This window comes from Mixophyes fleayi, chromosome 8, assembly GCF_038048845.1.
Source record: "Mixophyes fleayi isolate aMixFle1 chromosome 8, aMixFle1.hap1, whole genome shotgun sequence".
NCBI classification, from domain to species: Eukaryota; Metazoa; Chordata; class Amphibia; order Anura; family Limnodynastidae; genus Mixophyes; species Mixophyes fleayi.
Genome location: NC_134409.1, coordinates 47853170 through 47925258, shown reverse-complemented (window position 1 = coordinate 47925258; position 72089 = coordinate 47853170). Strand labels below are relative to the sequence as shown.

Genomic DNA, 72089 nt, shown 5'->3' with positions numbered 1-72089 from the left:
TAGAAAAGAAGTTTCCAGTAATGGGAAAAATACTTGCACTCGTGGATGAAGTCCATAAACTGTGAAGAATGGAGTAGAGGAAGAGGATTCGTGATAGTGAAAATTGTGAGCAAACTCTGCCCAAGGAAACAGAGTTGACCAATTGTCTTGGGAGGAAGATATATAGAGCCTGATAGAAGTCTCTAGATCCTGGTTGACCATTTCTGTCTAACCATTAGACTGCGGGCAGTTTGCAGAGGAGAAATTCAGTTTAACTTGGAGAGACTTACACAGGGAATGCCAGAATAGGACCAGACTCGAAGTGTCTGACAAGGCTTGACACACCCCTAACTACTTTTCTCCAAAAGTCTCTCTCGGAACCTCAGAATGACCCGATTGCATAACAAGATCATTTTATCCAGGGTGGTAGTAAAGTCTCGTGTCACTAACTCATCCTTAATGCGGTCGGAGAGAACTTGCCAAAAGGCTGCTACTAGTGTGTTATTGTTCCATGAGAGTTCTGATGAGAGGGTTCTGAAATGGACCATGTATTGACCTACAGATAATCGGCCGTGTCACAGCTGTAGGATGTAGGCAGCAGCAGAGGATGATCTCTCAGGTTCATCAAATATTTGCCAGAAGAGAATCAAGAACCCATTGATGTCTGACAGAATGTGATCAGATTTCTCCCAGAGGGGAGATTCCCAGGAAAAGGCTTGTCCTGCTAGAAGGGAGATAATATAAGCAGTCTTAGTTCGGTCTGTGGGAAAATTAGCAAGCTGCAGCTCAAAGTGAATACCGCATTGATTCAGGAACCCTCTACAGTTCTTTTGATCTCCATCTTATGTGGCTGGTGTTGGGAAAACAAACCGAGACAAAGGACCTGGTACAACAACGGCACTGGTACTCTCAGAATGGGGTTGTGTAGATTACCGTGTCAATCCAATATGTAGGTTCTCCATATGAGGGGATAGCTCTTGCAAGTATTTCATCACTTGGTGTTGGTTAATTTTCTGTCTTTCATGCGTTCATCTAGTTTTTGAACTTAGTCCGCCCTTGGGATATGTTCCCCTGCCAGGTCCATCAGGCCAATGCAAACTGTCAAGGCAATAGGGTTTCTAAGATATGTTTCGGGACTCTTGGGACTAGCTGTCATGGAGTGGAAACTAGGAAGCCGGATGAGGAACTTGCTCATGGAGAAATAATGGATCTAAGGGGGTATTCAATTGTTTCTTTTAACGCGCTAAAACAAAAAAAAACGAGCGCTCGAAAAAAACTTCATATTATACGGTAATTTTGCGCGCGTAAACAGTTAATACGGTACTAATTCGCTGCCAGCGGGCTGAATTTCAGCTCGCTGCTCCGGGAGCTGCGAGATGAAATTTAGCGAGTAATTACCGTATTAACGGTAATATTTTTAGAGCGCTCGTTTTTTTTTGTTTTAGCGCGTTAAAAGAAACAATTGAATACCCCCCTAAGAATGTTATATTTAATATGCAATTTTGTGGGAAGTTACCACTGTTTATTAAATTATTAATTAAGTTATATTATGTGTTAAAGAAAAGATAGGGCAGTTATAAAAATATGGGCTGTTTCTGAATAGTCTATTATTTACACACAGGTGCAAAGTTCCTCTCTATGGGCCTGATTTATTACTGATCTTATCTGCTGTTTTTTGCGGATCTTACGAAAATCTTCTCTGCACATGCCCAGAAAAGGGAGACAAGAAGGAAAATCCGTTACGTACGTTAAGAATTTCTTAACTTAAGATGAAAATCCTTCTTAACTGCACTTAAGAAGTTCTCCAAACACTTAAGAAAAAAGGGGTTGGGAGAAGGAGGGGAATGGGTGGAGATCCATACTGACTTAAGAAGAGTAGGCGTTATTTGTACTGACTTATTATTTATATTTGTATCAAACATTAAACATTGTGTATTTTTTTTTTTATTTAAAAACTTTTTTTTTTACTACAGCCAAAGTTGTAATACTTTGCAATGTAAAGTGGTTGATGTGTCTAACAGTTAGTTGGTGATATTTGTAAAAAATGACTAATAATAATATGAAAGCATAACAGCTTAATATTGTTCGGATAAATTGGACCAACTTAAACCAAGCGTACTCTTGCAGAAGGGACACATAGGAAATCCACACAAACATGGGGAGAATATACATACTCTAGAGAAATAAGTGCATGAGTGAGGATTCGAACTCAGGTCTCCACTGTTGAAAGGTGGATTTTGTAACCACTAAACCATTGTGCCAGTGGAAACAATATTTGAATGATATAGACTAGAAAGAAAAGCTGAGCATGAATTTCTCCCATAACAAGTTTTTTTTCTTTTATAATTGTTATTAATATCAATAATTATACATTGAAATATTATAGCCCTAAATCCTTGGTACATGCACAGTTTAAATATTTGGATATGGAAATTCACAGCACAACACATGCATTACTGCCAACGTAAACAACGCTTTGTATTCTCATTAAAATCTCATCTAAAAGATACCACTAGTTTTCTACATCTAGTGGATGGAGTGGATTGGAAGGATTCTTATAGATTTATTACTTGTGATGTGGAAGCCCTATATTCCAACATCCCACACACACAGGGACTAGAGGCGGTAAAACATTTTCTAGATAGGGATCCAGATATGGATCCTTCCCTGGTAGAATTTATTATATCATCAATTAAATATATTCTAGACCACAACTATTTTATTTTTGACTTAGAATTCTATTTACAGATCCGTGGGACGGCCATGGGGACCAGGTTCGCCCCGAGCAATGCAAATTTGTACATGGGCCTCTTTGAGGATGTGTACATATGGGATTCGTTGCTTGAGGCAGGCCTGGTCCTCTATGGTTGTTACATTGATGATCTGTTTTTTCTATGGGATGGTGATGAGGAATCGGCTAATTTATTTGTGTCTCACATTTATGACAATGATTTTGGTCTTAGATTTACAAGTATTCAGAATAAATCATATATTAATTATTTAGATGTGTCACTATATATCGACCAAGGTAAGATAGCGACTAAGACTTTTTCAAAAGAAGTAGATACCTACAATTATATACATTTTCAAAGTGGGCACGATAGAAATTGGAAGATCAACATTCCTAGGGGGCAGTTCCTTAGGGTACGCAGAAATTGTTCCTCACTAGCTGATTTTAAAGAACAAGCAGACCTATTATACCATTCATTTATTACAGGGATATCCAAAGTCACTGTTAGACAATGCTCTTAGAGAGGTTGAACAACAGGATCGTTGTCCCTTACTTGTACACAGGAACAAGTCTTTGGATGAGAAAAAAGATAAATCACTTGTTTTTGTGACTAGGTTCAACAATTTTGCATCAAGTATAAAGAGGATAATCAATCAAAATTCTGCGATCTTAGAAATGGATGATTTATTGGAACCTTTGGGGGGTATTCAATTGTTAGCGTTAACGCTCTCAAACAAGCGCTCTAAAAATATTAGCGTTAATACGGTAATCACTCGCTAAATTTCATCTCGCAGCTCCCTGAGCTGCGAGATGAAATTCAGCGAGTAAACTACCGTATTAACGGTATTTACGCGCATATTACCGTATAAACTGTAATATTTTTCGAGCGCTCGTTTTTTTGGGTTTTAGCGCGTTAAAAGCAACAATTGAATACCCCCCTTTGAATGTGGTGTTCAGGAGGGCACGTAATTTAAAAGAAAAGTTAGCGCCTAGCCATTTTTTGGGTCTCTGTGAAGAAAAAACATGTAAAATTATATCTAATCCTGTCAGCAAGAATGTAAATTCGCCTTTAGATAAATCCATAGGCTGGCTCAATAGCAGACCTGAGGGATTTTATAGGTGTAGCAGGAATCGTTGTCTTACATGCAAGTGGGTTGAACAAGAAGCTACAGACTTCACTTCATTTGTCACCAAAGAGAAGTTCAATATTACGACTATTATGGACTGTAAATCCAGTTATGTGGTCTACCTCATCCAATGTGGTGTACAATATGTAGGACGCACAACTAGACCTCTATGTATACGCTTTTTGGAACATTGAAGAAATATTGCTAAAGGTGTCAAGATACATACACTTTCAGAACATGTAAAAAAGGGCCAGAATGGTGATTTAAAAAAATGTTAAAATTAAAGCTATAGAACAGATTAAAACAACAAAAAGGGTGGTGATAGATTCAATCATCTCTGTAAACGTGAAGCATTCTGGATTTTCAAACTTAAAACTCTATTACCCTTTGGTCTTAATGACACTTTAGAGCTCAACAATATATATAACTTTTATGAGATATATATATTGGTATAATAGATACTGGGTATATATACATACCGTGTTTCCCCGATAATAAGACACTGTCTTATTTTTTGGGGGGACTAAAAAAAATGCCTAGGGCTTATTTTCGGAGTAGGGCTTATTTTAAGAATCCAATATAAAAACAAGGGAGATAATACTCCTGAAAGTTACCATATAAAAAAGAATCCTGACCACAGTAGGACCTATCATATAAACAAATACAGCAACAAGCAGTACTAGTTAGGGAACAAAATCCACAGTCACATATATGTGAATATCAGATGCCTGGGAGCATAGAATGGAAGTGGTAAATGCACATGGAGCAGTAATGTCCAGATTAAAAAGCCTATTGTAAAGTCCAGCAATAAGTGGAAATGGTGAAAACCAACAGTACTCACGATCCCCCTTCTTCCTGCTTAACTCACGGCTCTCCAGAGTAAGTTGTGTTACAGCTGTCCTCTGTTGTAAATGTCCATGATGTGCTAAAAACCAAGAAGCCTCCTAGCGATCTTTAGACCACAGCTCTCCCGTACCTCGCAACTCTCAGCACGTGACACTGTGTGCTGTGTGCTGGAAATAACTGCCCGGGCAGAAACAAAAATGTGTTACTTTGTTCCTAGTTAGTTTGGTCAGTCTGTCGGGTAATCATCCAGCTAGGGCTTATTTTCGGGGTAGGGCTTATATTGGACCGTTCAGGGAAAGTAAGGGTAGGTCTTATTATCGGGGTAGGTCTTATTATCGGGGAAGCATGGTATATATGGGCTTTTCTCCTATTATAAGAGTTTATATTTGGGGGATTTATTCATTACCTATTATTCATTATGTGTTTATTGTTATTTTACTATATCTGTCAACTAATGACAATAGATTGTCATTTTTATATTGATTTTGTTGATTTGTTCCTGAATTGTTACATCTTAGACCGTCATAGTTATGTTTGATTTTATTTGTACTTTTTATTGTTATTTAATCCATATAAAGCACTGGTTAGAATGTTGAAACTCTACTATTTATATACAGAATCACTGGCTTTTATGTTTATCATGATTATGTCCTAATAAGTGAGAAAATTATAACCCAGGGATAAATTGCTCCGTCAAAGGATATGGAGGAGTGTATCAAAACATGGATAAAAGAATTACTGGCTGCAATCATCCATAATAATATCAATATAGACAATCGGCAACCTTAGGGTTAACCATCAGATTGGATTCGGTATTTAAATATGGTAGAGTCTGGATACGATACTTACCTCTGATGAAAATGTCACAGATGATGGAGAAACACATCAGATGACTTCCGCTACTTCATTTCCGGGAATTTCCGCAAGCAGCAGAGTATACTTTGGTTGCGATCCGGACGACTGAATCTTCTACCTGATACAGACCAGGAAGCTGCGGATACCAGTATCCTATCAAGCTAAGTTACAGTTGAATCGCTTTCATATTTTGGACATAATCGTCCTTAAGAATATACAGGCTTGGGACTGATTACCGATGGAGATATTTTCCTAAACTACACTGCTACCTATACATAGGCTGTAATTAGGTTTAATGAGGATCGTTGACTCAAAACCAAAGGTTATACAACACATGAAACTGTGGAATTCATCCACTAAGGACATTGTTATACCATATGCCATATGGTTCATATGTGCAGATTCAACGGAGTATATATTTATATAATCGCACTTATGACCCATATTGAGTGATATACATATTATATGCAATCCGGATTGCTCTAGATTTGGAAGATAATGATTATCTATTATATGTGATCTACCTGTGATCATTTGTGCTTTTTGGTACATATATTTGATATGTTTTAATAAATGGCTAATTTTATCAGCGCTTCCCTTTTTATCATTTTTTGCCAACATAAAGGTTTAAGGATAAACAATAAAGGATTACACACACACACACATTCTCTCTAAATAAACGTGGATGTGGATGTAATGGCTAATAATTCGCAATCATAAATATGCACGATACTCTAGACAGAGCAGACACCAAAAATATATACTAGCATACTCTTCTTTAAGTGACACATTGGAGTAAATCCACAGAGACATGGGGATATACAAAGTCCACACAGATACAGGTTCTGGATTCGTACTCATGACCTTACTGTTGGCAGTTCATTTGCCTAACCAGTAAGGCATACTTCAGATTGAAACAAATATACAACACAACACAGGTGTCACGGGCACTAGGAGTCTTTACCCAGGTATCACCAGATGATGGACTTACCAGAGCAGTATAGGTGATAATATGATACTCTGGTAGCGGGGTGATCACGGAACAGGGGACAGCAGATGGTAAGAGAATGCTCGTGGAAAGTCTATGACTAGCAGCACTGGTAATATATAGATGACTGTACACGAGGAACTGGATGGACAAGGAAACGTGAGGGTAGTCAGTGGTCTGCGGAAGCAAGTTGTACCACTGCTATAGTGAGGAGGAATGTCCAGAAGTAACGAGCAGGTGATGAGAGTCAGCGGTCTGCGTATAGCAAGTTGTACCGCTGTCTAGGTGAGGGAATGGAATCCAGGTGAAGGTATCCGGGTAGTCAGTGGTCTGCGTTAGCAAGTTGTACCACTGCTATGTGAAAGGACACTGGAAACTGGTGACTCAGGAAAACAGGGAACAGTGGTCTGCCTCTAGCAAGTTGTACCACTGAAATATATATGTGAGGAGGAGCACGGGGAGATAAATGCAATGCAGAGTATACACGGGCACACTGAACTTGATCCTATGATGATATGCACAAAATAGTAATAACTGAGCAGCACTGCACAAATATACAAAGTCACAAGAACTATCCAGGCTAAACGGTAACACAGTCAAATGATAGCAATAGTCTCAGTGGATAGGAAACTCCGGAGGAGAACAACTCAGTCCAGCTAGATATGCAATACACCAGCACAGTCAATGAGAAGTATGCATACCGTGGTTCAGGAGAGCAGGCTGTCAGAAAGAAGTATAGGGATATCTGAACAGCTGGAGGCCGGCAGGATGCGAAGTCCCAGGAGGGTGGAAGCGGTAACCAAGTAGGTGCAGCGCACGGTAGGTAGACCAGCAAGGATGTAGACAATACTCAGGAAGCAGTAGTATATAGAACTGGACACCTGGAGAACACGGGAGAGTTGAGGCGGTCTAGCTGAGATGAAAGCAGCGGAGCGTTGATCCGATGCAGACAGGCAAGTTGACAAGCAGGAACACTGTAGAAGCACGGAGACAGCGGATCGGCTGGCAGTAGACACGATGAGTACTGGAGAGTTGCGATGAGCAGGATACTGTAGAAGCACGGAGACAGCGGATAGGAATCAGCTGGTGCAGTCACGATGAAACACGGGAGAATTGAAGTGGTCTGGAAACTGTAGAAGCACGGAGGCAGCGGATAGGAATCAGCTGGTGCAGTCACGATGAAACACAGGAGAGTTGAAGTGGTCTGGAAACTGTAGAAGCACGGAGGCAGCGGATAGGAATCAGCTGGTGCAGTCACGATGAAACACAGGAGAGTTGAAGTGGTCTGGAAACTGTAGAAGCACGGAGGCAGCGGATAGGAATCAGCTGGTGCAGTCACGATGAAACACAGGAGAGCTGTAGTGGTCTGGAAACCACAAACGAACAACAGGAATCAGCAGGAGCTGAATACTCGAGGAAACACAGGAGAGTTGAAGTGGTCTGGAAACCACAAACGAACAACAGGAATCAGCAGGAGCTGAATACACGAGGAAACACAGGAACACCTTCAGAGGCTCATGGGGAATGAGACTCCAAGATCAGGCAACAAGGTATTGACCACAGGTGCTTTAAATAGGGAGTGTTGCCTGATCAGCCAATTAACTAAAAGGAACATGTACTGAAGGTTTGAAAGGGCTGCACATGCGCAGACCCTCAGGATGGTGGATGGCCACGGTTCATAAACACACGAGAAGAAGCACTCACAGTCCGGTGAGTGACAACAGGCACTAGTGGCTTCCTAAAGTGTTACTGAGCATAACTAAATTAACAATTGCACACACCTTCTTAGTAACAGACATAAAGGATCATGTTTTGTTTTATAAAAATTCAAATAAGAAAGTCTATGCTAATGCATATCAGAATAATTTGCAATCAGAAATAAATGCAAACATGTTTTAATCAGTATAAAAGGAAACAACATATTATCGTAACCGTCGTTGCATAGACCCAGCTACAGATCTCGTCATCTGACACCACAGTGGGCCATACACCTGCATATACTTGTCTCATTACAATCCACTATATAAAGACTGCTTCATGCACACTTGAAGTTGGTTAGGACTAGAGATGCTCACTGACCCCCGTGTTTTGGTTTTGGTTTTGGATCTGGATTACATTCGTATTTTGGTTTTGGTTTTGCCAAAACCGCCCTTGCGTGATTGGGTCTTGTTTTGCAATTTGTTAAACAAAATTATTTTTTGGGGCTAAAATAACATTATTTTGTGCCTACATTATTATTAACCTCACTAACACTAATTTCCAGTCATTTATATTCTATTTTGACCACCTCATAGGTCACAATATTATTTTGATAAACTTTCAAGCAAAGATTGCAGCAGTTCTTGCCAGTGATAAGAAAAAGGCCATTGTCAAGCTTGGGCATAAGACCAAAAATCCACCTCTTAAGTGTGGAATTATTTTTACACAAATACTTACAACAGTTGTCTAGCCATTTGTAGAGTTTTTAAAGCCACACTCAGTAGAGGTAGGGACCTTAACCATCTAGGATCCTCATCTATGTTGCGGCATTTCAAGTGAGTTCATGAAAAGCTGTTGGGAAAATCAGAAACTTATGTTAATAAAATAACAACAAGCAGTCCAGCATCATCTACTTCCCTTCTCTCATCTAGATCCCAGCAACTGCAATCTACACCCCCGACACCTTCATCATCAATATCCCCAGAACTGATGGGAGTTAGTCCTGCATCCAAGTTCCTAATTCTAGATGACTCCTCCACTAACCATGATTCCTCTGAAGAATTATTGAGAGTTAGTCCCGCTGCTGCTGGGGGTGGATCTTCAAACCAGATGAAGACTACTAGTAGTTTACAACAATTGACTGTTGAACAATTCTTTGCTAGAGGAAGAAAGTAAGAAAGCTGTCACCCAGTCGCAAAGCGGATCACAGACGCCATGGGGACTGCTAGTATTAGATCTACGTCCAATGTCCACTAATAATGCAGCTGGTTTTAGACAGTTACTTGAGGTCTTCTGTCCCTATTACCAAATGCCATCACGACACCATTTTACTACAAAAGCTATTCTTCACCTCTACCAGAAGGTTCGTAAAAATGTAATTATTGGGCCACGAAATGCCATTCTACCCACTGTACACTTAACCACCAATATGTGGACAAGCGGAACTGGACAAACTAAAGATTATATGACTGTGACAGCCCACTGTGTTGGTGATTCGCCTTCACCAGCAGGGGCAGCAGTAGCGTGTACCCAAGAACTTCACATTTTTTAGAGGCAGGCTACTCTGTGTATCGGCGGCTTCACTAAGAGGCATACAGCTGACAATATGTTACAAAAACTAAGGGATTTCATTGCAACATGGCTAATCCTGCTTGGACTCTCTTGGGGATATGTGATTTCTGATAGGGACACCAATATTGTTAGAGCATTACAGCGGGGGGACTTCCATCACATTTCTTGTTTTGCTCACACAATCAACTTGGTGTTACAGAACTTTTAAAAAATGACAATAACCTGCAGGAGATGCTGTTTGTGTCCCGAAAAATTTAGGGTCATTTTCAGGGTTCTGCAACAGCATGTAGGAGAATGCAGCAGCTGCAAGAAGACTAGCATTTGAGGGGAATGTACTTTAGTCCAGCGAAGTAGTCACCTGTGAAGAGAGTGCAGACACGGTTAGCTTAAGTCAAGTGATTGCCTTAATTATACTTTTTGAGAAGCAGCTAGAGAAATTTTACGGATGATATGAAACTAAGTAAATCTGCTAACTATATTGTAATTGTAGATTTAGGACTTAATTCGCCTTGCCAGGATCCAAGAGCTATCAACATCTTGTAATGACGTTTACTCCTTCAGTTTCTCTGGCAACTGCTTCTCAGAAAAAACTTAGCTTTCCCAAGACACCCAGTAGTGATGCAGATGAGTCAGCACCACATTTTGACATTTGTTCTGCTCTACAAAAATTGCCCAAAAATCGTCACAACTCTGCCATAAAACGAACTACAGATTCCATGAGGAAGGCCATTATCGGCAATTACATCAAAGTACACAGACCTCTATGATGGTGGATTCCAGCGGGGATGAATTAGTATTGTTTGAGGAAGATTAGCACTGAACCCTGCCACCTCTCCTGTTTCTGAGTGAGCATTGTTACAATAAAATGTAACTGCAGATTTAGACCAAGCCAGGCAGGCCATAATTTCTATTTCAGCAATTACAATTAGCAATGGAAAAATGGGTGTTACCTATATAACACAGAAGAATTCTCCTGCAAATTCTACAGACAAGCCTGCTTGTCTTCCTCTTCATTTTTGATTCTTAGCAATGGAGCACTCGTCTTTGGATGTATATTACACCCAAACCTTATTAGTGCAAATTGGGAAAAATACAGTTTATTCCCTGCTAGGTCCTCCTTAATTCTACAACTACACACACCAATCCAGAGTGGCAGTCAACATTCTAAAAAGAGCTATTGACATTTATAGCAAAAAAGGCAGTTGGGTGTCTGTCTGTATTTTACACCCTACACTTATAGTGAAAGTGACAAAACAGCAGCCTGCAAAGAATGTAAATAGAAATGCCCCAGTATGGAAAGGGACTGTCTGACATTTCCATATCAATTAACTCTTGAAAATAATCCTCCACCATCATTTGCATGTTAATAGTAGGATTGGTTGGAGTTATGGGCAAGGTCACACATTTTTTGGTAAAATCTTTCAAACCAGCGCAGATGTTAAACTGTTGTGGTCTGCCACCTGCGTCATCCCTGCTTCTGCTTGGAAAGTGCCAGAACCTAACGTGCCAGAACTGCTTGCACTGGTGCCACACTGCTGGCACTGGTGCAGGACTTACACAAACAACCTCATCAGCTCCCTCGTCGGCTACACAAATCTCCCCCTCATCCTCTTCTAATTCCAAAGTGTCATCCTCACTTGGTGTATCACCGGCTACACTCGGGCTGTTCAGGCACACATCACCAGAAATGCCAAAGGGCCCTTCTTTATGGGTACACTATCAGAATGGTCATGATTACACATACCACTCGTGGATGGACTCTCCACAAGGATTGGTGTCATTTCTGATTCTGAGCATACATTTTCCTGTAATGCCTTACTGTTTTCTTGCAGCTCAGCTTTCACACGTAATAGTAGTTGTGCACCACTTTTGGACTCCGAATTACTTGGTCTTGCTTGGTCACGAGTAACCTTACAAGAAGAAGGCTCAGTAACATTTTTAGATCTCGCACTAATAGAGAAAGGCGAAGGCCTCATTCTTTCTTTGCCACTGCGTGTGTAGAATGGCATGTTGGAAAAAAAAAAATTCTCGGCAGGTAACTTTTCATCAGTTACATCTCTTTTTCTCTTCAACACAGTAAAAGGTTTTTTTTTGTGTTTTTTTCCCTGACTTAAAAAGACTATGTACTTTTGCCTAGGCGTTACCAGATGATGTACAGGGAAGACTACCATCAAGACTGGTGCCAGCAGCTGCTTTCTCATCCTGCTCATATGTGGACTGCTGTGAATCCATTTTAATGAGACCCAAAACACTTGTAGTGCAAATTCAGAAATATATAGTGCTGGTATATAATAATTTCAACACCAAATAATAGATTTTTTTCAAAGATATCTGACACCCCAAACACTTGTAGTGCAAATTCAGAAATATAAAGTGCTGGTATCTTTTTTCAAAGATATCTGACACCCCAAACACTTGTAGTGCAAATTCAGAAATATATAGTGCTGGTATATAATTATTTCAGCACCAGAAAATAGCTTTTTACTACAGGGGAATATGTGACATGCAACACTTGTAGTGCAAATTCAGAAAAAAATTGTGCTGGTATATTACAATTTCTGCAGGCAGAAAATAGTTTCTTTAGGAGGGAATATGACACCCCATACAGTTTGTAATGTTTGGAAAAATGCCTCCTCTATACTCCTCTCTTCCTGCTCTAATAACTACTCTCTCCCTGCTCTAATCCTGCGACCTAACCCTTCTCTCTCCCTCTGTCAAATGGCGCTGGATCGCTGTGGAGGCGGATATTTATGTATTTGAAACATCGCAAGAACCGAGATCCGACAATGTCACAATGATGTTTTCCTTCGTTTTGGATTCCGAATAGGCGGGAGAGTACAGAGCCGACTCGGCTCTGGACTCTGATTCCATAAGTTCGGGCGGGTTCGGTTCTCGGGGAACCGAGCCCGCCCATCTCTACTCTACACCCACCACCCATGGGTGTAGGAAGAGCCCTAGTGCTTTCAGTACTGGGCTGGTTTTTCCTAGACGGGGCCCGCTCGGTTTTTTTCTGCGGGCCCCACTCCCTAGAGAATCCAGCCCAGCGCTGAACAGCCTTGGGTTGGTTTGTCATTATGGCAGGGGGACCCCTGCCTCATGTCCCCCTGCTATAGTATCACCAACCCCGGCTGGTTTGCCTAGTGCTGGTTCACTGAAAATCAGGGGGACCCCACGCAAATTTGTTCCACGATTTTCACGGAACCAGCAGTAGTGTGGCAGCACTAGGGTTAATAGTAAATAGAGGGGGGACCCCACGCTTTTTTTTTTTTTTTTTAAACTTTATCTATTTTTTACAGTTTTTACAGCTGCCGGAGCTCCGGCTGTACAAACAGGACAGTGTAACAGTGATGTGCTTATACAATACGCTGCTAGCAAGCAGCGTGTTGTATCTGGCATGTTTGAAAGCAAACTCTCCTGAGTTTGCTTAATCGCAGCTTCATACATTTGTATAACTGGAGTGGCAAACAGTCGGGAGTTTGATCTATCGATTTTGGAAATAGACAGAAGCACAACTCTGGTGATTTTACATGAAATCTCAGCTTCATACATCTGCGAGTTAGATTTGCAAAATCGGAGCTTGATACATTTACCCCAGGAAGTGAAAGCTGAAAGAACAGGTAGGAGAGAGTAGGAGAAAGCAGAATAGCTACCAACTGTTTTGATTCTGGTGGGACAGTCCTGATTTTGGGTGACTGTTCCGCTTTGTACCGATCTAAGGGCTGGGGCTCAGATTGTGCACTTTTTGCACATACTGTATTCTTATATGTTACACTAGTCATGTCCTCGGTGGGTTGACCATGCCCCCTCTAGTCACACACTCAGGTAGCTGCTACACACCCACTGGTGCGCCCCTACCATGATATCCCTCGGTGGGTCCTTCATGTCCCAGTACAACACTGATCACATATGTCATATATCCCTTTTAAAAATAAATTGTTCCTAACTGTTGTGCTGAGCGCCGGTGACCTCAGTCTGGGACTGGGTGGAACTTGGTACAGCACGAGTCACACATGAGTCACACATAGCCTCTGTTTCGCAGCCCCCACTCTACTCAGCAACAGGCAGCCTAGCGATTGGCTGCCTGTTGCTTTCTAACGATGGGACTGCCCCCTGGCAACCAGGGAAGCCTCAATTGAGAAAGTAGAAAGACTAAATAATGTTATCAAATAATTTGCCAAGATATTGTATGTACAGGAATAGAACCTGATATATTACATATAGCACTAGAACACATGAGACGCTGTAATAAAAGAAACATTGGACTGAGTCCATACAAAACATTAATGGGGCAATTTATGAGATCATTGCTGCCAGATTCTTCATTTTTAATTTTCCTTGGCCTGCAACTGACTAATGCATTTTTTCTAGACTATTGTAAGGCACTAATAAAAATGAGTCATCTTCTCACATGTCCTTCAGATTCAAGAAAGGAACCTAATCAGCTGTGTCACTCCTCAGAGCCTGGAAACAGAATCTTTATTAGTGCATTAAAGAAAGTCTTCTCTAGAGCAGAGGTGGACTGGACTGGACTGTACCGAGTGTTTCTGACTACAGAAGAGTGGCGCCAAGTAGATAACACTTAAGTGCACGCACCATATTGCAAAAGGCCACAGCTCTTAACCCAAACAAGGCCCCTGTACTGGGAGTTTGAAGGATCGTCATTTGAACTTCCAGTGTGTGCATTAGGGGTTTGGCTTGCTTTTGCTCAGAATTTACCTTTTTGCAGTTTATATGATAGACTAATTACATTTGGGAACATAATAAATTCTTTTTTCTATTTCCACTTAAGTTGGTCTGATGTCAGAAATCCAGGTCTTGTTTGCTTTTATTTTCTTTGTATTTGCTTTTTTTGTAGTATCATCAGGCATTGCCCATGCTCATACTCTCAATAACTTTATGAATACTATGTTAACCTAAGACTTTAACCAGACAGAATGGTAGATTTGCGCTCATGTTCCCAAACACTAAGAAATAGTGATTGGGAACATGAACTCTTGAATGGTCCCATATTCAAGATTTCTCCCTTGCTGCCCTTCTTCTATGGAACAACCTCCCTTGTTCTATTAGGCTTTCCCTTAGCCTGCAAACCTTCCATCGATCCCTATAAACACACCTGTTCATAATCGCCTACCCTTCCTCCGTATAACCTCTTCTCTCCCCTCCTCTACCCCATTTCTTTCTCCTTCCTCACTTATGATTTTCATCTCATCCTCTTTCTTCCTTCCATTCTAATTTCATCAGCTCTTTTTCTATTCTCCATTCAGATTTCTAGTCCCCTCACCCCAACTCCACCTGGTATTTCCTGCTAGTCTGTCCCTCCCCTAGATTGTAAGCTCTTGTTAGCAGAACCCTCTATACCTTGTGTCCTCCTCCTCCTGTCACTTTCCTTTTGCTTCTGGCACCCCAGCTTCCTTCCTCAACCTCGACTCTAGGCTCCTGCATTGGTCTCCTCCTCTCCCTTTACCTCCATTACTGGCTCTGGTCCTGCTAGTTGTGCCCACACTCCTAGGTCCAGGCCTATCCGACTTTAGCCCACTGCCCACGTCTCTTCATCTCCCTTTCTGGCTTCCAAGCATTCTTTACTCACTCATACCTCTCTGCCTGGTCTACCTGTCCTCAGCCCGGTTGTCAAATCAATTGCACTTTTTTATTTTTGTGCTTCTCTGTATGACATGTTCTGTGTTCTCCTATGCACTGTGTACGTCGCTGCAGACCCTTTGTGGCACCATATAAATAAAAGATAATAATAAATAATAACAAATAATAATAATAATAATAATTAGACATACTAGTGCTGTTTAGTTCTTTAACACTGACAGGCTATTGCCACAATGAAAACAAATTAGCCTTTTGGGAGAACAATGACAAGTGGAAGCAATATGGAAAATAGGTATTTTATTAAAGCCAAAGACTTTACTGAAACAGCATAACTTCAGTTACCTACTGTACATTTACTATTTATTTCATTTGCTAGTAATGAATACTAAACTAAACATAAAAAGGTTTGCATTTGAAAGATTGGGTTTACAATTGCCGCAGTATTTTTATCTGTGGTGAAAAGGGAAATCGCTGCTTACCTATAGAAATTGTTATTTGGGATACATGCTATCTTCCATCTGAATCATAAGGATGTAAATCACACACTGAGAAGGTTTAGCTTACTACTATCTGCAATCAGAACGGTCTGTTACAGAGTAAAATGGCTTTGATTTTTCTGCTACCAAGATGTACACAAGGGGGGAAATTAATTATGCTGTGGTTTTTGATTCCGCGACTTTGCAGGACAAACTTAAAATGGCAATGACTTTAAAGGCAAGTTTTGCCATTAAAAACATTGAAATGTTACATTTTCCCTGCAAAATTGCCGAATATCGGCAACTTGCAAACAGCACAACATCATACATTTACCCTAGGAAGTGTTGCACCTTTATCCCTGATAATGAGGACTTATTTGATCTAGCAGAACATATTATGAAAGCTGGGGGGATGTTTACAATAGAAAAAGATATATGTTATCCTCCTGTGCAGGCTAAATTGGGGAGTTATGTCTACTACCACTGTGTGTAACTAGACCTGATCATATAGCAAAGATGACATACCACAACCACAATGATGTGACACATATTGTTTAGAGAATTAATTAAAAATATATCTTCTTGCTAAAAAGGTCTAAATTAGTGAATTTCTCATTGCTGGGAGATCTAATAATGATTAACATGCCATTATTTCTCTTTAGTATTTTACAGTATTGTATACATAGTTGTCTGTGTAAATGGAAGAGATGGGAGTCAATTCTGTTGCTGGGTCAGGCAGCAGGATGACTTGGCGCACCCATGTATTCCTGTTATTCTTTTCAAACATTGCCTTCCCATCCTCATTATATTGTATATCAGAGTCCTCACACTGAATGTAGGGCGGGTCTCTTATAGATGAGGTGGTTTGCGTGTATGATATTATAATAGAGCCAAAGCATTAACTTATATAAGTATGTATACTTTATATGTATGTATTTATTTAATGGGATATATATTCAATACCTACAATCAATATAATCAGATTAAATATACATAAATATTCATAAAATATACCAATAGTACATGATTAGTATCTACTACCCCAAAGGACTCTGCAATTGTTTAGTTGCTTTGTGTCCCCAGGTGATATAGTATGTAATGTGATGTCTTGTATTGTAGTTTGCTAATATTAGAACCACTGATCTAATTTTGATGTGTTAGAAAGCACTTTAGTCTGTCACTCATGCATAGCTTCCTACTGCATATAATATGTATCACAGCTCTCTTACACATTGCAGTGACTGCACAAGATTAAGACAAATTTGCTACATTTAATACTTATTGGCCATTATTCATGATATATTTTCCATTTGCTTAGACTAAAAAACTAGCCCTTAAATTTAGACAGTCATTTGTTTGATAATTATTGATCTGTCTTAGCTCAATATTAACTCTGCTCCTTACATTTGTATGATTTAGCTGACCATGAACCAAGCCACTTGATTTAATGCAATTTGGGTATGTTAAAATAAAAAATTAAGATTTTACAGAGTATATAAATACCTTCCAGAAAAAAATCTTATAAAAACATTCATGCAGTGGAGGTAATTTACAAAGCACAAATGCAGCTATGGGCACGTGATTTGAACTGGTGCACCTAGATTTTTGCTAGTGTACACATATCTACAGGAGCAAGTTGGCCATGTCTGCAGAAGAGCATTTGTTTTGCACAAGCAAAGTGGAGGAATTTAGCATAATTTAGGAGTTCCTCCTAAAGATTGGAGCAGTAGAGAAACAAGATTTAGTTTCACAATGTGAGATTATTATAATTAAAGAGGTGAAGAGGGTGCAATTTCCAGGGGCATCCCTGTTTCGCACAGCCAATCCCACTCTGCAATAGAACTTCAAATTTGCACCAGCTCCGAACGGGTGGAGATGGAGTTTTCAGCTATAGCTGCAATAGGACCTGCTTTGCATCTTGCATGTACACTGAGAAATGTATTTCCAGGTGGACTCCATCTAATATAATATTGCACTTCATACACCTGCCACCTGTTATAAAATACAGTTCTCAAGGACAATGCACTTTTTAAATTGAAAGCGGCTTCCCTCTCCAAATCCTCAACTAGCCCCAGCTCTGGACAGCCGAGACTGGTTTCCACGGCCAACTGCTCAGAACCAGGAACTAGCACTGCACCTTTGTTTACCAACTGCTCAGAACCAGGGACTAGCACTTTATCTGTAATTACCAAATACTGAGAACTGGCGCTCTGCCTGTGGTTACCAACTGCCCCGAGCTAGGACTTTCCACAGTGCCTGTGTCCACCTCTTAGATCGTAAGCCTGTTTGGGTAGATCTTCTGTTTTGTGTCATTCATAGTTATTTGTTTGTATCACGTTCCCCTCAACATTAAGCACTGAATAACATATTTTTGGTTTAAGGCTAAATAGTAATAATAATAATATTTTATCTTCACCTCTTCAGAAATATGGGATCAGTTCTAGAAATAAGTTGCCCAAAGTCTGCTCAAAGCCCTTCTGTTTACTGGTTCTTGATGAGTGTCCTAATTACAGTGATTCCGAACTGTAATTAGTGCACACATCGTTCATACTGGATGATGTGAGCACAGTGCAGGAGATAAGGGGAGTTCCCATTACAGAATATATCATAATATTGCTGGGCTGATGTTGTCATAATCATTCAAAATTTAATCCCCTGATTTCCCGATAGTCTTTGCATGCAGAGATGGAAGAAGAGACAACAGGATAAGCCATAATTCTTGCCTGCATCTGTTTGGACCACACTTTTAAATGTGAATGTATTTTTTAACTGAAAACACTTGTGCAGTTTTTATTATACAATAGAATTATTGCATAATTGCATAGAATTATTGCATACTGTGCATTACTACTATAAAATTGCTAAAAAAGAATTAAAATGTTTAAAATCAACATAAATGAATGGGATTTGCACCAGCCATTACAAAGAGTGGTGATGAATACATATTACATCTCTCTACACATTCTATTGCTCCAATTCACAGCTCTGTCCTTTTGTCAATGGTTTGGATTTTGAGTCATCAAATGTATGTTCTTGGTGATCTTCTACTATAGAATTTTGTACTGTATATTCAAATAGATAGGTGATCATATTGAAATCCTCTTCATGGAGAAGGTCTCAGAATCGTGGCGAAAGTATGGCATTGACCAATATACTTATGCACATAATGGTCACAGATGCCTGCAAGACAAACAGAGGTTAAGTTTTACATATAAATGGCAAACAGAGACATGGACATGAAGAATATGACTGGGGATAGATGAGAAGCAGCTTTAGATTAATATTCTGCATTGTCCCACCAGGTCCTCCATGTTTTACTACATAGCTGTCATCATAGTGATGTACTCTCTCTTTCACGGTTCATCCATTCAGTTTTGCAGATTAAGGCCTGTATACACTTTGTTTACAAGTGGAAAGTATTTATGTTAATTATATTTTAGGTGCCAATCCTAATTTAATTTATTGCAACATAAATGTAATTATTTGCATAATATTACATTTCTTTTTTTCTCTCTGGGCATATCTATGGCATCAGAAAACCAAGTCTATCAGATCCCACAAATTATTGGATTTTATTCTATGAAAGAAGAGTTGGGATGAAATGGTGTTATTTTTTTCATTTCATAACCCATTTAGAAAAAAAGAGTACACAAAAGAAATCGTATGAAAATGTCTATAAAAAAACAAAACAAAAATTTGGATGTATGAACTTTGCATCATATAGAGGTACAGTTGATTCGTCAATACCCTCACATCCCTATTCTACTGATTCTTACAGTATCTAATTTTCAGGGGGAGATTTACTAAATTGCGGTTTTGCAAAACCAACTTTATGTGCAGTTTCTAAACTATGAGAGTTACTAAAGGCAAAACTGTGCATCCGAACACATGATTTCAATGTGCCAGTTCTGAAGCTATTATGTCCATTTCTAAACATGTAATTAATATAAACTGTGCAATGTATCAAGCTGTGGTTTGCAAAACTGAACGTCAAACCACGATAACAAAGGAAGCTGTTTAGATGTGGTTCTGATAGGTGAGATTGCTCAAACAACATGTTGTTTGAACTATGAGTGATATCTGAACAGAAATAAGAACAAGGTAAGTATTTATTAGGGAGTCAACACTAACTTATTAATTATGGGATAATAATGGAGGTAAAATTATTTCTTAAGCTGACAATTTTAATTTATGATCTTTATAAGGAGCCAAAATAAATGTATTGGTTTATAATAGAGGCAATATTACTTTATTATTTTACTATGGGAGCAATATGAAAGTATTATTTTACAACAAAGGCAATTCCCCTGATTTACAACAGGGGAATTAAAAAATTATTTATGATGGGGCAACACTTATTTCAATGTGAGGGCACCATTTATAGTGCACACTCGTGGCATTTTAAGATCCAGCATGCACATGTGGTCTATTGCAATAGGTGTCAAATAGTTTTACTGTCAGATTTATAATATATTTGATAAAATTAGCACATTTATTAATACATAAATTTATAAGTAAAACCCATTGCAATGGATACTAAAATAAAAATCAAAAACACAAAACAGATATATATAAATAAAATAATACCGAAAATCCCGATCTGCAGCTGGAGCACTATTAGCTGCTACACGTGAAGATATTAAACACACTCTCTAAATTGAATGGCCATTCCAACGGATATCAACACATAGAAGTCTCCAACAAGATAAGTCTTGAGATTTACCATTGATATATATATATATTGGATACCATTGGTGTCCTAGGGCCTGATTCATTAAGGATCTTAACTCAAGAAACTTCTTATTTCAGTCTCCTGGACAAAACCATGTTACAATACAAGGGGTGCAAATTAATTTTTCTGTTTTGCACATAAGTTAAATACTGACTGTTTTTTCATGTAGCACACAAATACTTGATAGCTTATTTGTACATTGAAATTTAAAGTTAATATTTGTGTGCTACATGCATGAAAAAACAGACAGTATTTAACTTATGTGCAAAACAGAATACTAATTTGCACCCCTTGCATTGTAACATGGTTTTGTCCAGGAGACTGAAATAAGAAGTTTCTTAAGTTAAGATCCTTAACGAAAAATGACCCTAGTGGGCTAGATTTACTAAGCTGCGGGTTTGAAAAAGTGGAGATGTTGCCCTAGCAACCAATCAGATTCTAGCTGTCATTTTGTAGAAGGTACTAAATAAATGAAAGCTAGAATCTGATTGGTTGCTATAGGCAACATCCCCACTTTTTCAAACCCGCAGCTTAGTAAATCTAGCCCTGTGACTATTTTGGAGATTCGGATGTCTATATATAGGACTCCCCAATTAGAAATGTCTCAAAACTGACCATTGTTATATGAATATTGGATGAGAATGGTGTCCTAAGGACTTTTTCTCAGAGATTGCAAGGTCCTGACTCAAACGCCACTTCAGGAAATCCTATTATCAACACAAGCATCGCATAATTGTGGTTACATCAGCTACTTTATGTGTTAACACTTATATGTGCTCAATACAATATTGGAGTCCTTTCATATACATAATACAATCATCGTGTTGTTACAACTATCACGAGGTTTGATTGAATTAACTAATATTGCTGGTTTGGGTGTTGATGAGCCATCCTTTGTTCAAATATATGCATGCAATATTATCAGTCCGGACTGCTTGAGCTGTGGGATTTTCGGTATTATTTTATTTATATATATCTGTTTTGTATTTTTATGATTTTTATTTTAGTATCCATTGCAATGGGTTTTACTTATACATTTATGTATTAATAAATGTGCTAATTTTATCAGCGCTTCCCCTTTTTTCTTTATTTTTCACCCTTTTTAGAGGGCAACTTCAGCAGGTTGCCAGGTGGAAGTGCAGATTATTAGCTACTCACTTACAGAGAATACTGGTCCATTAGCGCCTGTGAACTTTTGTTTTTGCTCTTATAATATATCTGCCTTCAAACAATATCGGTTATACACTGTCCCTTCATTAGCGTATTTTATTGTTAAAAGTCCACATAATTTTTAAATCCCAGATATCCTTATAGAATAAACAAAGTAGCAACACTGTTCTTCAGACAGGTGTATTCAGCTTTATTTAAAAGCAACACTATACAGGCAGACACAACCAGCGGTGTATTAAATACAATCGAAAAGTACATTACTTTAAAAGGAAAAATGTGACTCTTAGGTATCTTCCATGAAGGTCAACAGAGCAAATGTTCTACACATAAAGGAATGAATATCACTATTCCAGAGTAAGTACTATGGAAATCTGATTTCTGTCTGAAAGGTATCATTGCCTTCAATCAAAGACATTTTTTATATATCATCTCCTCATTAGAGCATTTTATTATTAAATATCTTTATGTTTTTAGGAACCACAAATGTCCTAATAAAATAAATAAAATGTCAGAACCACTATTCTGACAGTTACAATCAGTTGCATTAGGCAACACTGCTATCCAAACAAATTCAACTGGCTATTTGATCCAGTTTTGTGTTATCTCAAAGGAAAAAAGATAATTATTAAATGTCTCTAGTAAAAACCACAAGTCTTTGTTGTTACATTTGCAAAGCAATTATACTACACATGGGTGATTTAGAGTCACTTTTGTGGTGTAAGCACTGAGAAAATTAATTAAAAATATTAGAATCCTTAGCAAGATAAATACTGAAAAGTCACCAAATGCACTTACTGGGAAGGTAATTATAAGTATTGAGTTGCAATTTGTTAAATAAATCCAGAAAGAAAAACTTTTAGAAAACTGCTTTAAAAAAACTAAACTAATTGCTGAGCAAATGTTGGTCTTCAATATTGAAAAGTCTCTGAACCAAGTTGATTGATTTTTCCAAACTCAATGATTGTGAATAATAGATAAGGTTATCTAACTATAATTTATATAAGGCACAACAGGGCTTGATTGTGTGCAAATCAGACCCTGTCCATGCTCAGAAGAGCAGAGCAAGGCCCTTGGGGATAGACCAGAATCACTGGACCTCCCCCCCAGGATACTATGGGTCCCAACAATGCAGCATTATGCCCCTGCAGTGGCTGTCTATTTTGTCACCTCTATTCATCAAAATTTGTGGGGTTCTTTTTAACTGCAGTCAAAAAACTCAAACATTCCATACAATTTATGTGGAAAAACTACACCTCAATTTTAAATTCTAATGATGATACATCAGGCAAGCAACAGTATTTTTGGGGGATTTTCTTTATTTCACATTGAATACACAATTCTATTTGCAAGGACATGGAAACTCGATGGGTACAAAATTTGATTCTAAGCATACCTATTGTGCATTTCAGGAAGACTATATATGGTACGGTTATTTATAAATTATTATTATTATTAATAAATAATAATAATAATAATAATAATAATCATAATAGGGTGGACACAAAGAAAAATTTATATTTTATAGTAGATCTAGTGATGCTTAACTATTTATATGGTATGGGGATTAACATTATTTTACTGAGTTTGTTTCCTATCTCAATAATAACATATATAACCAAAGAATCACATCTAAATATCTTTCGACTCAAATAGATTTTGTTGATCTCACTTGATATGACCATTTTGATCAAAACTTATTATAAACAGATTGAATTGAATATGAAACTTTGGAAAACTAATATTCTGCAAGGGCCATTTAAGAGTCTTTAGGTTTTATCAGATATTTTATTTGAGAAACAATGTAAAAGGATGTTCAATTATTTGAGTGGCTATCCCAAATTAATCCTGCCTATAATAAAAAAATCAATAAATAGGAAAGGATAACTAAAAATAAAATACAGTATTCCACAACAAAGGTAAGACACATTTCTATTTCTTATATGCCAAAATTTAACAGATCTGCATATATCATTAAAAAATTATAATAATTATACCTTTTGATATTTATTATAAAAATTAAACCCTTTGAAATATGATTTTCTGTGAATAGACATCTTACTAGAATTAACAGTAATCGCTTATAAAAATCTTAAATATTTACTAGCACCTATCTCCTTCTCCTTACCTAAACCACATGGTTGTTTTGGAAGTGGCAAAACCATATGTTTGGCTAGTAAATACATTTCTAATAACATTTATATTTTTCATTAAAAAAATCACAGTTCAAAAGATCTAATAAAGATGTTTTGAACTTTGAAACAATTGATGTCATTTAGTTTATTTAATGCACATATAGTATACAATATAGAGGTCACACAATAAGAGGTCTTAAATGTAATGTTCTAGAACATGGAGAATACAAATCACAGTATTTGAGAAAAAAAATGGCAAAGACCGCTCTCGTATAAACTATTTTAGTCTACTTTATTTTTTATGGCAGGTTTTCTCCTCTTAATATTTTAAATTGGGATATTATTTTATTAATCTCTTATAGGGAGGCGCTATCAGCTACACTTGCATTACTGAATTCCAAATTCACAGGGAAAAGATAGTTACAATCTGTTCACTCTGATTTTTGAAATTTTGAAATCCCAGTGTTTCTAAGCATTCCATCTCTTCAAATAAAAATTATTCAAAATATATGAATATTGCAGAAGTCAAACATATCAAACCAACAACAGAAGTGTTGATAGATTTAAACAATTATGTGCAATGGAGGACTTTTGAATGATACTCAAATTTAGCTGGTTTAAATATGTGCTTGGTTAGAAAGGTTTTAAAACTTTTATTATTTTATGCAAGGTAAAATAAAATATGATTTAAATTATTATGTGTGAGCTGTTATTGCATATTACTTATACATGTTTTTGCAATCCTCAGGTGCCACATATCTGAAGATTCATTTGAGATCATATCTGAAGATTCATTTTATTATTACGATTTCCCTTGCTCCATCCGTCTGTCCCCTAACCTGAGCACCTTTAAATGGGCTCTCAAAACCTGTTCATTAAAGCCTATCAGCCATCCACTATCACTTTCACCACACTTATTCTCCTAACCTCCCACTTCCCGGTCTCCTCTTGCACTTGATTCCCTCCACTGACCCCTCTCCTGCCTGCTGTCTGTTTCCCCTCCCTTTAGTATGTAAGCTCTTATGAACAGGGCCCTCTTCCCTTCTGTCTGTTTACCATTTCTTCTCCTCCAACGTCACTGTACTTGCTATGTTTGGAGTGTCTGGAGTCTTGGTTTTACTTGTTTTGCTCTGTACTGTTGTACTGTGTACTGTTTTGGTCTACTGTTTTTGTATCTTGTACCATGCTGTGGAAACCTTGTGGCGCCATATAAATAAAGAATTGTAATAATTAACTAGTTTGATTGTGAAAGTGTACCTTTTATTTAGATATTTAAATGTTTTTTACTATACATTTCTGAAAAATCGTCAAACCGACAATGAAGGGACTATTAAATGTTTATTCTTAATTGTGTCTGTTTGTGGGTGTACATTTTGAAAACTTTCAAATTCCTTGGTGAGAAATCCATAATGGTCACATTAAACGCACAAGCTATGAAAAAATTAATAAAAAAATCTGTAGAATATTGAGGCATTTGAGTCCCACTGCAAGCATTTCAGTTGTTTGGAGAGGAGACACTCCCCCTAATATGTGAGTTTAAAGACCCAAGACAGTTCTCAAAGATGGTAGTGGGCTCTCTGACAAATGTTGAGAGTCCCAAAGATAATTGGCACTGTCTCTTCAATTGAACTACGAATATCAAATATATTAGCTCGCTCTTTTGATACAATGTGATACATTTATATCTCTGTAGCCTATCAAATTCTTGTTATTTTGATTCATTATATGTATGATGTATTTCTATCTACTTCTTAAATGTGTCTATGTGTATGTATTTTATCTATTTGGAACTAGTGATTCCCATTTATTGACTTTTATTTGTTTATCACCAGCATACTCCATAGGACTCATTGAGACAAACAAAATAATACAACAAAACTGGGCATTAACAAATAGACAAAGAGTTGTAAGATAATCATCGTTATTTCCTTGGATATATCAACATTATGGATTTTTAAGTACTTTTTCATAATGAGTACAATGACTAAAATGTAAATTTTAATAAGTTGTCAACAATAATTTGCCAATCCCAGGAAACATTGTATAGAGTTCAGGCCAATGAGTTGTGGGCAGTTAAGATTGTTAAGAACTGCTGAAACTTTTTTAGGGTCTACTTCAGAGCCATAATCAGAGATTCAAATCGGAACACTACTTGCAAACAAGTTATGGTTTAAAAAAGAGCACGTAACTTGAGCGTGCAAAAAAATTGAATTGTAAAATGAATTAACATCGCTAAACAGTATAATCATTAATAGAAATATGGTTAGTTAAATAAAAAAAATTATAACAATTTATTTTACATTCAATACATAAATCAAGAGGTTCTCAATGTAGTCGGTACATACAATGCGTTTTTATGGCCTATTTTAGTTGCATACATATTTTCTGTGCTAGCTTGTGCCATGCATATATGTTCTTTTCCAAACAAAGACTATGCTGTGCCAGTCATCACTATCAGTCAGCACTTACATCTGCCCTGAAGCTGATGCAAATAATACAGCTGAAAAGAGAAACCCAGGACTTGAATCAGCCACATCTGCATCGGCATCTGTATTGGCGCGCCCTCTGCACACCCTTACTGTACATTGCTTACATCTGTCTGCCTCTTCCCACCCGTTTCACTCTCCAAGTCATAGGCAGTCGTGAGTGTCGTTTGCATTCAGACATGAATTTCATGCAATTGTATTAATTGGCGAAAGGTTGATTTCTGAAATATAAATTCTGAAGAGAAGGTTGAAGACCTAAGAAGGCAAGCAAGGGATGGAATAGGTTTTTTTTATTGTTAAGGAATCCCAAAAGAGGACTTGACTGGACCAGCGTTCATTGGTAGGGAGGTATTGTTGCAGCCAGAGAAAATCTTAAAGATTTTGGAATTATATTTCTGGAAATTTGTTCTTTATGCAGGACCCGATTTGTAAATTAAAGGGAACAGCTCTGAACCGAATAGCTCTCTATAAATGTCCCTCCTGTCAATGCCTCTAATATAGAGAGATTTCTTAAGAGGAACCAGTGGAGTCCCATAATTTCAAACCAGATCCCCAAGCAGCCCCTCAAGACAAGACAGCAATATTGGTATTATATATTTCAGAATGTGAGGTCAAAGAGTCATTTTAGAAGAGACAAAATTGATTAGAGTGATGCTAGTGCTACCCAGGGTAGCTTCTCAGAAATCTCCTAGGCTTTGGCATTTTTCAATTTCAGGGGGCAACAAAGTCACCCTTCTTGCTGAGGTACTTGCTAAAGCCAAGGGATTGTCTGTAGATTGTGTGTTCCTCTAATGGAGCAAAGAAATAGGGCTCTCTGGAAGTTTGGAGCCAAATAGTAAGGCTGCTGTTTTTGGCTGTGTACCATTTTTTGCAACTGTATTCCGGGCAAGAACTTCACCAAATAGGAGGGATATAATAGGAGTGTTATGTTGAATATATGCCACCTTGGCATGCTCTGAAACAAAGTTGCCAGGCTGAGGCTCAAACTGGATTTCACACTGGCAGGGGAAACCGCTACATGCCTTAGGATCATTGTGATGAGGCAGTAAGGAAATTTAGAAGGAATAGATTTTCTGAGCAGGAGCTAACACAACAGATGCCAGAACAGAACTGGTACTTGAAATTGTGGTAACAGTGGCTAGCAGCCCCTGAATCAAGTCCATGTGAAAGGCCCTTGTAGAATTAAGTTAACCTTGTTTTGCCTTGTGGTCCACCAGTCTCTCAGAGAGATCCATAAAAGCCAAATTCAGTATAGAATAAAAGCTGACTCCATGACCTGTGTAAATTGTCATAAACTGTGGGTGACTTTGTTTACTGTAAGTGTGGACCCATTCAGCAGGCACAGTGATAGTCAGGAAAAAGCCATGTCAGTAACAGATTGTCAAATACATACATAAGTAGCAAGGCAGAAAAGTGCAGAATACCTGTTATCTATGCCCCACAGTGTGCACTGATCTACCCTTCTAAATCCATGATGATCTAAGCCAATGCAACCCTGTCATGTGGTCACATGTCCAAAGACAGGAGAGAGAAGAATTGACGCAAGTGCATGCTTTGCAGCAGCTGGGACTTGGAGCAAAGACTGCAACACGGTAAGCAACACTGCTGAGAGCAACATGTTACAGTATTGACATAATGCTAATTTTATGGGATTCATTTTCACAAAAGAAAACATAGCTTTAATATATATTCACACATGACATTTTTTTTAAAATTACCATAGTTAATGAATATAATAGACCAAATGTACCTTAAATATAAACATATATACACCCAACAGAGCTTGAACACCAAACTGGATGTGGTGAAAGCATTTATTGTAAAGTATCTTTTCAACAATTCAAAACCTTTCATTTTTTACTATTCAATAGTACAACATATTACTTTATTTAACACATAATGACATGGTATAATGCCTAATGCCTCTACATTACAAGCCTAAAATTATCCATTAGACATATAAGAAGATGATATGAGGTTAAAATTAAGGTCATGGTCAATAACTGTTTCTTCATCTTCATTTCAAGTATTTAAAAAATTCTTGGAACTCTAATGAAAATTAAATTATCGTGCCCATCTAGCGCTTAAAGAAAAAAATGTTTTTCCCCTGTTATATTAGTGTTTATCAAGTATAAATACCTAGATAAGAAGCCTATAGTTTGAAAATGAGTCTCTATTGCAAGTCATAAATATTTCAGCTAATTAGATAAAACACTGATCCTTCTAAGAGTTTTAATAACAGTGTTGGCATTGATAATAGGCATTGACATTAACTTGGATATAAATTCCCCATACTCCATTTATACATGAGCATTTCAGTTAATGCAATTACAGTATAAATTATCTCTTAAACTAATATAAAAACATTACAAATAAGACAAAAAAAATAGACCTTGCATACCAACATCTGGGATCCTCCAGAGCCGACGTATGTGAGACTTGGACCAACAACATTTGTCCAGTAAATGGATCCATTACGCACAACTGTGGCCCTATAAAAAGTAAGTAAAATGATCATGTTAAAGAAACCAGGTATTGTATTCATTTTAAAACCAGTCCAAGTGCTATAGTCAGGTTTGAGAGATTATTGTGTTCTAACACCTCAATCTAGAATACATTTTCTTCTATGTAATTTACAGTGAGCCAACTACTGCATCTATCATGGGACACTGTTAACCCTTTAACGAATCCTAAGTACTACACCAAATGTTTAATTGCACAGAAATACCACACTCAAACAATGCACTTTTCTGATACCAGACTTTCCTCTGCTCATTTCACTCCATCACCTGAGCTGGATGTTTGAGATATTGGAGCTCGGTGCTACCCAGGTCACCTGCACAACACTTTTTGCATGGTCAGATGTGTGACTCACTGCACCCTGTAGAATAAAATAACAAAGAGTAAGTTGACACAAGTATAATTTTTTTTATGGAAAATGAAACATAGAAGCATAGAATTTGACTGCAGATAAGAATCACTTGGCCCATCTAGTCTGCCCATTTTTTAACCTATGGTAACCTCAAACCCTATTTGATCCTTAGTTCTTCTGTAAGAATATCCTTATGTCTATTCCAAGCATGTTTAATTTACTGTATTAGCCTCTACCACCTCTGATGGGAGGCTATTCCACTTATTCACTACCCTTTTCATGAAGTCGTTTTTCCTCAAATTTCCTTTGAACCTACTTCCCTCCAGTTTCAGTACATGTCTTTATGTTCTAATACTTCTCTTCCATTGAAAAATATTTCATTCTTGTACCTTGTTAAAATGTTCAGAGATTGTGTTATATCATCATCATCACCATTTATTTATATAGCGCCACTAATTCCGCAGCGCTGTACAGAGAACTCACTCACATCAGTCCCTGCCCCATTGGGGCTTACATTCCCTAGAACACACACACAGACAGACACACAGACTAGAGTCAATTTGTTATCAGCCAATTAACCTACCAGTATGTTTTTGGAATGTGGGAGGAAACCGGAGCACCCGGAGAAAACCCACGCAAAAACGGGGAGAACATACAAACTCCACACAGATAAGGCCATGGTAGGGAATTGAACTCATGACCCCAGTGCTGTAAGACAGAAGTGCTAACCACTGACCCACCGTGCTGCCCTTTTATTCAATTAAATACATGTGTATGAAGTTGGGATAATAGAATTATATTCATAAATCAGCATGGACTGGGAGCCTGAAGCGTGTGGCTTAATTTGCCCTTATTTTTCAACTGGTAATGTTCAGAAGTACAGCTTTTTGTTACAGAAAGTGATCTTTAATACATTTCTATATCTAAAATTTACCACTTGCAATCCTAATGTAACACTGACACATCTGACAAATACTTTGTGGAATAGTAAAGGCTTGTTGTATGTATACTCTACCATTATCATCACCGATTACCCACTGAGTTCTATTCTTCTATTGCTTGATATACACTTTTATAATTTATAATTTATAATAGGAAAAAAGAGCTAAACCTATAGATATGGGACATTTATACATCACATACTGATTTGTACTTGATTTAGTGATGAACATAAATTCATTTTTAGCACGTAAAAATGTGGTATAACATACTGTGATTGCAATGCAAAGCTATACTGTATATTTATGCAAGGTGAGAGATTAGAGATGTTACCTAACCTAGTTAGAGTTAGTAAGGAGGGAGAGCTAGTAAGGAGGGAGAAACCCCTTATAATTGCTCACACTTACTGAACCTAACCTGGCTCTCATTAGACAGTGGGTTTTCTTGTTATAGTTTGACCAGCCCAACCTGTGTAGCCTAGTGCCGGTTAACACTTTAGCATGGGGAAACAACCTAGGTTTATAATTCTGGGAGATAGGTCTAGGGTTAGGGGTACGGCAGTAATTATCATCAACTCATTCCTCAAGCAAAAGGTGCCTCTTTATGCTCAACTACAAATCAAACCATTAGCAATAAGTATACAATTATACAATGACTCACCGCAGCAGTAGTGCATGTTAGGGTCTGGACGTCTGAGCCACTTATCTGAAATGAGCCCAGGGGAGTGTTACTATTCTCTTGGCGGGCCTGAATCAAGAAACCTTCAATCGGGTACTCTGCTGATGTATTTGTAAGTGTGACTGTTAAATAATAACAAACAATAAATGTTGAGGTCATAGTTTGTAAGTTTGGAGCATTTGAATGGAAGCTGTGAATGAATAAAGTACTTGGGCCAAATGTCCTACCTTATACATAAAATAGATTATCTGTTAGCTCTGTGTATGGGCTCTTTGTCCTGGTGCATTACAGATTGGGAAATTAATTATCTGGTCAACTCTCTGATAGAGAATGAATGAAGATACTAAGGGGTAAATGTATCAAGCTGAGAGTTTTCCGGTGGGTTTGAAAAACCAATCAGATTTTAGCTATCATTTATTTAGTGCATTCTACACAATGATAGCTAGAAGCTGATTGGTTGCTATAGGCAACATCTCTACTTTTCAAACCCGCCGGAAAACTCTCAGATTGATACATTTACCCCTAAGTGATTTATGTACTAAACTGCGTGTTTGAAAAAGGGGATATGTTGCCTAAAGCAACCAGTCAGATTCTAGTTATCATTTATTTAGTACATTCTACAAAATGACAGCTAGAATCACTGTTTAGTAATTATACCCCTAAGACTTTTACATACCTCCTTTACCAACAATAAGATGCAAGAACAAAATTATAAATTGTTGACCAGATAGTATATAACATTGGTAAAACTTAGTCAGATGATCCCTGGTTACTTATCTTGGATTCTTTCTTATATGTGGTGGACTTGTTCTCAAATCAAAGACTTCTAGGATGGAACCCCATTGACTAGGGTTGAATGAAGACCAATTATACAAATTTCAAATCAAAATTTGCAAATCAAGGCTAAATTCTTGCTTGTTTATAAATTTTGCTCCAAATTATAATTAGCATTGTTTTACTTTGATTTGTGGAATTCCTGCTGTGATTCACCTTGCCCACTTGTTCTAAGCAATCTACAGTCTGGCTCACATTTCACAAATCCCATCAAATGTCGGAATTATGTAGATTGAACAAACTTCATCTAATGCGGCAAACAGTAATGGTTGCAGCAATAGCCATGTGTTGAAATGTTTTGCGCAATGCAGGGACTTTGGACTTAATACGTTTTACTTCTTGAGATGCCCAAGTTCCTAGAGGGGCATGGAAATGCCTGGGCTTTAACATATTCCTACCACTGGGCAGCATACGGTTATGCAATTGGGTATGGTAAGAGTTGACGGAGGAATAGGGACTACATCCCTACTTAACCATCTGGATTTGCAGGGATATCTGAACACCCTTGTTACAGACCAAAGGAGACAAAAGTTGGACTTTTGTGCCCCATGGCCCTGGTATAGCCCCAATTAGGTATCAGGCAGTACTGTAGAGAACTCAGTAGTATACCTGCTTATTGGTAGCTTGACCATCAAGCAACCACTCTAGCCATGGGTAGTGTTCTGCTGGCTTCCATGGGACATTGGTGGGAAACAAGAGACTTATCCAGGTGGAAATACAGTGGGACAACGTCGTGGCAAATGCCACAGACCTTGATAGGAGACTTGCCTGGGGAGGCCAGATCCACTGGGAAGCAGGGTTTATATGTATGTATATATATATATATATATATATATATTTACAAGTTAACCCGTGCATGATACTCATGCATTCTAGTCAAATCAAGCTACTTAAGGTGTTAAAAAGGCTCTTGTCATGCATTTGGGGCTAGGCCAGGCCTCCTCAGGGGAAGAGCGTTACTTCCCGACGCAAGCGCCCTTTTTTAACGTGGTTTTGTCCACATGTCACCACCTCATCATTTTTCTCCATCACCTCATCCTTCATCTTCATCGCCACATCCTTCATCAAGCTACTTAAGGTGTTAAAAAACTCCCCACTGTCACCCCCGGCAACCACCAACCACTCCCAACTGTCACTTCTCCTTCAAGAAATATATAGGTCAGTGTATAACTCTGCCCAGCAGGTGGCGCTGCAGCTTGTTTTTTTTTTTCACACACGCCACTAGGCATTTATATAGTAGATTAGGTGTGTTTAACTGAGTCTCCATACATGTAGCATTACAAAATCTGTGAGAGAGCTGTAGTCACCCTGGGGCAAGATCAATCCTGCCAAAACTGATCCAAGCATAGCCTGTCCCATAGATGTGCTATGCACTGGCTCTTGTAACTGCTGCTAGCAGGACTATGCGTGGAGAGGGCTGGCTAACACACACAGGAAGTGCTATTACATCTAGAACTCTGGATTTGACTAAAAGATTGAAAGAGGTTCATTCTGGGGAGATGTGACTTGACAGTGTTAGTAGTAAATGCGAAACTCACATTACCCTTTTTGTACACTAATCATGTAATTATTATTAATATTATTTATTTGTAGCGCCAATCATATTACACAGAGAATATGTAGTGATTCTGATCGGTCCCTGCCCCACTGGAGTTTGCCATCTAAATGTTTTCATGCAATAGTCCAAATGGAAATGTCAATAAACTAATGGGAATAGCCAGCTATAACTTGATATAATAGAGGCACAATGATAATGACTAAAATATTATCAGATGGAGAGGTCAATGAGCAATCAGCCAATCAGACGTAAATAGTGCTGCTGATAGTAATCATAATTATTGCGCATCATTACACCAGCCCTCAAGTACTTGCAAGAGATACGCCTCCTAAATTGCATATCTGAGAATGTGTCTGTCTAATTGTGTTGCAATTACATTAACACTCCCTTACTGTACTAAGCCTACACTTGCTTGCCCCTGCTACTCCCATTTCACCTAAAGGTTGCAGAACCACATCTGGCTAAAGAAAAGTTTGTCAATCTTTTTTTCTTTTTTGGGGGGGGGAGATTTTTTTTGGTTCACACGAACAGTCATTCTCTATAATGTAAACTGACAGTCAATGCAAACTTGATAGTGGTGCTTACCAGTACAATAACAGCTTCAATTAGATGGGGTGAACTGATTTTCTCTGGTGTCTAGCTTGTCTCTAAGCCTCACCCTGTTCATGTCCCGGCTGTTGCAACCACCAATCATTAATGGAGAGCCAGCTCCCAGTGGAGCATTCCTATTGGCCCCTATTAGTTTAAATAGCAGGAAGGGCTTAGCCTCCCTGCCGGTTATAGCGTTTTTGCCCTGCATTACATTTTGCCTGCTGTGTTGCTGATATATTATTCTGCTGGATTACCTGTTGCCTGACCCTCCTTGTTTCTGGATTATCCTTGTCTGCTGCCCTTTTTGACCCCTTTCATTGCTATTTGGACCTTCCTTGCTCGCTGTTGGCCCTGACCTATTGGCTTGACCTTGATATTCCTGTTCGCCGTCTGCCCTCAACCATTTGCATCGATACTAGTTGCAAATATACTGTGTATACCATCTGGTGTACTACTACTGCCAGTCTACATAATCCATCACTACTAGTTTTTAGATAAGCTTCTACTACTCTGAGTAAAAGACCTGGAGGCATCTGAGTACCTCTGAGAATATCGCTATCTACAGGAAAGGTGGCTTGCTATAGATGAAGACCTAACAGTTGCTTGTTCTAACAGTTTATCCAGTTTCCAGTGGGAGCCAAAATAATAAGTACATTTAGGGCCTGAATTAAATAAGAATGTAAGTCCTTTCGCGTTTTGCCTGGAGTTGGTTCCAAGCAGGATGACAATGAGTGTGATGTCTCAATGCTAAAATTGTAACCTGCACCAGGCTTCACGCATTTGGAGGTAGTTGGTAAACATTTAATTATAAGCAGCTAATTAGAAAACATGACATAGATATGTGACAAGAAAAATGTTGACTAAGACTAAAAAACATATAGAAAAACAGTGCAATTTCCAATCATTTCCAATCATTTGATTATCCATATATTTACCTGTAATTTTCTCTTTTGCCACATAAGTGTGTTTTGACATGGTTATGGTGTAAGGGGCAGTGGTGGTTTGAATTGCGAATCCATGCTGAGGCACCATGTCAGAACAGGCTACCTCTACTAAACCATTGGGATAAGCAGCAACATGTAGCGGGAAGAGAACAGCCACTGTGATCACAATGCTCCTAAATGGAAGAACCATCTGGCACAGAAACATTCATCTCAGTTACAATTCTGCATTTAAAATGGAAATATTGTTGTATAACATTGCATCAAACTATTATTTCCAAATAGGAGAAATAAGGGAAGGGGTCTAGCAAAATTAAAAAGGCTGAATTGCAGCATCATTTTACTTTGCAACATTTTTTTTTTAATAATGGAGATGAACCAGTAACAGTTCAATATGTAGAACAATCTCAGGTAATACATTTTAATAGGACACGATGCAGGTTTGTATATCTAGGAAGTGTCGGGGAGGTCACGGAGCACATCCAAAGCTTTCCTTTCTTATAGAGGCAAGTGATTACAACAGATAAAGTGTAGACTATTAACAATTAAGCAAAATAAATATTAGCAAATTAAATATAAAAATCAATTGTCTTGGAATTCAGTTACAATTTATAATTGTTCTTTTTTGCGTTGCTAAGTATAATAGCTATATTATATATATATACTATATTAAAATATGTTTTAACTGTACAAATAGATAGAAAATATTACATAAAATATTACTTAATGCTTTTTGCTTACATAATCATTAGAGAATCGTTAGAGAAGTAACACTTGTTGTTAATATTTGTGTTATGTGTGGATCTTTTTGGTAGCTAAAATAGAGCTGATATTAATATAATGTATACACTCATTATGGAACATATGTTATTCAAACTCTTTTGCCCAAATATTTGATGAGGAAGAAAAGAGGAAGCTTTATTCATAAACAGGCTTCCGACTGTCTATTCTCCAGCACATATTACTTACTTAGTTCTAGTTCGCAGTTGAATCACTTCACATCTTAGTACTGGTTGTTTGATTAAACACATAACAGTATTAATTACTTGTTCATCTTACAGGCTGTAGTGCCTCTCTTGACTCAGGGGCTAACTCTCCCTGGTAGAGTGGTATATCTCCCAGTTTACACTTATGTAGTATGGTGGTTACAATGGCCTGGGGCATGAATGAAAATGATAACTGACGCCCTCCTAGCCCTCGACTGTAAACAACTGAACCTAAAATATTAATTTACCTGCGCCCCTTTCAGCTTCGCTCCCAGGGCAGTTGCACCTCTCGCTCAGCCCTCATTACTGCCCTGGTGGTTGCCTTCTTGTTTCTCTCTGAGTGACCACCCATACACTCCATACTTGACCCAAGAGCCTCCACACTGGCCTCACACTGCAGCTGATTCATTCAACACCTCTGTACCAACTTCTGGGTTGTCATCACTATTTACATCTCGATACTGGACCACATTCCTCTGAAGTCATTCACACATTCGATTCAGGACACGATCATACTTGAGTGACAGATTGACTGATCCACACAGCCAGCTTGGGCTTCGTTCAGACCTTTGGTAGCTGAAGCTATCTCTCAGCTTAGGCACGATCAATACTAAATTGTTCCACAAAGCTTAATATTGTTATTTCTTTTATCTCAGTTTTGTATAATGGTTAGGCACACCTGTTACATTGTATAGCTATTATGTACCATTATGTCATCACATCCAACAGATGTTTGATGTTACACACACATCATCACAAGAACATCCTCCATTTGATCTTTACATAGTAAACTATGATTAAGGCTCCTGTTCTTCTGAAAGGAAATTTGAAAGTTTCTTGTTGCAACTAAATTACCTTGTTTCTAAAAGCCACCTCAAAATTAATTTTGAGTCTGAAATTAATTAACACACGCATCAAGTCCCAGGACCTCATATAAACATATCCAGTATAGTGTACAACAGTATATTTTGTTAGTGCCCTTGTTGAACTATAAAGGTGAGAGAGATGCATCTATGTGAATTTTTTATATATATATTTTATATGTTTCCTATCAAATAAACATGCAACCTATATGCAATTAGATTATAAATTCCCTAATAGAGGTTATAATAGAGGCTTACATTTTAAAAGAACATCATTTTACAATTAGGAATTTTCATGAAAAATAAGAACAATGACAGCATGACAATCCATGTACCATTCAAGGTTTTGGGGTTATTTACTAATCAGTAAAACAAAAAAAATACAGTAACCTATATCAACCAATCTGACATTTGCTTACATTGCTTAAGATGAAGTATTATGATCAATGGTAATTACTGACTGACTGCTAAAACTTACACACACTGACGCACAGTTGAACGTTTTTGTTGTAAAGAATACCCGTTTTATGAGGAAACGCCTAAGTGTGTAGCTATTTTATTTTTACTTTACTCCCAAATTACAATCAGGGCCTGATTCATTAAGGAAAGTAAAGCAAAAAAAATAGTAACTTTGCACCTTGGCAAAACCATGTTGCATTGGAGGGGGAGGTAAATTTAAAATGTGATGACAGATTTATAGTTGGGGTAAGGTATGTTCTAGATCAACTTTAAATTTCATTGTCCCAATAAATGATCAAGTATTTGTGTGCTACATGAAAAAACAGCCAGTATTTATCTTTTGTGCAAAATAAATAACTAATTTGCACCCCTTGCATTGCAACATGGTTTTGTCCAGGAGAAAAGTTACTAATTTGTTTGCCTTACTTTCCTTAATGAATCAAGCCCTATAACCTCATCCAAGCACCCTTCTGTGAGAAACAGAGTAAACCAAAAGCTAATCAGCTGAGCATTGAAAGATGACATTTCTTCTTACAATTTTATCGAAAAAAGACAACCTAGGTAACATGTGACATTTTATTTGGTTATTATTATTATGTAAATGGATTCTTTTTGTCAAAGGATAGACTGTATGACAGGTCACACTTATATTTAAACATGTAAATGTTCCCACTCGTTTATTTCTCTTTTTATGGGAAAATGAATATTAAACATGTATATGCTTTTCTATGACACAGTCTGTATTTTAATTAACTGACTTCTGCCCTGAATTATATTTTTGTTTTTTTTCCCACAGTGTAATATTATTCAAAATAAATGTAAAAAAAATTCAAAAATGGAAGAGATGCCTTAATGAACCTAGAAAACATGCAAAAATCTACTAGGAACAGCATAGCAACCTTACCTTATCATCCGCAGTCACACAGTCAGGCTTTTCACATACATATCATCAAGTTATCAACTATTCTTAAACATACAAAGGCAGTCTTATAAATCATGCAGTTCAGGGAGGGGTGTATCATGTATAGCATTTTCTAGGTGTTACTGCTGTATAAAGTTACCTTGCTGTTAGCAAATAATAATACGAGTTATTCCTATTATTGTGATCTGGTAAAAACACCTGGTGATCAGAATGTAAGGTACATGAGCATTGGGTCTAATAACATTTCAAAACCTGTTTCTTTTTCATTATATAATAAATAACGATATTTAGCTCTTTGATTACTTACAGAGCATTCCAAGAGTGAGTAGAACAAGACATTTTGACAATTGAGGATTTAAACTTGGACAACACAAGCACAAGAAAATACAAGGACAGCACAAGAAGTATTGTTTGAAACCCTAGTAATGGAAACTATGGCTGTCATGGTATTTAACTACAACAAGCATTATGACAGTTTTGTTACTTAAAGCTCTTTTCTGTCTAGGTGACAACAGCCACATTAGACTTTCTCATTTACAGTATTTATGTACAGTATAAAGCTTCCTGAAACAGGCATATTTTACCAAGTAACACACACACAGATCCCATGACATAGAGGCAGTGGGGCTGGGCAGAGGGGTTATAAATAATGAATCATCAGCTGATTCATTGTCAGCCTAGTATCATGGCTATAACCAGGCATTGGCTAAGTTGATATACAATTAAGCAGTGAAGAACATAAATGGATTAACTGATTAAGAGCACTAAATGCTTAAAATGCAGTTGAAACTATGAAATACAAGTCAACTATAACTATCAAAATAAAATAAATAATGACATTACAGTGTCCTCTTACTAAACACACCAGATCAATCCTCTTTTTGCAGAGGTATTTTTATAAATCATTTCCAGATTTTTAAAAGGAGGAGCAACCAGAAGCTAGTAAATTCCAGCAGAATTCAGCAATTAGCAGGAGAAATACAATTCTGATTTTCTTACTGTCCAGCCTCTGAAGTTGGTCTCATTGTCACAAAAGTAAATGAATAAAACAACAATAGTGATATTAACAAATATTAGCCTACAGGCGAATGTAAGGCCCTTACCCTGGATATCGCAGGTGAAGGAGTGACACAGTAGGGGAGATCCTAATTCTTTTGAGGATCGTACCCTTCCCTCCTGGAGGCGGTGACAGCCTAATGCTTTGGGCCCTATTCACCTCCTCTGATGCAATTAGTGGGGAGTGGCTGGGTAGCAGCCCCCCACACTATCTATCCCCCTTTGTTGCTGGGTTGGGGGTAGACTGTTCAAGGTTCTACCTATCCATGATGGATGTGTAGGCACAGGGACCATGTGGCTCCTACTAATATACCAATGAAAGTCTCAACAAGGCAAATTACATGTAAGGAGAAGCAGAAAAGACTGAAGAGGTCACAGTGCAACGGTATAAAGTCAATAATCCAACCTCCTACCAGTTTAGAACCACTTATTTTATTGCATTATACGTCTCAGTATTTGCTGCTCGGTTTAACCTCAGTTATCATGTTAATTCATCTGGAGGGTGAAGAATATCAGGAATTGTATTACATATTGCACTTTTGCCACGGCCGCCTGTCAGTTTGCACCAGCATACTGCAGTATACATGCCACATGCCGACAGGTCAAAGGCAGCTTAAGGAGTTTTTTAAATGACTGGGCTTCAATCGGGGCTGGTCATTACTGGGTCGATAGCAACTAGCCACCCTATTATGTGTGCTGCCACAGATCAGCGATAGGCTGATCTGTCTCTTCCTTTCCTGCTCTGCTCATTCCTCTCTCCTCTGCACCTACACCCCACCATCATGTGATGTGTGCACTGTGCCACTGAGCATCAAGGGCGGGAGTTACTTCAGGCCTGTTGTACTACTCTTATCATTGGGTGGGCCCTGTGTGATGGCTGTCTGCCATGTAACGCTCCATAACTGCACTGGCTCTAGTAGTCTCTCTTACAGGACAAAATCTCCTTGACACAAGTCTACCCACCTGTTTGTTAAACAACTTGAGCATAGGAAATTACAGTACAAAACATATTATACCAGTCCAACATCATGACGGTTTGGATACATCATATCAGGAGACAGTGTTTTGAACGTCCTTTGTTGCTGTCTCACTATTTGCTTCTCTTTATAATATTTTCAACAGTCTCTTCATCACTATATTTTAACTCATCTCGAGAATCTATCATCAATTGAAGTTGCTTGTCAAAAGTATTTCAAAAGGTGACAGGTTAAGATGTGGTTTAGGAGTGGCTCTGATAGTGGGAAGGACTAGTGGCAAAAGCTTCCTGCCACTCCAATCTAGTTTCAACTATCACTATATTCAATTCGTTCTTGATAGTACAATTTAACCGCTCTAATTCCGCACTGGCTTGCATCCTATAGAGAGTATGTAAATTGCTATCAAATGCCCATAAGTTTTACACATGATCTGAAAGTTACCACCAGTAAAATGAGTACCCCATATCACTTTTTATAACTCTAGAGATACAATATCTGCATACAAGTTTCTGGGTATGAAACAACAGTATTAGTGTTAGCTGAAAATGTCTTTACCCAGTTATAAAATACATAGTACACACCAATACATACTTGAGATTCCTGCAAGGTGGCAATTGGATGAAGTTGATTTGTTTTACCTGGAGAAAGTCAATCTGTAGGAGGGGTATGGGATAGCTCTATTGGTATTGTCTTTCCAACATTTTTCCTAAATCAAGTAAGACACAACATTGTCTTCTTACTAGCTTGAGAAGAAAGGTCTGGTGCACACCAATATGCTCTTACCAACTTGCTCATACTTTCTTTACCCAGATGAGTCAGACCATGCTGTCTCAGCTAGGCTTGGAAGATACGCTTTGGAAGCAACGGGCCTACCTCATTTATCTCTTCAGAGTCCAGACTCCTGACCACATCCCTTCGCCATCCAGACAACCTTTACATGTAGGGAACACATATCTTACATTTTAAATAATTATTGTGTATTTATCATATCAAAAAATATATAAATCTGCTGCCTGCTTGGCAGCTTTGTCCACCCTGCTATTGTTAAGTGATTGAAACCTAGTCATGTGTGTAGGCTTTACATTAAATAACAGCTACTTCATGTGGTAACTGTGTCGCTGTCTCAAGTCCTTTATGTAATGTGAGTGCGCTACTTGTGTCCTGCTATTGTCATAAAAGTTCCTCTGTTGCCTCAACTGACTGATGTGAATGAGTTCTCTGTACAGCGCTGCTGAATTAGTGGCGCTATATAAATAAATGATGATGATGATGATAATCATGATGATGAACTGCACCCAATATCCTAGAAACGTACTTAAAATCAGTGTATATTAACTGATTTACTCTTTGCCACCTCACATGCCATTTTCTATCCCACAAGTTCGGCTACATGACTATGTGAGGTGGGCCAATGGGTCAGTTTTTATAGCACCTTCATCATTTATAACAATATCCAGTACATTTCTGCCTGTCTATGACAAATATAAAACATAAAAATTTTACATATTCTAAAGGGGTGTCATGCACGTCAGGTCTTGTGGCAAGAGTCTGATTCAAATGTTCCACACAGTCATACATACCTGTATTCTGCCAAAATCACGCTTTGTGCATCCGGAGGCACACTTTGTACTTTCCGTAAGCTTCTGTAAGCATAGAAATACAACCTTTAGCTACCTTCATGGCTATGTCAGTGTCTGTCCATTGTCAAAAAATATCTTAGCCTCTTGGGTGAAACAGTATGTCAAGTATTGGAGCTTTGTCTAGCATGGCTATAATCTATCCTTTGCAACCTCATGTCCTGCTATTGAGAAATGAAGGAACAAGTATTTAATTTCAAACACTGATGATATAAGCAAATCATAGCACAGTGATACTATTTTTCATAGGGCACCCCTTATTTGGTTGGAAAGATTGAGAACAGTCACGCCGGGCTTGTGTTCAGATATTGAGATTGCCTATAAAGCATTGGGACAGTGTCTATGTATTTTGTACTTCTTTATAAGAAAAGAATGTGGTATTAACAGTCAGAAGTGTAAGAACGGAGAATAAGACAGCAAAGAATAATAATAATTGAATGATTTGCAGAAAAGCGGGAAAGGACATTTACATCAAGATGACAGCTGGATTGGGCACTACAGGGAATTGGCTCTCAACTATTTCACTAATCCCCTTAAATCTTAACTAATGTATGACCCCTCCCCCATTCTTTTTAAGACTAACAGGGAGTTGCATTACCCATCCAATCCAGTGTCCTGTCCATCATTAGTTCATAAGGAACAGGGTATCTCCGATAACAATATATTTACAACATGTGATGTACTTGTAGATATAACAGTGAAGTGCACAATTAACCCTTGTGAAGCATATTCTGTGCCTCCCATGCATGTCTTCTTGGAATACCTAAAAAAACACCTAAAATCAGAAGCACAGTATATTACACACTTCATTTTAAATAATAAATCTCAGCCAAATAAGTTATCATGAGCCACCGCAATTAGAAGAAAGAATGTTAGAATGACCCAATTTTAACTTCTTTAAGGAAAAATTGTGCACTTCTCCTGTAACCCACACAATTAAAAAAATATATATGTATATATCTGGCCCTCCTTGTCTAAAGAAGAGAAAAAAACATTTAATTAGTATCAGAAAAACAAAACAATATATTTTCTTTTCTTTACTCTTCAGTCCTTATCATCAATCAACAAAAACCTCAGACTGTATCCATTCAATGGCAGCAAATGTTTCTTATGTTACTTGTCAATCTACTCTGTTATTTGTTCTCATTCTATAACATCAGTGCACCCAGGATCAATTAGCTAGAACCATTGTCTCTACACAATGGATATCTACTAGTAGCACATATATGTGGGACCTTATTTCTTTTTTTGGTTTCTGAAAATAATCCATTACAGGGATCACAACAAACTTCTTTCACTAATACTACTATTAATACATGGCTCACTATTTTCTTTAGCTGTACTTTAGTTATTATCAAGTAAGGTGCGGAATATCACTTTTATTTATTAAGACTTTACATATTGGGCTTGAATGGAATACAAATCTGTCTGCAGACTGTTGATTTCTAAAAATGCTCTTACTATATTCAATCACTGCCGTTTGTCTTGCCTACGTGGCACTTATATATCTATTGCAGGGCTTTGACTAAAACAAAACAAACAAAAAAAACATATATAGGTTACTCACCTTCCTCTGAAAAGTTAAATTTTTATCATACTCAATATAGAATATAAGTTACATTTGTTCTAAGTTTTTTTGTATCGGTTATACTTTCCCCTCCTGTTCACATGGCGGCAGGGTACATTTGCACTCGCTTCTCTTTGCTTCGCAATGCTACCTTCAGCTGCACATGTTTTCTCATGCCTCATACTACCTTCCTGTTGCCACAGTTTTAAACAGTCAGTGTGTTTAAATCTCAGTTTTAGTGACTTACACAAGCATTTTTATCTCTAACCGTACTCAATACCTCTGGATTAAAACTATCAACCAAGGGTTCAATTATCACAGTATGCAGTTGCGTACTCACCGTATTTCTTGCTCACAATATATTTCAATGACCCAGCTAGGCCATCTTTGACCTGAGCTTTGATCACATAAGCTCATGCATTATCTGGAAACGGACTCCTCCACGCTTTGCAGCATAAATCTCCCGCTAGAGATTTATTGGCTGTGGATGTATTCTTCTACCAGCCATGTCCACCACTAAATAGTGCTTAAGTGTAAACAGTTTAGTGCCCGTGTGGAAGCGGAATCCTCAACTCCTCGCAGCACAAAACAATACTCCGCCTTTACAGTGAAGTTTTTGCTGAGTACTTTAGAACTGGGAGCACTAAATTTTGAAGAATTTCAGCCTTTCCAGCGAATTTACTCCCACCATCCACAATTTCACAAATACGGTTGTGTATGCAACATGTGCGGTCCAATCGCACAGCTTACAAGTACTAATTATCTGCACGCTCTACGATTACAATTAGGATTATGATGAAAAACCACTATTTTCGTATCAACGTATACCTTGTATTCTACCTCGACGTCTTTTATACCCTGTTTTCTCAGCAGAACATCTCAGAGGTTATTTTATACCCTGTTTCCTCAACAATAGCCTTTTTCCTTAATCTGTATTTTCACAATCACACAATTCACATACACCTTTGTTTTCTGTACAGAAAATTATTTTCAAAAATGTTGGTAATCACTTCTCAGATGTTTTATCAATAAATTGCATGATAAAATATAACAGCAATATCTATCAATACAACCATTAAAACATGTGGAAAATGTACAGGCGACATATATGCGTATGCTATGTAAACAAACCACATATTAATCACCAAAATGACATGAAAAAGAAACAATTGTCCTTCCTTGTCCCTAAGTCAGATATTCGGTTTGGCAACTCTGGATGGTAAAAGGTATAGAACTATATGCGTTCTTACCTGTCTATGACATGTCTCCACCCTTTGTTGGTAAACTGAAATCAGTAGGTTTCGCAAATCCTTGAGCAATGTGGCGTCACTCGACGAGCCCCCAAATTATAATGTTCGTATTGTCACTACCAATGAATATTGGCCGATGCGATTAATGTGGTTCCAAAGCACAAAATAGATTTAATAGCAAAATATAACAGTATTTACAGCAAACTATGATGATGCAAAATCCCCTAGGGGATTAAACTTTGGCGCTTAGCAAACCGATATTCCAATATGACTGGTCAAATTCACAGTAGCAAAAAATAGTAAGAACCTGCTGCTTCTTTAGTGGGTAGCTTTATATTCCAGTTTTATATTCCAGTCACCAGTGTAATACATTGTTATTAACTGTCACAAACATAGTGGGAACATAGCGCTCTTTGTTTTTTTATAACAATTTACAGGAAAGTATAACCGAATACATTACGCTTGCGCCCCCTGGGCCCAGATCCAGCTTCAGTCATGATGTCAGCAGTCAAAGAGAGATCTAATACTGGCCATGGGGCTTGCTTATATACAGTTTGAGTTGACATAAACAGTGATGATGTCACAAATATACACAGATAACACTAAGAGAGGTCTTCATTGGTCCAGGGTTAACGATGTTTCAATAGACTGCTGGTCATAGGTTAGTTCATCTGATCTTCTCCCAAAGGAGGGGGCAACTCACTCCAACTGCTGCCTACATATCTATCTGCCGAAGAACCAGTTTAAACTAACCCATAAGAAGAGTGCTTTGAGTATTGCTCTCATACCATTCATAACTTGCGATCGCAATATGCGATTGCTCCCTGTTGACACCGGATTGCGGCTAGTAAAAATATTAATTATATGAAACCGAACTCCACACATTTCTGTGGACCTGAACCAAAGTTACCTTTACAATAGTATTATCTATGTATAAATAATTTCTAATACATTTACTAATAAATTAATGTGGATTGGAACTTAATGTGTACTATTCACAAAATGTAAGTGTGAATGTAAGTGTGTGTTGTTTACCCGCGCGATTGCGTTATTAACCCTGTTATGATAGAGCGTACTAATCGCAATCGCACAGTAAACCGATATTAATCAATTTAGCTTACTTCATCCAAATATTTAACTTCCACACACTGTGAAAGAAGATAAACCTCTTTTTGCTATTTGTCCTTTAAAAGCTCATTCATAATAGTGTGTATAGCCTCAGGCAAGAAAAGTATGACAACTGATGTCATCATCATGAGGTAATATTTGTCTCATTCCTATAGGTTGTATAAATATTTTTGCCAAGTCAACTGTCTTGTAAAGAAGTCTTTTTCCCACTTGAATCTATCAAATTTAGACACCAATGGGGAAAGCAAACCTTTGCTAAGTACGTTCATATGTGTTGTCTCTCCCATAAATTTATAATTATCATTTTGGAATAGTTGTTTAATTCTGTTTGTAGGTCTTTCTGTTGATTTCTTAGTTGTCCTACCACCCCAATCATCACCTGTCTCAAAGGCCTTTCCTCCCAATTCAGGTTGGTCTGTTTAATTTCTATCTTTCTCTCAGGGAGCGTGGTGGACTGTCTAAAAAGTTATTGCTGTTTTCTTCCCTGCCTCTATCTTGTGACCTACCACCTTATAATGCATTTCCTGAGGCCTGAGGATTCCAATTCCGAGGAATCTAAGTTAAATGATGTTCCTCTTCTTTCTCTACTACTTGTTTTGACCTCTCTTAAATTCCATTTAAAAAGCTGACCTAATATTTTGTCTTTTTTTTCCTTGACAAACTTGGCCCGTTTTCATTCTATGATTGTTTTCTGAAATTGTTTTAGGTCTTTCTTATATCTAGCATAAGTCTTCTGAAAATTTTCCAATGATACAAAATCATACTTATCTACTTTTACAAAGTTCTTTCCGGGAGATGGGCGTGACTGGAGGGCAGGAAGGGGCAGGGCACGAACAATCGCGTCATTTTGGCCCCGCCCCGTGATCGAAATACCGTTTTGTCGCAGGGGGCAGGGCCAAAATGATGCGATTCACCGCGAATCACGTCATTTTGGGAAGACAGTATCAGGATGCGGGAGATTTGCCAGCTCTCCCAGAAGTCCGTGAGGCCAACCCGAATTTCGGGAGTCTCCTGGATATTCCGGGATAGTTGGCAAGTATGTACAAAATCTCTAAATATGGTGCTCAAGACTACAATCTCCTTAGAATATTGATCCAAAAGTAATGTATCATGCTTTTGTAAGATTTTCATTAGACTTTTTGAGCATTTCAGTAGTACACCCATTCTGTTTTTAATTCTAGGGGTAGCTAGTTCATAAGTGGGATATACTTTAGGTCTTAATCAATACTATGTGAGTAATTGTTTTCCAGATCCTTCACTTTGCCTGCATTGACTTTTATCAATAACACTTTTCCTTTCACATTGGACAATACACTCTATTTTTACTTTTGCTGTTTATCTCTGATGTTGCTGGTATATTCATCGTTGCACCATACACCTTTATGGCTCCATAGTGAGCGATAGATTCATGTGCAAACCCCTGGAGTTTGATACATCATCTGTTCTATCTGTTGGTGCCTGCATCTATATGTATATGTATATATTGTATTGTATACCACATCAGTTTATGTTGTTGTTCCGGCTGGAACACATTGTTTATAAAGTACTACTATTGTTCAACTGCTTCATACTTTCATACAAGCGCCCTGAACCAGTCTAATCCTATATTTATACATCTTTTTTGGGGAGTTTAGGGATCTCCCATTCAATTTCAGGTTCTTTCTGGCTGCTTCATATACTTGGAGGAAGCGCAACCTATCCCCCCTTTTGTACTAGTCCAATAAATCCATATTTAAAATCACTTTTATTAATAACTAAAATAAAACAAAATTTGTTACTTAACAAGTTGGAATAGCACCCCCTCAAAATCAAATGCAATATTGCAATACATTGCTGTGTATAATAATTGAGGTTAGTCCTGGCCTGGTAGAAACCAAGACCCCCCTGTTCTGTAGGTTAAATTAATTGTAATCTCCAAAACTGGTTTTAGAGGGCTATTTTGTTTTTGCTTATAGTGACATAGTGACAAAAATGTATGTCTTCTCTGCTGGATAAGGAAACCTGATATACACAGTAACTCAGAGGAAGTTTAGTTTTGATGTAATCCGCATTAGAATTGGATACTTTTGTATAATCAGTATGGTACTATTAGGTAAATAATACTCATGCTTTTTCCAACTGTTCCTGATTATAGGAAGGAGCGCTGCCAAACATTAGCTTGAGGCCAATTAATAACTTAACTCAGAATGTTTAAAGAAGAAAGCACTCCGATCATCTAAAATTATGGGAGAAATTCTGAAAAAATTTATTTAGTTTTATTATATTTATTATTTTAAAAAATTCATCAGAAACATAAAAGAGAAAAGAAAAAAGAGTCAATTTCTATTTTATAGTTTGTCAATTTTGTATTTTATATGTTTCAAGTATTTTTAAATTAATTTAAAAAAATAGTAAAGTGAAAAGAAGCACAAAAGATGGTGAATATACAAAGTTAAAAGTTAAAATACACACATAAAAGATAAATAAATGCTAGGACAGGCTAAATAATATTCTATTACTTTAGTATAATTATGCGTTATCTGACTGTTTGACCAAACAATGTAGCACTCTTATCATTATATGTTTTAATAAACTTGAATCCCCTAAATAGTTAAGAGGTGTATTCTTAGTAACTTAATTGTATGTTGTACTATTGTTGATTGCCCTGTTTATTTTATGTTCCCTAATGTGTTAATTTCTGAGACAGAATACAAAATAATCTTCTCCGTTTGATATACATTATTTGAGTAATATTCAATTGTATTTCCCTGTATCTAGCTATTCACTTAGCACGGTGGCTAAGTGGTTAGCACTTCTGCCTCACAGCGCTGAGGTCATGAGTTCAATTCCCCACCATGGCTTTATCTGTGTGGAGTTTGTATGTTCTCCCCGTGTTTGTGTGGGTTTCCTCCGGGTGCTCCGGTTTCCTCCCACACTCCAAAAACATACTGGTAGGTTAATTGGCTCCTATCAAAATTGACCCTAGTCTCTGTGTGTGTGTGTGTGTGTGTGTGTGTGTGTGTGTGTGTGTGTGTGTGTGTGTGTATGTTAGGGAATCTAGATTGTAAGCTCCAATGGGGCAGGGACTGATGTGAATGAGTTCTCTGTACAGCGCTGCGGAATCAGTGGCGCTATATAAATAAATGGTGATGGTGATGATAATATATAATTTTAGTAATTTAGTTGTATGCCATATTTTTATCCATTACCTTGGTCATTTCATACCCACTAATGTCTCATTTATGAAGACAAGAAACAGTATGACACCACCGTTTAATATAAATTATCTGAAAACTAAAATTTTATTGTATTTTCCTGTATTCAGCCATTAACTGATTGGCAGGGAAATAGCCACAAATACATTAAGTCTGTTTCCGCTTAATATTGTAGTTTGTAGCTACTTCTTTGTATTGGTGAGATAGCGGTTATTTCAAGGTGATTGGTGATATGAGTAAAAATTTATATAATGTTACATTAGTTTCATTTTCCTATGTTATCCTTTCATAGACTCTATATGGTGCATTTCAGTGTATATTATGATAGGTATGTCACTTATGTCACTCTGAGCTTATATATAGCAGTGCACAGATACATATTCAACAGCTTTTATACATTTCTTACATGAAAAATGTGTAAAATGTTCAAGGAGATTGATCATTTCAATAAGAATTGTATTGTATTGTATTAATTTTATTTTATTCTCCTATGTTGTTTCATCATAGAACATATATAATGTGTTTCAGTACATGTTGTGACAGGTATACCACTCAGATTTAAGAAGCAGTAGTGCACAGATGCATATTTAAAGGTTCTTGTGCATTCCTTACAAAGAAGGTGTAAGTAAATAGGGATTATCAATATTCATAAATCATAGTTAATACAAGTGAGTCGATTAAAGGTGCAAGGGAAGATTGATTTAATATTACTAAGGGATGAGTGATTTCACCCAGTGATAGCATTATTAGATGTCCGATATATCTGATCAAATACCACAAATTTCAAAATAAAGAATGTGGTTTTCTTTGAGCATGTTATTATGTTATCTCATTACGTTTCTCTCTTATCATTGTTTCTAGGAGGTGGTTTCATTCACTAATACTATATTAACTGAAGTGTAATATGTTGCTAAGGTGCAACCAATTACTACATATTTGCTTCCAAGATAATAGGCTTTGGTATGTTGCTGAAAACATCAGAATAACAGTACAGTTATTCTCATGTACAAATACAAAATTGACAAACTATAAAATAAAGATGAGCTCTTTTTTTATCTTCTATTTTCTGTTCATGAAGAAATTTTTCAAAAAATAATTATTATAATGATAAATAATTTTTGGGGTAAATTCTTCTAGAATTGTAGTGGATTGGATTGCCCTGTTCTTTAAACATTCTGGTTTTTAAGTTATGAATTATCTTCTAGAAGGGGCCAGATTCCTTCTCTCTATCCTCACCGTGTTACAACTTCCCCGAATCCCGTAGAAGCTTTTAGAACAGATACTGTAGAGGAGGTATTCAACTACAGCAGCTGCCTTTCTTGTGGACATGGATATTCTCACAGGTACTCGGATGCCCCCAGGACTTACACTCAGAGTAGTAAAAGCTTTTATTGGGAAACGGATAGAGAGGAGTAGGAGGGGTGAGTGCGAGAAATAACCAGAGTGAGGCCAAGGTTCAACAGGTCAGAAGCAGACAGGGAGAGTCTCAATTCAGGCCGAAGGGTCAGGGGCTGGCAGTAAAAAAGGGTAATCCAGGCAACAGAGCCTAAAAGTCAAGGGCAGGCAGCAAACAAGAATGATAGATGACGATTTACAAAGTGTGATGAGGAAACTAGGGGAATGATTGTTAAAAGAAAATAAAATATCGTGGGCTGACCAAATTGTTCCTAAAGGTTTAAAGATTCAGAAAAGACAATATGAGATATTTCCTCATTGTGATTTTATGGACTCCAGATATCAAAAGAGAAGTAAAGTAAAGGATAAAGCTCATTATCATATAGGAAAAAATTTGAAATCTAGATGGGATGAAAGGTCTGAAGAATTTACACATAAAAATCGGTTTGATCCCATGGAAGGTATGGAAGAACCTGATTCCCATTACTTTCAAAGGGGAATGAGACCGTTCAGACAAAAAAAGGTTTTAAAAAAAGGTCTTTTATAATCCTATAAAAAGAGGGACTAGGGGAGGTAAAGTGAAACCTTATAGATAGAAAAAGGGTTAATAAAAGTAGTGGAACTGAAGGACCCCACACACCCATTAGTGATGATTTTAAAATCTATAAATTGAGTAGTCATGTCCTCACAGAAGAAGAGGAGATGATTTTAAACAAAGGATTGAAGATTGCTAACACAAGTTGTATGAATATATAGGAGGTTTTTGTGGATTTGCGAACATTTTTGAGAAAACTTTATTTGACAAAGTTTTTCAGTGAAAAAGGAAATAATTCTCAACAAAAAACTGGAGACATTTTAGATGAATCCAATGAAAAGGTTGTTGATGTTAGGAATTGGTTTAAAAAATGTATATGTTTAATCCCATTCACAACAGAGGATGTTTTATCAAAAGCTTTGGTAAGATGATAGAGGTAGAGATTGAATCTCTGCCAACAGGCAGAAGTAAATAGCAGAATCTCTCCAGAAAGCAAAGGGAGGTTTTGAAAAATCCACAAGGCAATTTGGACCTTTTCATCAAACCAGCAGATAAGAGGAAGGGGGCTGTCCCCTTAGATAAGAAATCTTATATTGAAGAAATTAATAGACAACTAGAAGACAGTGAGATTTATAGTATACTGAAAACAATCCCATTAAAATGATTAGGTCCAGCTTACTCTCATTCTTTAAGAAATACAATGATTGTGATGTCCTAAGTACTAATGAAGTCGAGTATTTGACAATAATATATCCTTCTACTCCGATTTTGTACATTTTACCGAAAATACATAATGCTGCCACTAATCCGCCTTGGCACCCTATAGTAGCAGGACAAAATCACTGAAGGCACATTTGTCTGAATTAATTGATTTTTACTTAAAATCGATAGTGATTAAGAATAGATCCTATCTTAAAAATACAGGTGATGTCCTACATAAGTTAAGGGAGATTAAATGGAACGATAATCCTTTTTTAGATACAGCGGACGTCAAGTCCCCCTATATTTGCATTCATCATAAAGGTAATTTGCAGGCTATAGAGTACTTTTGGATAAGGAAAAGATTCTTTCAATCATGAAAGATTGCTTAGTTGAAGGAATACAATTTATCCTAACAAATAATTAATTATTTTTCAAGGGTCATTATTATCTACAGTGATTTGGCACAGCAATGGGAATGAAGTTCTCTCTGAGCTATGCCAATCTGTTTTTGGCACACCTGAAGGGCCACCATGTCGGGAGTGAGAGCCTTGGGATGAACCTGATATCCTGGATTAGGTACATAGACAATGTGCTGTTTGTTTGGGAAGGGGATTGTTACAGCTTGGAGTCTTTCTGTAGTTATTTAAATTGGAATGACGTTAATGTAGAATTTATCGTTGAAATTAGCAACATCTCCATTTTTAGATTTAACTATTTATATATTAGATAATGAAATCTGTACAAAGTATTCAGCATCCAGCGAACATCGTAGTGAGTGGTTGGAGAACATTGTGATGGGTAAGTTTTTAAGTCTCTAAAGAAATTGCACTAAAGTGGATGTTTTACAGGAACAAACATTGATGATGAAAGATCAAAGATGGATACCGACTTGATTGTAAAATCTCGTACAATGAAAAATCATGAGGGAGGAGATTTGGCTTTTGCTACAAAGTATAACTCCCAACATAAAAGTATTGAGAATATTGTCCGTAAGCAATGGAACATTCTGAGGAGGGAAGAGGGGAGATATTTGAAACAAAGGATAAAGAACTTTGATATTTTGGTCATGCTACAGCACCTACCAGTTGTTTTCAATAAATATGTGATAAGAAATTTTATTAAGTTATCTTTTGAATCAATGAAACAAATTGAGTTAGTTCTCTACTTATTGTATGGGAAGCAATCATGTGATTGCAATCTCAATCGCACGGGTCGGCTGCCTGTCAAACAGCCAGGGCAGAAGTAGCAGAAGCGTGAGGACAGGAAATTTTGTCCCAACTGCCTAGGCAACATAGCTAGCACGGCGGCTAGTAACACACTTAGCACAAGAAACTGCAATATATTCAGAGGGACAAGAGGGGGCTAGTCTTAACCCATTTCGACTTCATTATATCATACAAGCCTAGATCCAGCAAAGTTAATGCCAATGAACTCTTCCAGCATTTCTTTCGGAAACGATCCATAAAACATTATTCCTCCAGGCTTGATTCTGGGAGCAATAGTTTCTTCTGAGTTGCTAGACAAGTTCCAGTTTGCAATGGCAGTGCTCATCAAGGTGCCTGAGGCACCGGAAGGAAGATTTTTTTTCCATTAAGCTGCCAATTGCAGGTTTTGCAATGTGTATATGACTCACGATTGGCAGGTTATCCTGGTGTCAGAAGACTATTAATTTAGTTCCCTAAGAATTCTGGTGGACCGCTGTAAGGAAGGATGTTGCCCCCTTTATCCAAATGTGCACTATATGTTTCCACCCCATGGTGTCTTCTATGCCCCTGTCCATGCATCAGAGGCCATTGACCCAAATGTCCATGGGTTTTATCATCAACCTTCCCAAAGTAAAGGCAACACCACCACCCTGGTGGTTGTGGATCTATTCTCCAAGCAAGTCCAATTTAAAGCCTTGAAGAAACTGCCATTGCCACTCCAACTACCAGATTTTCACCAAGGAGGTCTTCTTGTTCTTGAACTTCCCTTGGAGATAGTAACCAACAGAGAGGTTCAGTTTTTTTTGTGGTTTTGAAAGGCCTTCTGCAAGTGGCTGGGAATTTCACTCCTCTTCCCATCTGGGTACCACCACAAGTTGAACAGATATATGGAGCATTCAAACCAATCCCTCAAACAGTTCCAGTGGTGCTTTGTCTTGCATGCCCAGGACAACTGGTTTTCATGGAACAACCTGGTGCAGGACTCCACTCCTGCTTCTGTGTCAATCATCAGTTTCATGCGGTGGTCATCCCATCTTCCCATGCCACCTATGGGGTTTCTTTGGCAGAAAAACATGCGCAGGATCTTCCGGACCTGTGGAAAAGGCAGCAGGAGCAGCAGAAAATGGTGGTAGCTAACCAAAAAAGGTTTACCTGAGGAGACAGGACAAGGCGATATTTTCAGTGGGCAAAGAAAGTGTGGCTCTCAACAGTAAACATCAGATTAAGTTGTATTAAGCCAAACAATGTTCACATACCTGCACTACTTGCCAAATTCTTCGGGGTAAATCATGGCAAGCCTAGAAGGTTGCATCCGGAGTCTGCTCCTAAAAGAGGGTCACTGTAAGGATTCAACACTAGCTCCAGATTACAACTGTCAGCAGTCTCCTCGCCTGGACCTCTGTCCAGGTTTCCTTATTCTACAACTAGCTCTTCAGTGAAAAGGTGAAATCAATCTGAACATTTTTCTCACCTGTTTGGTGCCTTTATAAGTCCCTAAGTTCTGCCAAACATTTGCAGGAGCAAAGTTTTATTTTGTATTTCTCTGCCTGCATTTTGAAGAAGACTTGTTTTGTTTGACTACATCATGATTCTACCTTCTCCAGTCCCTGCAATTTGGCTTTGTCCCCCACTATTCTACCTTCTCCAATCCATTGACTTTGACTACGTGCATCACTATTCTACCTTCAACAATCCTTTCACTTCAGCTTGTACCTCATAACCAGTAATCTCAGGACTAAGTGGCTTGGTTGGATGTGGTGTGTCTCTGTTAGCTACCCCAGTCAAGTGGCCCTTTCCTGGGAGCTGTCAGCACTGTGACAGTATTTCATGGAAAAAAAACAAAACCCTTTCTTTTTTTAACTGTTTTTTCATTAATGCCTCTATAATTAACAGGTGGCATTAATTAAAAAAAAATTTCTGTGAGTTAATTTGCAAATTTAAAATCCATATAGGTATTGGACGTATACTGCAGTGTCTTGTGTAGTAGTACACAGCAGACCTACAACCTATTTCAACAGAATACGCATCCTGAGATCCATGCCTTGATAAATTCAGGAGTGCGCAAAGCCTAAATAAATGTCAGAAAATACAATAAACTGCTCTACAGTCGTTTAGTGAGAATAGAGTATCCAATGAAAACATTTTAATTTTTGACTGTTTATTTTATGTAGGCATTATAGATAAGCAGTTTTTCCAAGAACAGATTGAGTGTAGGGTCCTTGCCTCTTATATGCAATCATGCACCTCAGTCTTTTATAAGACATTGACCCTTTGTCTGGTTGTCTTTGTAAATTAATTTGCATTTGACATTCTCCAAAGTTAATTCTAATTGTGGTCTAGCTTCAATGGCATTAACTAAAGTTCAATATGATTCAGGAAGGCTACACAAGAGTAAATCTGCTATATGGCTAGCTTTTGCATTGTCTGCTCATTTGGCAATGTCATGCTGTATAATTTGTTTAGCATGGGCTGCTTTCTTTTTAAACTTCTTATAGTGTATGCTGTGTTTTCCATATGATTTATTTCCTGAAGTGACTCACAGATAGTGGTGCTATGTTAGCTCTAAAATAGATGTGAAAGTAGAAAACTGTTGCAAAAACAAAAACAACAAAAAAAATATCAAACTAATTCAAAGGTGAGACATTTATTGGCTATGTATATTGGAAATAAGCTTTAAGCTTTTCAGACTCTAATGCCTCTTTTGTTTGGCAGATTACAAATGAAGCTAACACAGGGTTTCCCATTCCTCAGGGAGCCCTAACAGTGTCGTTTCTAGGTCACAAGTGACATAATTAGTACCATGGCAGTCAGTAATGAATACACCTGTGCTCCAGCAAGGAGATATGGGAAATATGCACTGTTAGGGTTCCCTGAGGACCAGATTTGGGAAGCCCTGAGCTAAAGGATGTTCCATATATGTATATATAGATAGATAGATAGATAGATAGATAGATAGATAGATAGATACAAAGATGCACATCTTTTGAAAAGCAAAAGGGGTGTACACATGTGGAGAGAGAATAGATCATTAAGTCTGGGCCTCCCTGGTATATTTTAGTCTCAATAATTTTATGTGTGACCAAAATTTGTTACTCTCACTGATTAAAGAAAGGGTCATCCTATTAGGGAAGCACTTTGTAAGTGGTAGATGGCTCATACATACATGAGACAGATGAGTTTTGGGGATCATTTTGTATTTGCTCTTGTAGTAAATTACCCTTTATCGTATTTACATGTTTGCTAATTAAAATGAATTTAGCAACTTCCTTATTTATGTCTCTTATACAGAGCTTGTAGTTACATATATAAACAAAGAAGGGGTTTAAATATCCCATCACTGGCATATATAGTTAATTTTAAAACCAATAAATACAGAGAAGCTTAATTGTGAAAATATGAAAATCCACACAAAATACAGTACAAAATACATTGCATAAACATGAATAAAAACAACAACCAGTTGTTTATTTTTTTTAAAAAATTGTATATAATGTAATTTTGCTGTAACACAGTAATTGCAACTCATGGCAATATTGCAAATACACAATTTAAACTCTACACAAATTTGAATATGGAAAATCGACAGTGTATCTGGGTTGATAAATTTATAGTTCTACTCCTCCTGGTCCACCTCTTGGAAAGAAGTGTTATAAGGATATTCCTTCAGCAAAGTATCCTAGACCAGGAAAGCTGGAGTTCATTTATCTGTTATTTTGTGCAACCATTTCTAGACAAATTTGCTACACTTCTACCTGTGGGTCTTACAAATGTCCCCAACAGTATGGCAAAATGTGCTATTAGGAAAATGTAGACATTTACAAAACAATATTGTATCATTATTTATCATACTAATTTTGCAGCAGAAAGACACATTTACAAAACCCTTTTGCAAATGTAATCATTAAAAACTACAGCGTTCCTTGTATTATTAATTTCCTAATTATTCATTTCCCCAGCGTAAAAAATGGGAGAAGCACAATATATATCAACTTTAAACAAAAAAACTAGCATTGACCGAGGATAATACAAGTGCAACGTGATTTGGGGGACATTTATTAAAGCTGTCAGTACAGGGTTTTGTTTTTTATAAATGTAGGATTTTTTTATGATTTATTTTAATAAGTTTACCCCATTACTTCTGAAAACAGTCAGAGAAATTATTTTTGCTCTTTTGTTAAAGATAACTGGGAGGAAAGTTCTTTTTTAGTTCACCATTCTCTTTTGATTCAGACCCTCCCCCACTTCTCTCTTGTCCTGAACATTGTAAAGCAAAAAAACTTGTTGTTCCTGTAATGTTAGCTATTATCAATGAGCTATTCAATAATTTCTGAAGCAGTTAGGAGCAGTCACAAAACAGGCTTTTATAGGCATGTGCATAGGCATGTTTGTGTCAGTTTATTCTATTTACAAGTAAGGTGATTATAAAGTCACTTAGAGAAAAACATGATAAAATAAAAAAATGATTGTTGTACCAGTTTTTTGTACTTGCTAATTTGTTTTATGGTGTTGTAAGATATGGAAAATCCAAAACTAAACACGGTGGTCAGTGCCACAGTGTCCTCAATGGTGAAAAATACAGCCAACGTCATTAAGAGCTATCTTCAGCGTAAAGAAGAACAAGGAGTCCTGGAAGTGATGCTATGGCTCCCACAGAGCCCTGATCTCAACATCATGGAGTCTGTCTGGGATTACATTAACAGACAGAAGGATTTGAGCAAGCCTAAATTCACAGAAGATCTGTGGTTAGTTCTTCAAGATGTTTAGAACAACCTCCCTCCTGAGAGAAAGGATGACCCCTAGGCAGTGAACTTGAGGGACAGAGAAGGGTATAGTGTTATCAACAGAAAAAAAGAGGTTGGGGGTGAGGAAGCCCTGTAGGAGGGGATGATTTTTTAAGTTTTAGAAATATTGGGCCTGATTTATCAAGGCACGCATTCTTCGCACAACGTTCATTTGTTTAAAAATGCACGTAAATTGTCTATGCGTAATCACAAATTCAGCAAGGAATGGATCTGAAGATATATTGTGCTGATGAATTCAGGTGTAGGTCTACTCTGTTCTTCTACACAAGACGGTGTAGAATACGTCCAATAGTTATGTGGAAAATAATTGCGCAAAAGAATGCACAGAAAAAAAAATATTGAATTAATGTCACATGCTAATAATATAGGCATTAATGATAATACCGTTAAAAAAATGTTCTTTTTATTTATTCTTTTCTCATGATTTAAATTTATTAGGATGATCTTAATGTCTACTGAGCATAAAATACATTATTACAGTTGCTCCTGGTTGCAAACACATGTTACAGCAGGCGTACGAGACTGTCATCACTTGTACTCAGGACTTAGACCAGTCCTGTAGAGCTTGATTCAGATGTGGCTGTGTGCGTTTGAGTGTGGCACAACTTTACTGTAAATTAACTGTGGTCAAGCGCCCTGTCCCCGCCCTGTACACCTGTTCATTCCATGAAATCGTAGGCTGTAGTAGGTATTCTTTGCGTATGAAGATGGAGCAGACATGGCTGCGTTTACTGGCATATGGTCCGGTTCTGGGCATGTGCAGAGTGATTATATGTACAATATGCTCAAAATTGGCAGATACATGCCTTGATGAATCAGAGATTAAAAAAGCTCCAGAACAGCAATGATAAGATGGTCGAGAGACAGCAGCGACATAAGGGAAGGCGAGGAAAGATCTATTTGGGTTTCATCAGCATACAAGTGGTACTGGAGGCCAAATGAGGTGAGGAGGTGTAGAAGGAGACGAGCACGTGGTCAAAAAGAATCCTTTGGGAACTCCAAAAGGTATAACAGGGGTGAAGTCAGTTGTGAAGAACAAAAAGGAGCAGTTGATGGGCAAGATAATAAACCAAGAGAGGACAGTATTACAGAGGCCTATATATTGTCGAGTTTGCCAAAGAAGGGTGTGGTCACCAGTATCACAGGCAGAAGAGAGATTGACAAGGATAAGAATGGAGAAGTGTCCTTCAGATTCAATGAGATAACAAGACAACGTTATTACTGATTTTACTTCGGTGGAGAGGAGGGAGCAAAATCCAGATTGGTGAGGTTCAAGGAGGGATGAGGCAAGGGATGTGAAATGGTTTTAGACACCCCATTCGAGAAGTTTGGAAGCAAGACAAAATAGTGAGATAGGTTAGTTAGAGAGAGGGAGTCAAGATCAAGGATGTTTTTTGAATATGGGGATGACAGGGAGAATGTTTAAAGGCTGAGAGGAAGCTACAAGAGGAGATGGATAGGTCCAGGAGGTGGACAAGGTGGGGGCAGGCCCTGAAAGAGAGGTGGCAAAAGAGGTGAGAGAGATTGGAGTGAAAGGGGCAGATGGAAGGGGGTGAGGAGTATAAAAAAGTATGGACTTCAACTGCAGATACCGAAGTTAAGGAAGAGAAGGTGGGTGCATTAACGAGTGGGGCTGACAGTGGGGAGCTGAGAAGGGGAGAGGAGGGACTAGAAGATAACAAAGAGCTGGTGGGGTGAAAGGACTGGGAAAAAATGGGAGATTTGAAGTAGGACTTTTTAGAGAGTGATGGAGCAGAAATGTAATAGGACAAAATTAATTTGAAGGAAATCAGCATGAGTGCATGATTTCCTCCAGAGCCGTTCAGGGCTATGGTGAGTATTTTTGGAGATAGATGGTAAATGTGACACTACACAGGGATTTCTGATAAGGCTGAATTCTGGTTGGAATGAATACTGCAGGCACAGGTAGCAAGGTAAGTGGAGAGAGATCCGGAGAAGTGGTGTTAGCAGAAAAATGTGAGGGTCCAAGGGTACAGGAGCAGCAGGAGAACAAAATCATAGGAAGGGCAACAAAGCAACAATGACCAGCACAGGAGACGAAGAAAGGTAGGTATAAGTAGGGAACACCCAGGTGCAGGAGATAATTAGTGAGACAGGTTAACCCCTAGTAATAACAAAGGAAAAGGCACAATAGCAGCACCTCTGAACAGAGGTACTGCCAGATAAACATAATAAAACAAGTCCAAGGTCCTGGAGGCAGGAACTGCCAATAAGCAGCATGTGATGCAGAGGGCTGCAGGCAGATCCTAACACATTCCCTTTCCTTATACAAATGTTCCCTCTAACGGCAGTTGGAGGGACTTAAGTTGCTGCCACCACTGGACTCCTTAACAGCATCCAGAACCGCATTCCTTCTGGGTAACTGTCGCTGCTAGTGTACCCGCTTGCTGGTGCAACTGGGCTGGCACCCCTGACCTCTTCCTATAGATCAGGGTTACTGTGGAATGATCTCCCCAGCCTATCACACTGGCCAGAGCTATTGGATAGCGGGCAGAGCAGTGGTACTAGAAAGCTGGGTCCAAACCTCAGAACAGCCGGAAACGGATTAGAGTTGGTTCTAATCTGTAGGTCACACAAAAATATAGCATGGAAGAAGTTGTGAAGTAGGTCTTGAAGCAAATTATGTTTATTTAGATCAAGTGTCCTGAAAAGGACACTTGATCTGGTTGAAGGTATCAGTGATCAGAAAGTCAGATGGAACAATAATAAATACATTTCAGTACAAATCAGTGCTGTTTAATAGAGTTTTGGAAACCGCATAGAAGGGAGTAAGCCAGCCTCTGAACTCTTTGCTGGCCCCATTAAGTCTGAGTTAATTTTAGTATCAGAATGCAATATGTTTCCCACAACATGGATTTAAATGCAATTTATACTTAACAAAATTTACACTTCTCTGTGATATCCTACATCACGTGCTGTATACAATGTTCAGAAAGGTTCTAACGCACTGGACAAAAGGCCACTCAGGACAACAGTAATGAGCTCCTGTGGTGTATTTAGACTAGAAAGGACATGTTGGTTACTCACATGTATAGACTTAATTAGCCTTAATGAGGACTTCCTCTCGAAGCTACACAACAGATTTCCTCAACAAATGCTTATTGCATCAGAAATGAATACCTCAGAAATGAATGCATTTCCTATAAAAAGTGCCACACAATATAGTAAAATCAGTACATTGCAATGATATAAATAAGTGCCCTGCACTATTTCCTTTAAATACATTAATATCATAAGTTATTTATAAGTGATCCAGCTACAGTAAACTTGTAGGGGCAAGATTTCGACAGGGACCGACAAAGGCCATCAGTGACAGCTGGAGCAACAGAGTCAACTGAAGTGGTAAGGGTGTGATTGGTGAAGGAGACAGCCTGATCAGGGTAAGTAAGGGTGGTGATTGGGGAGATGGTGTCCAGGTTATGCCTAATGAGAATAGGTAGAGTAGTAGAGGGATATTTGTCAGAGAGAGGGATGATGTTTGTCAGAGAGAGGGAAAGGTAAATTGTTGAAGTTGGAGACAGTACAGAGGTGGAAAAAGGCCAGGTCAATGGAGTGGCCACTGGGGTGGGTAGGAGAGGCAGCCCATTGAGAGAGACTGAGATAGATTGAGAGAGACAGAGGGAGGAGGAAAGGATGAGAAGTGCAGAGGTAACAACGTTGGAGGGATTGTCTATAGGTGTTGTAGGATGGAAGGTCAGAGGAGAGAAAGTGAGGGAGAAAGGTGGCAAAGTGAACCAAGGAATTGAGAAACAGGACCAGGAGGATCATGGATAACTGCCACACAGAGATGGGTTGGGTGGAAGAGGCAGATGGAGTGTATCTTGGTGGCAAAAGAGAGAGAGGGTTCAGGGAGAATAACCTGGAAAGAGCAGCATGGGGGAAGAAGGATTCCAATGCAGCCACCTTGCTGACCCCCTGATCTGGGTGTGTGAGAAAAAGGGGTAACAAATATCTGTATTGCAAGATATAGTACAATGATAGTGTTTATAGCTATGACTGTCACACATCGGGGTCTTAGCCACACTTACCACATCCGCCGCTGTCATATCACGGCTACCCGGGTTCTTCCTGATTGCCTGTCGATCACATTTCTGTTTGTAAACAAACACATACTGTTTGTTCTGCTGCATGGGCATAGCCATCTTGGATGCAGTCAGATGATCATTCCAGACCAACCAGATTCAGCAGCTGCGGTCACATGAACTGTGCAGCCAATAGCTGCTTGGTACACCCTATTTAAACCTGCTGCTGAGATCTGTTCATTGCCAGAACAACACACCTCTCTCCTAGGGAGTGTGCTGGGCTTGTGCAGGGTCTTTTCGGTTAATATAACAACGCATTTCATCAAATGTGACTTCTTCAAGTATCACCATATATAAGTAGTGGAGAAGACTTCTTATAGAGCGGTCAAGTGGGAATATGATTGGATGGGAGAAAGAGACAGGGGATTGGTGAAAGGAGAGATTGACTGGTGTAAATTGGGACAGAAGAGGAAGTAAGGTGGGTGGGATTTCAGTGTGTACTATGAATAGTGCTCTGGGTCTTAGGATTGAGGACCATGACAGGGGGTGGGTTGTACAAGGTGCCAGAGTGAAAGAGAGCTGGATGGAGTAGTGAGGGGAAATCAGACTGGGGAGTGAAGCTGGGTGATGAATACTTAACCACTCCATTTACTAGAATCCCAGTTTTCTACTACATACTGAAGATTCATAAACACCATTTCCTACAACCATTAGTATGCACACAGAAGAGCTACCTGAAGGACACCACCCAAGTACTAAAGACAATCAACAAGATCCGATATGAACCACCACTCAGCAGGTGTATTGTGAAAACTATACGTTTGTGCTGCTTATATCCAAAAAAGGCATCCTGTAATGTAGCTGGGATCGGTATATTATGTATTCCAATAGTATTATCAGTACAATCACCATTTCAAGGTTATAGTTAGGGGTTTATCTAGATGCGTGTAATTTTGACTTTTTCGGGGCAGGTTCCAGATCCATGCTGCAGGCTGTTTACCAAACTCACCACTCTCCATGCAAGGGATTGACCTAGTAGTAATGTCCTCCGCAATGATCACATTACCTGATGAGCTGCATCTGCATGCGTCTTTTGAATTTTCTTTGTTTAGACAGAGCACCAGCTTTACCTGCATATACTACTTAATGGGGATACACCCTTGTTCAGGGCCGGACTGGGACTAAAAATCAGCCCTGGCATTTGAAGCACACAGGCCCACCTCTGTTGAGCAGGAAAAAACTATGTGCCGCTGCGCAGCGGCAGCGCCAAGGGAGTGGCCACATTATGTTGGGGGCGTGGTCAACATGGGGCATTGATACATACATTATAATAAAACATTACATTTATCAGGCCCTCCCCATCCACATCACGCCACCCCCCACCCCAGAAACACATTACAACACCCCAGTCCACTGTACTTATCTATGCTTCTGATGCTGCTGACATCCATCAGGGTGGGAACTTCCTGTAGAGTGAGCAGGGAAGCTCTTAGTCTCACAAGATTAATAAATCTCATGAGATTTAGAGCTCCTCGGCTTGCTCTGCAGGCTGTGCTTCGCTGCTGTGTGCTCTACTTTAGATTACTGAGACCTGTGGTGTCCGTGTATTTGCTTGCCTAGAAGGTGAGTCTGCAGCATCTTAAGTAGCTTGCAAGGGCTCTGGTCACCATCACAGAAGTCCTCGCTAGTGCTGTCAATGGATTGTCTAATGTCATGTGCTTACAATCGGGTAGACAAAGCATACTCACCAGATAAGTGAAATCACCGGAGACACCCCTTGTTGCCGCCAGCTCGTGTCTTGTTGTTGTCTCCACACTGTGCCGGGCAGACGATAAGAGCCTTCCACAACTCGGTTTGCATGGTTAGAAGCTGACAAGTCGCACTTTAGTTGTGTAGCTGGAACCAGAGATGCTAGTATCTAAACAACTATGGAGGCTTCTGCTCCGCCTGACGGTGGCCAGGGGAACATGACATGGACATTTCGGCAAGGAAACCTGGGGATCGTGACCTGCTATGTGATGTGACAAAGGGATAGGGGGCTGTATGTGTATTTCATGGCATATCCTAATTCTCCGGTTAACTACCTCATACCAGACCTGGATATCAGCATACTGGATGTTGTCATTGCTACAGATAGCTGGTGGAAATGACCACTGTGAGGGCATGGAATGTTGACCGGTCCTACGGACCTCCACGGGTCCCCTAGAGAGCCTGCTGTGTGAGGGTGACTGCAAATGTCTATGATGAATGTCAGGTTGATGACCACTAGACGAGGCCATGTTGTAATTACCAGAGGCTGATGAAAAAGGCAAGGAGATGCAGAGCCCTCATCACAGTCCAAACGACCATCTGTGCCTCAGCCCCATGGCTTGAATTTGAAAAAAATGGGGAACAGAAAACTGGGCCTGCCACGTGGCGGCCTGAGCAGGCGGGAGGGGTGGGGAGGTGTTGGATGGTGCTTGCATGAAACTGGAAGTGGGGTTTAAAGGTGGTTGAACTTCTTCCAGGAAAGGGGGCTCTCTGCCCTGAGGGGGGGTTGCTTCAGTGTGAGAGCTACAGTGATGCAAAGGTGTCTGGCCCTGTGAGCCCCCCAAGAATAACATCTGAAGTGAAGGAAAGGACTGGATGGTGTTCTAGGCTCAATGGAGGGTGGGGGGGTTGAGCACCAGACAGCTCACAACTGTTAATATGATACACCTTTAATAATTATTGTTGGAAGAGAAAGTGGCTGATGCAGGATGGTGACAGAGAAATTACCCACTGTTGCGCAGCTAGATTAGTGGCGTCTAATATTGCTCCCTGCCACTGGGGGAGAAGATTGGGGAGGGCTTCTCTTTTGGGGGACCTGCTGGGGGATGCCCTTATACTAGTATGGGCAGAGCCCCTGTTGTCATGTAGAGCCGTAGCTCCGGAGACTGGCTGTGAAGCAGCCCTCCTTGGAGCATGTGCTTTGCGCATGGTCACCGGCCCGCTAATTCGGATGTCCTGGCTGATCCTAACAGGTAAGTTAGAGTTGGGTGGGGGAAGAAGCGCATGAGAATGCTGTCGGTTTTGGGAAAGCCACCGGCGGCCGAGACACGCTGCTGGGAGCTAAGATGCCTGCGAGACGTGAAAGGGGGTGAATCAAGGAGACAGTCAACAAGGACAGGCAAAATGAAAAAGGGGTGGGGGAGGGCGGATTCCAAGGGTAAAAAGGAGGATAGCAAGAGCAGTACATTATAGTAGGAGGGGTGAAGTCGAGGGATAGAGCAATGTAATAGAGGATCTGTCACCGCGATAGCTGCGCAGGGTACCGGACCGGCCCATACAGCCATCGGCCCTTCTGGCAAATGCCAGAAGTGCCAGATAGCCAGTCCGGCCCAGCCCTTGTTCCAGTGGGCAGACAGCCCCTGTCCCAGTGGGCAAGTCCATAGGGAGAAACAACTGGACCCCCCAGATCTTCACGGAAATCATTGGTAAGAGCACACACAAAACCTTACTGCACTCACTGCTGCCTTACTCAACTTTCAAGAGACATGAAAAAGACAATGAATGAAGAAGTCGCACTATATACCTTCAGGGGATGTCATCTTTGCTGATTAAGGAGTAATCAATTCATTAGGGCTGCTGTCATATGCAAGCTAATTACTACTCATATAAAACTGCAAATATGGGTTTGTTAATTAATTTATAGTAATAGTTTAATATGGCTCAGATGAGCTGTGCCCTGCCACGGGTTAAAACCTGAAAACCTAAATCTAAATGTAGCCCTGTGATTGTGTTAAACTCAACCAAAAGACATCTCGACTACAGGGCCAGAGCAACTAGGATACAGTGTGAAAAGGGAGATAAGGACACAGGAAAATGTCATATCATATTTTCTGAAGCATCATAATTACAGGAGTCATGTTTGGTTTGCAAATGAAGGTAAACGTATGACCTGTTATGTGGAGTTAAAATCATATGTGCAGGACATCCTGGCCAGAAGTTAGGTCAAGATAAATTAAACCTGACTGGAAATGTTTTTGTACATAGGTCATAAACACTTAATTTGCATTTACACAGATTTTCTAGCTCTGACATCACAGGAAGTGAGGCCGTAGGCACCTGAAGCAGTTTTAAAACTGTCCTGTAACTCTAAGAAGTTGTTCACTTTTGGGGAGTCAATGTCATATTGAGGAGTGTCGCTTCTAATTTGCTTCTCCCAGTAAACAGAAATTTGATCATTCATAAGTTTATCATTTCTGGTTTTTTTTACTTTTTTTATTTTAAAAGAAACTGTTGTATTGTATGTTTGTATGTCATTTTGTTAATTGTTTTATCTTAAGCATTGTGGATTTATTTTCCATATTAAATTACACTTAATGGGCCTGAGTCATTAAGGAAAGCAAGGCAAAAAAGGAGTAAATGTTCTCCAGAACAAACTATGTTGCAATGCAAGGGGTGCAAATTAGTTTATTATTTTGCACATAAGTTAAATACTGGCTGTTTTTTCACATAGCACACAAATACTTGATAGCTTTACTTTTACCGTGAAATTTAAAGTTTATCTAGGACATGCCCTACCCCAACTATAAATTTGTCCCCACATTTTAAATTTACTTCCCCCTACAATGCAACATGGTTTTGCCCAGGTGCAAAGTTACTCCTTTTTTTAGGTTTTGCTCTCCTTAATGGCTCAGGCCCAATAAGTTCAGGGCTCTGTGTTCTTACTAATTCACATATCAGACAGCTTGGTTTTAAAAACACTACATAGATGAAATGAGGAAGATGATTTTGATTTAAGATAACTTTGAGGAAAGTAAATGGTGAAAGATTAGTTTTATCAATTACGGGAGAATCAAAGGCTGCTTGAGTAAGAGTGTCAAAAAAACCTTGAATGGTGACATAATTGGTAAGGCAAAGTTACTGTGCAGCAGAAACAGAGAAAGTTTTAATCATTTTAAAAGCATACCAGGTGGTTGTTTTTTATTAAACCTTTGTCCCGCACACATCAGGCAAGCTCAGGTGAGTGCTGGATAGTGACCGCTGTCATGGAGCCGGAGGAGGAAATAATATTTTGCTGTGAAATATCTATGGCACAATCAATAATGTGGAGATTAAGTTAACTTATTTCAGTTTATAGCATGGTACAAACACAGAGTTCACCTTAACATTGTAGGAAAAAAAATATTCTGGACAAAGAGAGCTCCCTACGTCTGAACACTTAAAAGACAGCTACTGTATTTACACTTTTGATTGGAGACAAATTGACCATACCATGATGATGATAACGGTGGGAGTGCCCTCTCTACAGAACATTTTCTGCTGGCCACCCCTGTAGCTACGGCCTCACTGAGAGTAAGCTAACCAGACACAGTACCTTAGCTGCCCCCCGCCAACTAATGACCGTCTGCAAACAATTGATACCACCCTCCTTCTACGCAGTCTTGAATAGGCTCTGGCACATATACTAGATGATATATATGACATGTAGTGATGCCAACCATCATAAACTGAGATGATTCCCCTAGAACCTGCTACACGTGACTTTCCTATAGTAGCTCCATAGAGCACAATATGCTCACCGCTACTTAGTTGACCCAAGTACTTAACATGTGGTAGTAGGGGCTTATACCAGTTTTGATGTAGGTGCAAAATATATTTGAGACTGTAGTGATGAAAAAATGTACACTGCATTGAGATAGGTAACAGGACTCGCCAGCATACTCAACAGGACTTGCATGACCGTAGATCATCCAAATCCTGCAGAGGCAGATAGCAGAACCAGGAGGAATCTTCCAGTGGCAAGAATGCAGCACAGTGTCAGTATCCAATGATCCATTCTGCAGCAGTTACTATGGTGTGCATTCCAGTAGGTCATTGACAGAATCCTGTGACCCTTCCTACAGCAGTTACTATGGTGTGCATTCCAGTAGGTCATTGTCAGAATCCTGTGACCCTTCCTACAGCAGTTACTATGGTGTGCATTCCAGTAGGTCATTGTCAGAATCCTGTGACCCTTCCTACAGCAGTTTTTATGGTGTGCTTTCCAGCAGGTTTGGAATTCAGCAACTAGTCATGCAATCAAGGACTCTTCTAATCTGACTGAGTCTGACACTCCCTTCCGGATCATTCTTTTTAATCTGACTGTAGTGTGCATCATCCTGGTTTTTTTCTGGTCCAGATACTGGCTTGCTCCTGCATCGCTGTTGAATTTGTGGTCTGGTTCTTTGCCTGTCTTGGACTGCTATTTCCTATTACATTTTGCACATTCTTTAGAATTGCATTTTGCTTTGTGCTCCCTTCTTGTATATTGACTCATATATTCATGTTTTGTTCTGACACACACAATAAACATCTTTTATTCACATCTGTTTTGTCAGACCTTACACACAGGCAAAAATTTACAGGCTGAGATCAGGGTAGGAGCTAGCAGACAAGGTTAGCATTCATGCAGTGGTCAGGGCAACAGTCAGACAAGGTCATTATCTGGATAGAGCCACACTATAAGGCAATCAGAACAAGAATGCAGGCTTTAACAACAGACAGCATGGCTGCAACTATCATGGCATGAGACACATTGCTGCTTGGACTATAAGGAACAGGAAGCCAATCGGAAGACCCCTGCAGAGCCGAGACCCTTCTCTGGTAATTAGCCGCAGTGCAATCATGTGATCCAGCTGCTTGTAAGTTGCCTATGCAACTGAGCAACTGAAAGAATAGCTGGGGATCACGGCAGTGCATGTCTCCCCTGCCTATCCAGACATATGCATTATTAAAAACTTTGCTGGGATGACTTTTATGGGATGGGTAAGATTGCTAAATTCTGCAACTTCTGCAAGAATATGCAGAAAACATTAAAGAATTTGCAGGGCTGTCTACTATCTCCCTCCCCTTTTACTTTAGCTATAGAACCTTTACCATACTTAGCTATAAATAATTCTATATGGGGCTTGGAGAAGAGAGGTCAATGTTCTCCCTGCTGATGATATGCTATTGTTCCTTGTAGATTCAGATAATTCATTATGTACTTTGTTGCAGGTGGTTGAAACATTTGGATATATTTCAGGAATATAGACCTGGTCTGGGCAGAAAAGAGAACTAGAATTAGATATTTTGTATAGAAAAAAGGAAATTTGGTGGGTTGGCTCTTCCTAACCTTAAATGTTAAAATTATGCCTTGCAGATCGCTCTTATTTGTCCATGGTTAGAGAAACCCCACTGAACATACACTGTTGAAGACAGTCTGGAAGGTAAATCCAAAGGTCAGGGCCCTCAGCTCATAACACAAGCGGTTCATTTATGGAAAACATGTAATTTCATATGGCAAAAGGAAGGTGTAGATCCTGACACTTCTCTTAGGTGTAGTTGGATATTCCCAAGGAATTTCTAAGGAAGATATTTTTTGGGATATGCTATGGAATTGATACAGTATAGCAACTAGAATGCCAAGAATAATATAAAATCATATGAGCAACTAAGTGACTAATTTAGAATTCCCAAATGTGCCTCTCATAGCTCTTTGCAGCTTCGACACACCCTTCTGGCAAAATGTAGGGGGAATGGGACCAGGGGCAGGCTGGCCTGGTGGCAGGGGGGCATCTGCCCACCAGGCCTGTCCCATAGTGGGCTACCTTGGGCTGGGTCACCTGCATTTTTATTCATTTAAAATAGGCTGCTGAGTCAAGTCTTGCCCCCCAGGCTAAAGCTTGCTAGCCCTCCCCTGGATGGGACACATTGGGTGCATGCCTGTATGAAAACTCATATCCTGTCTATGAGACCTGGAAAGTTAGTCTGTGTTATTTATGCTTTCCTAATAACAGAGTTAGACAGAAATAACTTGTCAGTGCTATGTTCAAAGTGGAAAGTGGATCTAAGAGTTTTATTGGATGAGCTATGGATTTACAGTTTGGGCCATGCACAGCAGGCTACACTCTGTTACATTTCAACAAATAAAGTTCTACATACTACAGAGGGTTTATATAACCCCTTAAGGTTAGATACATTTTGTTTAGGGGCTGATACGGCCTGTCCGAAATGTGTTGCAAGGGGAGTCACATTCTGGAATTTACTCTGGGACTGTTCAAATGAGCTGTCTTCATATTAACGTGGTCTACAATGTTAGATAAGTTATCTAAGCAATCAATAATATTACCTTGGCCAAAGTTTGCTTCGCTAAAACCTGGATGGCTTTCCTGGACTCTCCATTCAGAGAATGGATAAACCTAATGTACGAGACTTTTGATCATGAGTTTTATTTACATGAGCAGAAAACCTGTTCAAAATTTGTCTCTTGTCTAGATGGGCTAAATTATTTTTTTGCAATAGGTGAAAATGATATCAGTCTTACATAACACAGATGCTCAGTGCCTACTTTGTTGCTGTTTTTATTTTATTTATGTTTCATATTCTTATCATGTTTGTTATGCACCAATTTTAATTTTAATTCTGGATGATGAAATTACAGACATTATATATCATTTTGTTTATAGAGATTTTTTGTACATTCTCGCATATAGTTTTTGTAATGTTTTTGTTTATGTAAAACGCAATAAAATACACAAGCATTCTACACATCACTGCAAGTTCAACCATTTTGTTGATGTTACTGTATTCATTGTGAATTAAATTAGTTATCTTTACAATTATTCCTGTTTTAGTCATATTTGCTTTTATTGTAGATGATCTAGCAATACAAATAAATGTACCTATACTAAAAGAGTGAAAGGATTCTGTTCACTGAAGTTTACAGTCTAAAAAACATGTCAGAAGTAAACAAGTTCCTTGCAAAGTGCGAAGAAGGAGAAAAATGCAAACATTTAATTCAATGAAAGGGTTGGTTATAAAGTGGTAGGATGACATTGTACACTTTTTGCACAGTGGCCTCTATCTGCCTCTCTGCAAACCTAAGCACACCTCTAGTTTGTAGAACATATGTGTGCTCCTTGATCAGGAGAGTAATATTCACTGAGCCCAGTAGCATTATTTAATGGGTACAGCGATCCGCTCCAGAGGCCCATGCTCTGATCTTCTGAAAGCCCAAATGGGGCTTCATTGCACATTGCTGGGTCTCCCTCACTCCACTGACTTGGGGGGTATTCAATTATTAGCGAGATCACTGAAATACTCGCGCTCCAAAAATATTACCAATTATACGGTAATATTGCACGTAAATACCGTTAATACGGTAATTTACTCGCTGGATTTCAGCGAGATATTACCGTATTAGCGGTAATATTTTTGGAGCGCGAGTATCTCAGCGATCTCGCTAACAATTGAATACCCCCCATTACCTGTTGAGCAGATGATCTAAGTGTAGCAGTGAAAGGCTTATAGGTTATTTTCTGCTGTGCATCCAGTGTATTTTTACATTTGGAATACTATAGGACATGAAGTTGCTCAATCCCACAATTTGTAGTGAGTAGAGTCAAGTCAGAATTGACTTGACTCTACTATGTTTGGCAGTTTCCTTTGATTGCTGGTAATGGACATGGAATGGTGCTCAATAACTTTGTCATTCCTAAGGACCTTTTTGTACTCTCATGGAGGTTACCTATTAAAAATGTACCTTTCTTTTCACAGAAGAAAGTTTTTCTTCTATCACAGCTAGACAATATACACAAATACACGTATAGGGAGAGCAGTAAACGGCACAACTGAACAGCTGCTTATATAGGCTCAATTCAATTTGTAATTTGTGGAACTCATAGGTAGTGGAATCTGTATAAGCAATCATACTCCTTAGGTCACAGATAAGGGAACTGTCAAAAAATAGTTATTACCACATTGCCTTCTTATTAATGACATAGCTTAATGTATGTAAGTTTTACGGTTGCCTTTATTGCAAAACAATATAGAAAAACAGGTACATTAAAAGTCTCACAGCTTTAGAACATTGGGCAATTATGCTTTTGTCTTCAGTATATTTGAAGCAACTTGAAGTAATTTACAGGCTGCAGCCAATCATTGATTTCCACATTTAATATACCTTGCTTCATATGTTCATTTTAAAGCTACAATTTATTTGGCTTCATAGGGCCTGAGTCTTTAAGGAGCATAAGTGGCTTTTTCTTATGTGTTGTCCGCAAAATCAATCTGCACGTGCTCAGAACCAGATGATCTTGGAGCACAAACAGCACTTACTACAGTCTACGATTTAGGGGAGAGAACGGGGTGGAAAATAGGTGGATTCACATAGGCAGCGTACAGTAAGAGTGTTTCGTTGCAGCCATGTCCAAGTCAATCTCCGGTGCACTGAGAAGTGCACTGGATTTCAGAACCTATACCCTGCTCCAGCTCGGAGTCTAGTTAAGTGCACAGTGTGGCCCTCCATCCCAAACAGATTAACCCCAGTGCTACAGTCAAGGCTGGTAGTAGCAAAATCAAGGAGACAAAATGCGTGGGGTCCCCCCGGTTTTATTACAACCAGCACTAGGCTTAGCTAGCCGGGGCTAGTGGCACTATAGCAGCCTGCCATAATGACAAACCAGCCCCAGACTGGATTACTTAGGGAGTTGGGGTCCCAGCATGCCCAAACTGTTAATAGCAGCCTGGGCTTGCTGAGATATGTAGTGCACCAACACAAACTGGTGTCTTTATTATTA

General features: G+C 38.6%; 2 protein-coding genes across 3 annotated transcripts in view; both read right to left on the bottom strand.

Moving 5' to 3' along the window:
- Positions 1–18987: 18987 nt before the first annotated feature.
- Positions 18988–34996, bottom strand: LOC142100233 (putative ferric-chelate reductase 1). The gene is made up of 5 exons (XM_075184165.1): positions 34798–34996; positions 30862–31001; positions 29180–29271; positions 28783–28882; positions 18988–19050 (listed from the first exon to the last, which is right to left on the bottom strand). Exons 1-5 carry the CDS (start codon positions 34994–34996, stop codon positions 18988–18990), a joined length of 594 nt encoding a protein of 197 aa, XP_075040266.1.
- Positions 34997–71305: 36309 nt separating this feature from the next.
- Positions 71306–72089, bottom strand: part of LOC142099256 (putative defense protein Hdd11-like) — a 22529-nt gene continuing 21745 nt past the window's right edge. For both annotated transcript variants that reach the window (XM_075182526.1, XM_075182525.1), the window contains exon 6: positions 71306–72089. This exon is cut by the window's right edge and continues 875 nt beyond it. The gene's annotated coding sequence lies outside the window, so the exon portion shown is untranslated.

Coding starts and splice junctions, on each gene's coding strand:
- LOC142100233 (XM_075184165.1), bottom strand. CDS start 34,996: ATGGTTCTTCCATTTAGGAGCATTGTGATCACAGTGGCTGTTCTCTTC. Junction 29,272..30,861: donor TAACATGCACTACTGCTGCG/GTGAGTCATTGT, acceptor TTTATTCTACAG/GGTGCAGTGAGTCACACATC. Junction 19,051..28,782: donor CCCAGATGTTGGTATGCAAG/GTCTATTTTTTT, acceptor TTTGTCTTGCAG/GCATCTGTGACCATTATGTG.